This window comes from Mus caroli, unplaced genomic scaffold (genome assembly GCF_978045245.1).
Source record: "Mus caroli unplaced genomic scaffold, Mus_caroli_1 scaffold_3, whole genome shotgun sequence".
In the NCBI taxonomy this organism is placed as follows: Eukaryota; Metazoa; Chordata; class Mammalia; order Rodentia; family Muridae; genus Mus; species Mus caroli.
Genome location: NW_028227258.1, coordinates 67,235,660 through 67,307,748, shown reverse-complemented (window position 1 = coordinate 67,307,748; position 72,089 = coordinate 67,235,660). Strand labels below are relative to the sequence as shown.

The following is a 72,089-nucleotide window of genomic DNA, read 5'->3' as shown; positions in this document are numbered from 1 at the left end:
AGAGGCAGGTTGAAGAGAGAACAAGAGAGACACAGGTAAAGACAGAACAAGCCAGAGACTGAGAAGGAGTCTGAAGACTAGAACTGATTGTGAAAGTTAGTAGGAGACCAGGTGAGCAATTCAGGAGAAGCTGTGACAAGTCATAATGATTTAGTTACAGTGGAGAGAAGTTTTGAGCCAGAACAAATTAAATCAGGCAGTCAGAGATCAGAAAGAACTAGAGAGTGGGGACCTTATTCAGCTGTAAGTCTCAGAAGCTGAGAACATTCTAAGCCTAGTTTTGATGTGATGGGGGCTAGAACCTTCCAGGACTTGTCCTTGGTCAGCAGACCAAGACAGAAAGCATCAGAGACAACAATTAATGCATGCGAATAGAAGTTACTTCTACAGGAAATTATTTGAAAGCTGCCTGGGCTGTCACTGCTGAAGGTAAATATTTTTAAGGCATCTTTGGTTTAAGTGTCCAGAAACTGAAAGACAGCCCCTGATTCTCTTGTGGGCACTGTGGCAGGGGTGGGGGTGGGGTGAATAACTTAGGCAGAAGCCTTAGCTCCAGGACCATAAGGGAAAGCCTACTGTGTCATGTAGGTGAATTATTACCATTTTCGGGGTTCAGACCTCAGCTCCACTGGAGACCAGACTGTCTATGCATATCCCAATTCCCCACATACTTCCTCCAACTTGGCCACAGTTCCTAGTAGTGTCAATTCCCATGGGCCATGCTTATTCAAACCAAATTGAGTTGTTTTTATTTTATTTTATTTTATTTTATTTTATTTTATTTTATTTTATTTTAAACTCCAGATTGTATTCCCCCCCCCCGTCAATCCCCATACCACATCCCATACCTCCTCCCTGCCCTATCTGCACAAGGATGCTCCCACGTCCAACCCCCACCCCAAACTCAGTTTTAAAGAAAACAAAGCCTTCTTTCCCCTTCACTTCTCTTAAGAATAAACATTAATGTTTGATTTCTCCTTTCCTCTGAGCCCCTGGTCATCTTTTCTGTTAGTCCAATGAGGACACATTTCTCTGAAGAAACCCTTTTGGTCTGTGCTTCAGGAGAGTACCTAAGTTCAATCCCAGATTCCAAGACATCAGACAAAAATGAGAAGATCAACAGAATACATGCCAGGTAGACTGTCCCAGATTCCAATGCTGTCCATTTTCCCACCCACCATTCCAACATATTTAGAACTATTGCAAATCCACCATGCTGCCGTCCCCCAGATTCAGTGTGAATGCTCAAGCAATACCACTGTCTAATGATGAGTCACTGGGAAGAATACTTCCCAGTTGCTGTTGGAAGACAGGTGTAGGTCATAGTTGAGTAGGTCTTAAAGACCACTTAAGTTGTTTGAATGGGAGGGCCCAGAAAACACGCTGTGCAGAAGCCAGAGAGTGAAATGCTTCAGCCAGCAAGTGGGGATGTGACCCCCTCATTGACATCCACCCTGAGGTCTTAGAGACCTCGGAAGCATAAACTATAATGAAATCCATGGCCTGAGTCTTCAGATGCTCTGTGCTGTGGAGGTCAGCCACGATGAGAGTGTGTGCAGCATTCTCCACAGAGAGGTTCCTGCAGAGGGCATCCTCACACAGGACCATCAAGCCCTCCAGGCCATACCTGTCAGCAGCTGCCAGCAGATCACAGGCCATGGAGTGGCTGTGGAGGTGTGGTGCCTTCCCTGTGTAGATGAAGCCCATCATCTCCTTGAAGACTTGGGGATCCAGGTCATGGATCTCAACACGGTTTGTTAGTCTCTCCTCCATTTCATGTTCAAACATGGCTCTGAAAACTGGAGAGCGAGCTGCCAGGATGGCCTTGTGAGCCCTGAATTCATGGCCAGCTACCAACAGGGAGCAGTCTGTGAAGAGGGAATTCTCCCACAGCTCCCCTACGTTATCTTCCAATGTGCACCTTGGAACCTTGATTGCAGGTCTTGGGTTCTGTCCAGAAATGCTGAAGGAGTCTTGGAGTATGCTCACCTTGCAGAGGAGGGTAAATTTGTCATCTGGTGTTAGCACTTGGGCTGGAGACAAGAAGGAACCTCGAGTGATGAACTTTTAGAATCAAAAGGGCTGGTGTGACTGTATTCTAGAAAAGCTTGGGATCCTTTCTATATTGCAATTTTCACCCTTGTCATTTAAGATACAAACCTCGAACTTTGCCCAAACTGAGCCCTTTTCACAGCTGAGCAAAATCAGATAAAGTGACACATAATCTTTGCTTTTTTCATCAACCCCGGTTAGGTATACTCTCAAACACCATGTCATTTTGTCATTGTCCTCTGATGAGAACACTGGGCTTGTAATATATTCCTCTGTTTCCTCAACAAAAAAAGAGAAGTTGCTAATGGTCCACCTGTAGCAGAATTTCTGTTCATGGCTCCATGTGTCATCCCTGGTCTTGGCTTCCAGTTCCCCTGACATTTCTGCTTGAGGTACTTTGGATTTAAATCTGGAACCTGAAAAGAAGAACTAGAGATTATTTACTCTGACAGTATAGGATACAATAATAGATAATTTTTAGATTTGTTTTAATTTCTCCTAAGTAGCCCCTTCTATGATATTGAAAACTTGTGTCATTCTAAAATTTTCTGTCTAGAATTCAGTATTAATTTCTTTCTCTGCCTCCTCTTTTCTCATCCCTACTCAACTCCCCTTCCCATACTCTAAATAAACTGTATTCTATATTAAACCTGTCATGTGGCTGATACCTCAGGGGGAAGGGATGCCTCAACATGGGTCCGCCGTGGCACCACTCTCACCCTCACAATACCTTGCTCTAACAAACTAGTCCTGGATTTCTTTTTGTAAAACACAACATTGGTGTTGTGACTCAGATTTAAAAACTTGCAGGTTAACATCTCCTGCTGCCATATGAACTTTTCAGCTAACAGATCGCTTGCTAGAACTATTCATCCAACCACCATCAAATTGGTAAGCCCCCTCTCTGACACTGGTCAGTGTAAATATCCCCTGGACCCAAGGAGGGATGTTGAGCTCACAGCCACCCTGTGGTGTCCTGTGGATGGGGACATTCACAGTCTTTATGATTGTCCTCCTTGCTGACTCCTCATTTTAGGATATTTTCCCTTGAGTGAGATATCCTTTCTCCTATGTCATTTCCTTCATTCACTGCTGTGAAACCCAAGGCCTGGGTAAACCACTCTCCTCACTCCCCTCTCAGGTACTAACCTGAGATCAGATCCCAGTTGTCAGCTTGAGGTCTTGGTGATCTGTCCCTCCTGCTGTTTTAGTTATTAACTTATCCTCATTATGCTGGTAGGGGAAATTAATAACTGCCACTCTAACCCAGAAAGAGTATGTCTACCTATCACCTCCCAGGCTTCCTACTGAAATGCCTCCCACTCTTTTTTTTTTAATTTATTTATTATTATATCTAAGTACACTGTAGCTGTCTTCAGATGCACCAGAAGAGAGTATAAGAACTCATTATGGATGGTTGTGAGCCATCATGTGGTGGATGGTTGTGACCCACCATGTATCCACTAATATCCACTATTCAGTGAGTACATATTGTGTGAGTTCCTTTGTGATTGGGTTACCTTACTCAGGATGATGCTATTGGATGGATCACAGGGCCCCCAATGGAGGAGCTAGAGAAAGTACCCAAGGAGCTAAAGGGATCTGCTACCCTATAGGTGGAACAACATTATGAACTAACCAGTACCTCGGAGCTCTTGACTCTAGCTGCATATGTATCAAAAGATGGCCTAGTTGGCCATTACTGGGAAGAGAGGCCCATTGGACTTGCAAACTTTATATGCCACAGTACAGGGGAATGCCAGGGCCAAACACGGGGAGTGGTGGGTAGGGGAGTGGGGGGTGAGGGTATGGGGGACTTTTGGGACAGCATTGGAAATGTAAATGAGGAAAATACCTAATAAAAATATTTTTAAAAAAGACCTTCTTTTGCCATGGTGATTTTTTGAAGATTTTCTTATTTATTTTATGTAGGTGAGTACAATGTAGCTGTAGAAATGGTTGTGAGCCTTCATGGGGTTGTTGGGAATTGAATTTTTAGGACCTCTGCTTACTTTTGTCGAGCCCTCCATTCTAGCCTCAAGATTTATTATTATATATAATCACACTGTAGCTGTCCAGAAGAGGGCATCAGATGTTATTACAGGTGGTTTTTGGCTACCATGTGGTTGCTGGAATTTGAACTCAGGACCTTCAGAAGAACAGTCACTGCTCTTACATGCTGAGCCATCTCGCCAGCCCTGCCAAGGTAATTTTTCCAGGTTTGAGTAAACATTTGTGCAATACTGAGGGTTGTCATATTTGTGTGACCACTATCATCTGGTTGTTTCTTGTTACTACAGAGTATATTTTTCTCTGGTTCTGTTATTTGTTGCTGGCTGTCTCTGTTCACTGATTCTAAAGGCTGTCATAGTCTTCTGGGTACAAGGCCTTGAATTTGTTTCAGTGGCCAGTTGTGGTCAGGATAGGCATATCTGGGAGCCATGACTACAGTGGGGCCAGGAGATGTCCTGGGTCTCAGTCTGGGGTAGACATGGGCTAGGGGAGCCAAGAGATGCCCACCAATCTGGTTCTTTTTTTTTTTTTTTTTTTTTTTTTGTGCAGGTACACAGCTTGCTATTTCTCATCTCTGCCAGATAAAGAGAAAAGGTTAGACTTGTGTTTTGGGTGTCATAGGGAGTTCTTTTACATGAGTGACAGTTCTGGCTGTTTCTTCTTTCTGCTTGAAAGACAGGGAAGGTTTTATATATGTTTTTGTATGTTGTGTTTGTGTTTCTCATATCAAGATGACTTTGACAAAGAAACTTTGATGAGGTGACTTTAACGAGATGACTTTGACAGGTAACTTTGTTGAGATGACTTTGACAGGTAACTTTGATGACATGACTTTGCCAGTTGACTCTGACAAAGTAACTTTGACATTGATGGACTTATTAACAAGAGAAAGGCTATGTCTACCACAATCTACAGGTTTCCTTCATCACATAAGAGACCAGGAAGCTGGTTGCTGGCCCCACAGGGGATCCCCCTCCTATATGCTTCCTTTCCCATGAATTTTCCTGACAAGGATTTTAACACCATTAAAGGTAAGAGGAGGCTCTTGGTCTACCATCAGGCTCTTCTGGTAGGTCTCAAGGACACAGGACCACAAATATGACCATGATGTATGATATTAGAGAGTAAAAGCCCTTTTAGAGAGGGTCATGGAGGCATTTCGACAATACACCCCAATGGACCCTGAATTACCAAAAGCAAAGGCAGCAGTTGCTTTAGCATCTATCAATCAGGCAAGACTATATATTAAGAAAAATGTACAGAGGTTGGAGCGGTTAAGAGAAAAGAGTCTGAGAGACCTAGGGATAATGACAAAGAGAATGTTTACTAAAAGTGAGACTACAGAGGAAAAGCAAGTGAATTGGCAGAAGCAACAGACTCCAGACCTAGCAAAGATCCTGTTAGCAGCCATGTTCAAATCAGAAGACCATTGCAGACACCTGAAACAGCATCAGAAAAATGTGATAAGCGAGACCCAGAAGTTCAAAGGTGCCCCTTCCCCATGTCCAGGGTAACCCTAAAATTAAAGGGGAAACCCAACAGCTTTTTTATTAATAACAAAGTTCCACATTTTGTTTTGCTAAAATCTGAAGATAAAGTCTCTTCATCAGTTTATAAATGACTTTCCAGTGGCAACAGAAACAAAACAAAAAACCCTAAAGACCTCTTAGATATCCCGAATATTTTGGACTATTAAGCCTCTGCTAAAAAGGCCTTACTCTGTCAATTACAGGTGACATCCCTAGATCTGGGGATATACACTCAAAATTGGGTCCCTGTAATCAGCCAATGGCCAATATGTCACCAGTTGGCAGAATCTGGCTCTCATCCTGTTTACACATCAGAGCAGCAAGACCTCCTGGTTAAAGATGATGCCAGAATGACTCATTACCAGCCTCTTTGCTTGAATGCCCCCAGGATAACTTTTCAGCTGCCCTGCTGTCTGGACCTGACCTGGAATGATGTGCCTTTGCAGGACTGATAGATGGATGCAGAGATAACATGGTTCACCAATGGCAACAGCCTCATTCAGGAAGGACAGAGGTATGCTGGGGTAGCAATGGTCTCAAACACTGAGATCATATGGGCAGAGCTACTCCTGGCAGGAAGATCAGCTCAGAAAGCTGAACTGGCAGCTTTGACGAAGGCATTAGAGGTGAGTAAGGACAAGAGACACGATAGCCAGTGTGCTTCTGCTACCACTTATGTCTGTGGGACTACTTATCTATAGGGAGAGAGGCCTCCTGACAGCGAAAGGAAGAACTAATCTTTATCCCAGAGGACAAAAAGACAGCCCAGAGGGTGATCCCTAGAAATTGGGCCCTTCATGTCCTTGATTACCCTAGACCCAGGAGATCCCACACACTGACCAGACAGAAGATGTGATCTGGGCCAAAACACTGCCCATGTGTCAGTGTCATAAGAGATGACAGAAGACAGCTAACAGACTACAAACTAATTATACCAGACAAAATGGGTCTACACAAATTGAAAAAGATCCATTGTTCTTCACTCATGGGGCGCTGGAAATTGCAGAATTTAGTCTGCCAGTCCCACATCAGAATTGAAAATGCCAATTTAAAACAGTTGGAATTGTTAAAAGCTGTAAGGCTTGTCAAATGACTAATGCAGTTGCCAATGGAAAACAACCCAGTACTCAATACCAAACAGCAAGCCAAGAGTCTATCAGTAACTGGACTTCATAGATGTAAAACCAGGAAAATTCAGACACAAATATTTGCTGGTGTTCATAGATACCTTTTCACGATAGACTGAGACTTTCCCAACTAAGCAAAAGTCTGTTCAGATGGGAGCAAAGAATCTACTAACAGAAATTCTTTCAAGGTGTGTCGGGCACTTGTTGTGAGAAAACAAAGTGGTTAGGAGAGATGACCTGCATCTCATAACTCCAGGGCTCTGGGTGGGCATACTCAGGGACTCCTTCATGCTCTCCATGCTGCCCTGGTGAGCATCTGACTGTGGGAGGCCTAGGAACTGCTGTCTGCAGGGTTAGAGAGGGAGCAGTCTGGGATCCCTAGCCTCAAGGAGTCCAGGTTCTAGCTCTTAGGCATCCCAGGATGTCAGTGAACAACACAGAAGAACTGAGAATGGGCTGGGAGCTCCAGGGAGTGGTTCAGTCTGCTCCAAGGCTGAAGAGAAAAGGGGCAGCAAGAGAAGATATGATGATTTCCTCCAGGGCATAGTCTTTGGTCCTGTCTGCTGACTAGATATGCCAATTCCATTATTCCAGTACAGCAGGTCTTGATGAGCAGAGATGGTTCATGGTTTTAGAGCTTTATTATAGAGAAGCAGAGAAAGAGAGAAAAGGTAGAAAAGTAGAGGCTGGCAATGGCCAGGTGGAGAGAGGGGAGAAGGGAGCGGGAGAGAGGGACTAAGGGGGCTAGAGAGAAAGCAAGAGAAGAAAGAGAGGCAAGAGTAGAAAGAGAGGGAGGTAGGGCCAAGCAACCCCTTTTATATTGGGCTGAGCTACCTTGCTGTTACAGGGTAACTGTGGGGAGGAGCATACCTGGCTATTGCCAGGTAACTCTGAGGTTGGGGTCTGGACAGCCTACATGACTGATGGACACAGAATGATGGAGTTGAGGGTTCTGGTGTGGGAGTAGCTCACTGTTCTCTCCCTTGTAGGATTTTCTACTGAGTCTCCAAAGTAAACCTCTTTTGACTAGAACACAGACTGCCTTTCACAGTCTCACAGAGGTATGGTTTTTCTAAGTTTATAGGGTTAGATAATAAAACTACATTTGTGTCCCATGTACGTTAAAGATTAGTTAATATTATGGAGATTGATTAGAAATCTCATTGTATTTACAGACCCTAGAGTTCAGGATAGGTAGAAAAGATAAACAGAATTCTAAAAGAGATGTTAACTAAATTGAACTTAGAGATTGACAGTGACAAGGTCACTCTTCTTCCTTTCATCCTTTATAGATTACAAAATTCTTCCTACCAGATGGACTCACACCTTTCAAAGTTGTTTTATTCACCTACTGACAGAAGTTAGTACATGATTTCAAGGGTTTTCAATGGGTACACAAATGTGTTTGGTTTAAACTTCTTGCTTTCTATAAAACAGGTCCAGGTCTAGAGCATCACCAACTTTAGATCAGATATTGGGGTCTGGTCAAGACACACTGCCAGGGGTTACTAGAGATTCCTGAAAGGGTCCCTGTGCTTCAGAGTTGCAGTGTGGGCCCACCACACATCCATTTACAGGCTAGGAAGGCCCTTGTCAGCAGAAGAAATATTCAGCCTCAAGATGCACTCCTGTATCCCACTGATGGGTCCCTACCCATGCCCCAGGGATACCACAAAGATATAGCCATGTTGACTGTTTTCATAAAGCTTCAGGAATTCCCATGATTGGGACTTCTAGTCACAAGAGAAAGTGGGGATGAGAGTCCAAACCTTTTAAGTTCAGGTTCCATTTTAGAGAACCTGAACTAAGTTTGACCTCAGGTAAATGGACAGGCTGGTATCTAGCATAGTTTCCAAGTTGGCCCCACCCCAATAAAACCAGAGCCTAGCTCCGGTCTCTAGGCTAATCCTTACACCCTCAACAAGACCAGTGTCTCTAGGTTATTCCTCCAACAAATCTGCAACCCGGGTTACAAGCCTACCCCTTTTCCTAACGATCACCAATGCAGAGGAGAGCAGAAGTTTATGATATGACTCCCAGCACCAGCCAATCATGTTAAAGGGTATAGCAGCTTTCCAATTAGATGCCTGAACACATAACCCTGCTTGCTGCTTAATATAAAGTCTTGCACCTATAGACATTTGGGGCTCCCCCTCCACCAAAACTGTCCTGCATGATGGTGGTGTGTTGGAAGGGCCCCAGATAGCTCAAATAGAATAAAGAGCATATTGTGAGTTGCATCAGATTGACTCCTGTGTATGTTCTTGGGATCACTAACATTTCCCAGCACAATAGTTTCCCATAGCTTTCTCTGCCTACTATCCAAGGATCACCTGCACAGGGATGACACCACCCACAATGGACTGGGTCCTACCCCATCAGGCACTTTTTAAGATAAGGCCTTGCAGCTGGATTTACTAGAAGCATTTCCTCAATTAAGGTTCCCTCCTCTCAGATACTTCTAGTTTGTGATGTTAATATGAGACGGGCCAGCATGTTTAGTAAGCTGGGGATGCCTTGGCTTTATTAGTAATCAATTGCACATTCTTCTTAACGATGAGGTGCCTGCTCAACTGGTGTTTTAATAATTGCAGAACCTGTGTTTTTGGCTTTTTTGTTTGTTTGTTTTCATTTAATATTTGTGTGTTTGTTTTTTCTTTCTTTCTTTCTTTCTTTCTTTCTTTCTTTCTTTCTTTTTCTTTTCTTCTTTTTAGATATGAATTCATTTAAGAAGGATGCCATCAATTCAAATAAACTGAGTTTCCCAGGGCAGCCTTACTCACTGTGCATCCTAGGGTACCACTTCAGCTTAGGTTCTTTTGCCGCTGATCTTGAATATTATTTTCAGAAGGACACCTTTGACTTTACCCTCATAGTTCATCTTTTGGGGAGTCGATTCAAGGGTGTGGATGTTTAGGTGGAATTTGTGAGTTTGTTTTGTTTTGGAGACAGAATCTCCATATGTGTGATGGACACATAGATCAAGCACACAGGACTCTGAATTTCCCAATGCAGGCCATTTAGAATATCAAATGTTTTATATATAGAGAGAAAACAGTTGTTTTCATCCTTTCTAGACAAGATTTTGAATCATTGTTCAGATTGACTTTCTTGTATATAAGCAATTTCCTGTGACAATCTTAAAACTACTGTGTACTGAAAGCATAAATCACCCAAACCACACAATGAAAACCAATTTTCATGTTGATTTGGTCTCTCTCTGTCTCTCTTTCTGTCTCTCTCTGTCTCTCTCTCTTCCTCTCTCTCTCAAGAGAGTGTCTTTACATGATATTGACTACTGGGCTAAAGAAGACAGGAATATTCCTACCTCTGTGTTGTGAGGAATTAAATGTTTGATTTCTTAATTCATAAGGCACAATATTAAGAGTGTTGGGAAAGGTCATGAAAAAGATATAATAAAAATATTTTTAAATGAATGGAATGTATGTGGTGCAGCCTATGGGCCCTAGCACTTAATAGACATTTGCTTGATATGATTATTTCCCTAAGCAAATGCAGAACAACATCTTTCTCACACTCTCTTCTTCTCTTTCATTATATACATTCTCAGTTTGTTACTGTTGTAACATCTTCCTTCAGAAAAGGCTAGCCTTCATCTTACTACCTATCCCAACCTCCCAGGTAAGAAGATCATTCATGAGTACCACACCCCCTCACTAGGTGACACCTTTAAGGAGTGTCCTAGAGATGAATCAATGCAAATAATCAATGTGCTTCTCACATCTTCTTCTTGGTCTCCAGACAGTTTTCTTCTTTCTGGAGCCAATCCACATATACAAGCAGTCACTTGTGGGAAGTTGCATCTGTGTGTTGGCAGGAGGTACAGTTGGCGACCTCGACATGCTAGGCACATTCCCTTGCATTGAGCTACATTTTCACACTTCATAACCTCATTACTGCCACAGGTCCTTTCTTCCTCTCTTAGAATTTATCAGGTTTTCCTAAAGAAAACTTGGTCAAAGAATGACACAGAGCATACAACACTGTGTTTCTGAGACTAATGTTACTCTTAATTTGTTGCATGTAGTACCTCAGGTCTCCAACCCCAGGAGTGCAGAGTATAAGACAGGGAAATCTCTATGTCTTAGAGGCCAACATCATCTACATCAAGAATTGTAATGTAACAAAAATTAGATTTTTGAAAAACCAATACAAGGGATTCAAAAAGTCCAATTTTTGAGCTTTTCTCCTCTCCCATGGGCATTGGCTTCTCCCTAAAGACCAGCCCACCCTTGGCTGCAAGGTGAGCATAGTACAGGGCTCCTTCAGCATTCCTGGACAAAACAGGAAGCTTGAAATCATGGTTCCAAGGAATCTGAGACCTCCACCCTACTTGTTACCTCTTCTAGAAGATCGTTAAGACAACCTCTATTTGGAGAGATAGGAGAATTCAGCCATGACCAGCTGACTCAGTGTCCAGAACAAGTATGAGATATTACCAGATTCCATGGTGGAGGCCAATCAGGATGCAAACCCCAGCACTTACAAAACACTACCTGTTAAACTAAAACCAAGGAACATTTGATCATAGTCCACAGTGTTGGAGTGTAGTGCCAGGGAAATGTTAGTGATCTCTTAATACACAGAGAGGAGCCAATCTCATGCAACTTACAGGAGGGTCTTTGTTCTATTCAAGCTTGCTCAGGCCCCACCAACCACACCACCATCATGCAGGGTGATTTTGGTAGTTGGGGAGCCCTGATAGGTATAAGGCATGGCTTTATAGTAAGTAGCAAGCAGGGAGTATCTGTCAAAACATCTAATTAGAAAACTATTATGGTCTTTATTTGGTTGGTGCTGGGAGTCCTATCATAAAGTTAATTTCTGTACCCCTCTGCATTGCTGGTCATTAGTCAGGGGTGTGCTCCTTACCTGTGGGTGAATGTTTCTTCAGGGAATAACCTGGAGGTGCTTGATTTGTTGAGCATGTAACCTAGAGATGCTGGTCTGGTTGGGGATTCGCCTAGAAACTGGAGTTAGACTCATGTTTTGGTGAGATGGTCTGGAAATTTGGAAACTAGTGCTAGGTACCAGCATGTTAGTTTATCTGAATTTGAACTTAGGTAACGTTTTCAAAAATGGAGTCTGAACTTAAAAGATTTGACCTACCAACAATATCTGAATATTCTTTTTTGTTGTTGTTCGTGGTGGTGGTCTTTTTGTTTTTTGTTTTTCTGTTTTTTTTGTTTTTTTTTTTGTTTGTTTTTTGAGACAGGGTTTCTCTGTGTAGCCCTGGCTGTCCTGAAACTCACTCTGTACACCAGGCTGGCCTCAAACTCAGGAATCATCCTGCCTCTGACTCCCCAGTATTGAAATTAAAGGCATTCACAACCACTGCCTGGCTTAAATATTCTAACTTTACATTTTGGCTGCCAACTTTCTACTCCTGGATAACTTTTCCTGTTAACTAAATTGTATCAATGCAGAATATGGATTTTGTCATTAAAAGCTTGCTCCATTGAAGCTGATGGTACACTGAGTTCCCAAAAACCCATTGAAAGTTTAGGACTGCTAATATGCATTTTCTATTCACTTAAATCTATGTTCAAGCAGCCTTCTCTGGTTCTACCATATATTTCAGAAGGGTCATTCCACTGAGATCTTAGAGACCAGACATGGATATGGCTTTAGTTTACCTATTTGTCCTTCTGACCCTATTCCCGTCTTGCACTTGCTTTTGCCTGAGGTAAAGTTTTAGTTCTTAGAAGCTGAATATTTACTTCCTACAGAGGTCAATCTGGATGCCAAGATTTTGATGAAATCATTATTACATCTACTCTTCTGTCTACTAAAAGTTCAATTTCAATGGCATTTATTGTATTCTTGGATTTGGTCTGATCGTTTGTAGCATTGTGCCAAAATGTTTGTGTGATCTTCTCTCTGAATTTTTTGTCTTAGTTACTGGTGCTGTTTTGTCCTTAATTATCTCTAGAGCAATATTGCTTTTGTACAATAAGCATTACATCTTTTAATTACTCTGTGACTGAGTGTCTCCCATACTGACAAGGAATGATTGAATGAAATTTGATATCGGGGCCTGCATGAGCCCCCTTTCCTGATGGCAAAGGGCTACATTGCCTATGCCTTTTTGATCTGTAATCATTAATCCAATGCCAGCCTTTGCCACACCTTCTGCATATTCGAGAAGGCAGGAGACTTCTCTTTGGATTAATTTTCAAAAAAAAAAAAAAAAACAAAAAACCCAAAAACCATTGTTGCTATGACTCCCTTACCTACAATCCATGTCAAGTGACCTTGCTTACCACAATTAAAGCATCTGCTTTCTTAGTACCTTTAGAAGTCACTTCTATCGAACTAGCAACATAAGCATGAGATCCAATGATCCCAGATTGTAATATGGAGACAAAAAGCCACAGAGATGACAAGAAATAAAGATGAATAAGAGTTACTTTTTCAATAAACACCTTAGAAATTCAACTGCTCTGTCACCTCTGGAGGTAAGTCTTGTTAAGGTGAAGGAGGAAAATTACTGAACTCTTCCTGAACTCTTCAACTCAGAGTCCTCCTACCCCTCCCATCTGGAGATTGTTCCCGGAACACTCCTGAACTTCTCACCCCAGAGTACATTCCTGAACTCTTCACCCCAGAGTCCGACCCCCTCCCAAATGAAAACTGTTCCAAGAACATTTTTTAGATAAGGGTCTTCTGGAACAAACCTAATCCAACCCCTCCCAACTGAGGACTGTGCCAGGAACATTTTTAGATAAGGGTTTGAACAAACCTCAGAATGTTCCAATAGATCGGGTACATTGCCAAAATATAGGACACGACCCCTTGGTTACGGAAAGCCCCTTGGAAAGCCCCTCGGAAAAACCCTTGGCAAAAACCCCTTAGTTATGTAAACTTGTACTTTTCCTACCCTGCTCCCCCCTTGGCTTTTTTCCTATATAAGCCTGAAAAAATTTTTGAGCGGGCGTCGTTTCTCCTCTGCACCTTGCTTGGTGTATGAGTTTCGACCCCAGAGCTCTGGTTTATGTGCTTTCTTGTTGTTGCTTCATTAAATCTTACTCTCTACATCTTGAGTTCGGTCTCAGTGTCTTCTTGGGTACGCGGCTGTCCCGAGGCTTGAGTGAGGGTCTGCGCTCCGGTGTGAGGGTCTGCCCTCCGGTGGTCTTTCATTTTGTGCGTTGGCCGGGAAACAGCGCAACCACCCAGAGGTCCTGGACCTACTCAGAGGTAAGATTTAAGATTTTCTGTTCTGTCTTGATCTGGTATCTGTGTTTTGATTCTGTATCTGGTGCGATCGCAGTTTCGGTTTTGCAGACGCTTCGTGCTCAGTGTGCACAGTGAGACTGCGCTCCAAGACGGAGCGTGGGGTGGATAAGGATAGACGTGTCCAGGTGTCCACCGTCCGCTTGCCCTGGGAGACATCCCAGGAGGAACAGGGGAGGACCAGGGACGCCTGGTGGACCCCTCTGGAGGCCGTGACGGTCTCAACCTGTGGGCCTTTAGAAGGCCATCTGATTCTGTAAGTTGCCTGAGGTCGAAGCGAAGTCGCTGCTGTTTTTGGTTTCTTTTTTGTCTCAGTCTCGTGTCCGCTCTTGTTGTGTCTGCTATTATTCTAGAAATGGGACAATCTGCCACCTCTCCCCTGTCTCTAACTCTGGAGCATTGGGGAGAGGTGAGAGCCAGAGCTCACAACCAGTCGGTGGAGGTTAGAAAGGGTCCTTGGCAGACTTTCTGTGCCTCCGAGTGGCCGACATTTGGAGTGGGCTGGCCGCCAGAGGGTGCTTTTGACTTGTCACTAATCGCCGCCGTCAGGCAAATTGTTTTTCAGGAAGAAGGAGGTCACCCTGACCAGATCCCCTACATTGTGACTTGGCAGAATCTTGTTCAGTTCCCACCTCCGTGGGTCAAGCCTTGGATTCCAAATCCTTCGAAACTGATGGTCGAGATTGTCCAGTCCGATGCAGCCGGAAAGTCCGGTCCCTCAGCACCCCCCAAGATTTATCCAGAGGTTGACGACCTCCTCTGGATGGACTCCCAACCCCCTCCGTACCCCCTGCCCCAGCAGCCGCCTGCGGCCGCCCCGCCACAGGGACCAATAGCGAGAGGGGCTCAAGGACCAGCGGGGGGGACTAGGAGCCGCCGAGGCCGAAGCCCTGGGGAGGAGGGGGGGCCGGATTCAACAGTCGCCTTGCCACTTAGAGCACATGTGGGAGGGCCAGCGCCAGGACCTAATGATCTCATTCATTTACAGTACTGGCCTTTTTCCTCTTCTGATTTATATAATTGGAAAACTAACCACTCTCCTTTCTCAGAAAACCCCTCTGGGCTTATTGGGCTCCTTGAATCACTTATGTTCTCCCATCAACCCACTTGGGATGATTGCCAGCAACTTTTGCAGGTCCTCTTCACCACGGAGGAGAGAGAAAGGATCCTGCTGGAAGCCAGGAAAAATGTCCTAGGACAAGACGGGACCCCCACTAATCTCCCCAATCTTATAGATGAATCCTTCCCCTTGACCCGTCCTAATTGGGACTACAACACTGCGGAAGGTAGGGAGCATCTCACGGTCTACTGCCGGACTCTAGTGGCGGGGCTCAAAGGGGCCGCACGGCGACCCACCAATTTGGCCAAGGTAAGAGAGGTCCTTCAGGGTCCAGGGGAGCCGCCCTCTGTTTTCTTAGAACGACTAATGGAGGCTTACAGGAGATATACACCGTTTGATCACTCTTCAGAGGGTCAAAAAGCAGCAGTGGCTATGGCTTTCATTGGTCAGTCTGCCTCTGATATCAAGAAAAGGTTACAGAGGCTAGAAGGGCTCCAAGATTATACTTTACAGGATCTAGTGAAGGAAGCTGAAAAAGTGTATCACAAGAGGGAGACAGAGGAAGAAAAGCGAGAGAGAGAAAAGAAAGAGATGGAAGAGAGAGAAAATCGGCGTGATTGCCGCCAGGAGTGAAACTTAACTAGAATTTTGGCCATGGTAGTAGGTGAAAAAAGGTCAGAAACAAGACAGTCAGGGTACCTGGGCAACAGGGCAAGAAGACCTCCAGGAGAACAGAAACTTCAACTTGAAAAGGACCAGTGTGTATACTATAAAGAGAAAGGACATTGGGCCAGAAATTGCCCCAACAAGAAGTCAAGAGAACCCAAGGTGTTGACTATGGAAAAGGACTAGGAGAGTCGGGGCTCGGAACCCCTCCCCGAGCCTAGGGTAACACTTTCAGTGGAGGGGACTCCTGTTAATTTTTTAATAGACACAGGAGCAGAACATTCAGTCTTGACTAAACCGTTAGGACAATTAGGAAGTAAGAAGACTATGGTAATAGGAGCTACTGGCAGTAAATTTTACCCCTGGACTACTACGAGAGTTTTGGAAATAGGAAAAAATCAAGTAACTCACTCTTTTCTTGTGATTCCTGAGTGCCCTGCGCCCCTTCTGGGACGAGACTTGTTGACCAAACTTAAAGCTCAAGTCCAGTTCACCTCAAAGGGACCAGAAGTTACCTGGGGAGAGACCCCTATAGCGTGTTTAGTTTTAAATTTAGAAGAAGAGTATCGCCTCCATGAGCAAGGTCCCAAACAAATGCCAGACCCTGAGTGGCTATCCGCTTTTTCTGAAGTCTGGGCTGAGCAGGCAGGGATGGGATTAGCTAAACAAGTACCACAGGTCGTGGTAGAGTTAAAAGCCGATGCCTCCCTCGTCTCGGTCAGACAGTACCCTATGAGTAAGGAAGCTAAAGAAGGCATCCGGCCACATATTCAGAGACTGATAGAGCAAGGAATTCTAGTGCCTTGCCAATCCCCTTGGAACACACCTCTCCTGCCAGTACGGAAGCCTGGGACTAATGATTATCGACCAGTGCAAGATTTGAGAGAAGTTAACAAGAGGGTGCAGGACATTCACCCTACCGTTCCAAATCCTTACAACCTTCTGAGTTCCCTCCCACCAGAGCGGACTTGGTACACTGTCCTAGACCTAAAAGATGCCTTTTTCTGCCTTCGATTACACCCTAATAGCCAGCCACTATTCGCTTTTGAGTGGAGGGACCCAGAAGGAGGGTATACGGGCCAGCTAACCTGGACGAGGTTGCCCCAAGGATTCAAGAACTCCCCTACTCTTTTTGATGAAGCGCTCCATCGTGACCTTGTGCCTTTTAGAGCGAAAAACCCTCAGATTTCTCTCTTACAGTATGTAGATGACTTACTGGTTGCAGCCTCAACTCAGGAACTGTGCCTTGAAGGAACCAAGAAGCTCCTGAATGAACTGGGTGAGTTGGGGTACCGGGTATCGGCTAAGAAAGCTCAGCTATGTCGCACCGAGGTGACCTACCTAGGATACACCCTCGGAGAAGGAAAGCGGTGGCTCACCAAGGCCAGAAAAAAGACTGTGATGCTGATCCCAACCCCTACCACCCCACGCCAAGTACGTGAGTTTCTGGGGACAGCGGGCTTTTGCAGACTCTGGATACCAGGGTTCGCAACAATAGCGGCCCCTCTATATCCACTTACCAAAGAAAAAGTCCCATTCACCTGGACTGAGGAACACCAAAAAGCCTTTGACAGCATAAAGGCAGCCCTGCTTGCAGCCCCTGCTCTGGCCTTGCCAGATTTGACTAAGCCTTTTACCCTATATGTTGATGAGCGGGCTGGAGTAGCCCGCGGGGTCTTGACTCAGACTCTGGGGCCCTGGAAGCGGCCAGTGGCCTACCTATCTAAAAAGCTCGACCCAGTCGCCAGCGGTTGGCCCTCCTGCCTGAAAGCCATTGCTGCAGTAGCCCTGCTTGTTAAAGACGCTGACAAGCTTACTCTGGGTCAGCATGTGACTATAATCACCCCCCATGCTCTGGAGAGTGTTGTACGACAGCCCCCTGACTGGTGGATGACTAATGCCCGGATGACCCACTACCAGAGCTTGTTGCTAAATGATCGAGTAACTTTTGCTCCACCTGCCATCCTCAATCCTGCCACCCTCCTCCCCTTGACGGATGACTCCACTCCTGTACATCAATGTGCTGATGTCCTGGCTGAAGAAACTGGAACGAGGAGGGATCTGACTGATCAGCCTTGGCCAGGTGTGCCTGCCTGGTACACAGATGGTAGCAGCTTTGTGGTAGAGGGAAAAAGAAGAGCAGGAGCGGCGGTGGTGGATGGAAAACAGGTAATTTGGGCGAGTGGTCTTCCAGAAGGAACTTCGGCTCAGAAGGCTGAACTCCTGGCGCTAACTCAAGCCCTGCGGATGGCTGAAGGTAAGGCGATCAACATTTACACTGACAGCCGCTATGCTTTCGCTACAGCCCATATCCATGGGGCCATCTACCAACAGAGGGGGCTACTTACCTCAGCAGGTAAAGACATTAAAAACAAAGAAGAAATTCTGGCCCTCCTAGAGGCTATACATATGCCAAAGAAAGTGGCTATTATCCATTGTCTGGGCCACCAAAAAGGACAAGATTCTGTGGCCCGAGGAAACCAGATGGCTGATGTAGCAGCAAAGCAGGCAGCCCAGGGGGTAACAATCATGGCAGAAAGAGGCAGGCCCCTGCCAGAGCCCTCACCGGCAACCAGTCCTAATTATACTTACTCTGATGAAGATTTTAAACTATTAGATTCCATGGTTTGTCGCAAACAGGCGCAGGAATTCAATTTTAGGGGGCTAGCACGGACTGTAGATGGGCGTATTATTTTACCTACAAAAGAAGGAAGAGACTATGTCCAAAAATTACATCAACTAACTCATCTGGGATCTGATAAACTCCTACAGCTGATCAAGGGTTCAGATTATTATATTTTGAAACTCAACTCGGTGGTACAACAGGTAATTGACTCCTGCCAGGCTTGTGCTCTCACCAATGCTGCCCGACCTTACAAAGAACAAGGAAAGAGACAACGAGGAGATCGCCCCGGAGTTTACTGGGAAGTGGACTTCACTGAAATTAAACCAGGAATGTATGGCAACAAGTACCTGCTGGTGTTTATAGACACCTTTTCTGGATGGGTAGAGGCTTTTCCCACTAAGTCTGAAACCGCTCAGGTGGTGACCAAGAAGATCCTTGAAGAAATCCTACCCAGGTTTGGGATCCCCAAGGTAATTGGCTCAGACAACGGGCCCGCATTTGTTGCCCAGGTAAGTCAGGGATTGGCCTCACAATTGGGGACTGATTGGAAGTTACATTGTGCTTATAGACCCCAAAGCTCAGGACAGGTAGAAAGAATGAATAGGACTCTAAAAGAGACCCTAACTAAATTAGCTATTGAGACCTGCGGTAAAGACTGGGTGACCCTCCTTCCCTTTGCGCTTCTTAGAGTCCGAAACACACCTGGACGTTTCGGTCTTACCCCTTATGAAATTCTACATGGGGGACCACCCCCCTTGACTGAGTCTGGCGGGATATTGGATCCCTGTGTTGACTCTTCCTCACCCTCTGCTCTGTTTACCCATTTAAAGGCCTTAGAAGTTGTCAGAACACAGATCTGGGACCAGATCAAAGAAGCTTATGCACCGGGGACTACAGTAGTGCCTCACGGGTTCCAGGTTGGAGATTTGGTCCTTGTCAGACGACATCGCACTGGCACTCTTGAGCCTCGGTGGAAAGGACCATATCTGGTGCTGTTAACAACTCCCACAGCAGTAAAGGTAGACGGAATCGCCGCCTGGATCCACGCCTCCCACGTCAAGAAGGCTCCTAGCCAGGGAAGAGGCAACCATGAAGACAGCTGGACGGTGGCAACTACTGACAATCCTCTTAAACTTCGCCTGCGTCGCGAGTGCCACCCTGAGCCTAGGGAACCATAACCCTCATGCCCCAATTCAACAGTCTTGGGAAGTGCTTAATGAGGAGGGAAACATTGTATGGGCAGTCACTTCAGTCCTTCCTCCTTGGACTTGGTGGCCTGATCTTACACCTGACATCTGTAGATTAGCAGCAGGATCTCCCAACTGGGACCTCCCCGGTCATACTGATCTTGTTAACCAACCCCCTGAACAGCGGTGTGTTCCGGGTGGGATAGGGAACATGATGGGATGTTCGGGGCAGTTCTACCGAGCTAATCTTAGAGCTGCACAATTTTATGTTTGCCCTGGTCAGGGTCGGAGCGGAAGGCTTCAACAGGAATGTGGAGGGGCATCAGATTACTTTTGTGGTAAATGGACATGTGAAACGACAGGGGATGCCTACTGGAAGCCTTCCTCTGACTGGGACCTAATCTCGGTAAAACGAGGTAGTGACTATGACAAGTCAAACCAAGGGGAAAGAAACCATTATAAATATCCAGATTGTGGGTGTGCTTTTAAAAACAGCCCCTCAGGACCCTGCAAAGGTAAATACTGCAACCCCTTACTTATAAAATTCACTGAAAAAGGGAAGCAACATCGTTTGAGTTGGCTAAAAGGGAATAGGTGGGGTTGGCGAGTATATATTACACCAAGAGACCCTGGGTTCATTTTTTCAATCAGACTGACAGTAAAAGAACTGGCGGTAACACCCATAGGGCCCAATAAGGTCCTTCTAGAACCGGGCCCCCCAGTCGCACCTGCTCCCCCAATAGTCCCGGCCGTACCAGCTCCACCAACTCCACAGCCCAACACAGTAGAACCCTCCCTAGGGACTAATACCCCCCTCATAAAGCCAACCTTAGCTTCCCCACCGCCCCTAGATACAGAGAGCCGTCTGGTCAGTCTAGTCCAAGGAGCCTTTTTAGTTTTAAATAGGACTAATCCTAATATGACTCAATCATGTCGGTTATGCTATGCCTCTAGGCCCCCTTATTATGAAGGAATTGCTCAGATCAGGACTTATAATACTACTTCAGATCATTCTCAATGCCTTTGGGGAGAAAACAGAAAATTGACTCTAGCAGCAGTTTCAGGGAATGGGCTTTGTTTAGGCCAGGCACCTCAAGATAAACGGCACCTCTGCAATCAGACCCAGAACATCCAGTCTAACAAGGGATGTCAGTACCTAGTGCCTCCCATAGACACAGTATGGGCTTGCAATACAGGTCTCACTCCTTGTGTGTCTATGTCTGTTTTTAATAGTTCCAAAGATTTCTGTATTTTGGTTCAACTTATACCTAGACTCCTGTATCATGATGATAGCTCCTTTTTAGACAAATTTGATCATCGGGTCTGCTGGAAAAGAGAACCCGTTACTTTAACTTTGGCAGTACTTTTAGGATTGGGAGTAGCGGCTGGAGTAGGTACAGGAACCGCTGCCTTAATTAAGGCCCCCCAATACTATGAAGAACTACGTGCGGCTATGGATGTTGATCTTAAAACTATAGAACAGTCTATAACTAACTTAGAAGAATCTTTAACTTCCCTGTCTGAAGTAGTGCTGCAAAATAGGAGGGGATTAGACTTATTATTCCTTAAAGAAGGAGGACTCTGTGCTGCCCTAAAAGAAGAATGTTGTTTTTATGTTGACCATTCAGGAGTAATCAAAGATTCTATGGCCAAACTTAGAGAACGCCTGGATATACTTAAAAGAGAAAGAGAAAGCCAACAAGGATGGTTCGAAAGCTGGTTTAATAAGTCCCCTTGGCTCACCACCCTCCTCTCCACCATAGCAGGACACTTAATTACACTTATGCTTTTGCTTACCTTTGGCCCCTGCATTCTCAATAAGTTAGTAGCTTTTATTAGAGAAAGAATAAATGCAGTGCAAGTTATGGTACTAAGACAACAATATCGGGTCCTCCAAGAGGCCGAAAACTCGCTCTAAGATTAGAGCTACTTACTAAAAAGGAGTGGGGAATGAAGGAGGAAAATTACTGAACTCTTCCTGAACTCTTCAACTCAGAGTCCTCCTACCCCTCCCATCTGGAGATTGTTCCCAGAACACTCCTGAACTTCTCACCCCAGAGTACATTCCTGAACTCTTCACCCCAGAGTCCGACCCCCTCCCAAATGAAAACTGTTCCAAGAACATTTTTTAGATAAGGGTCTTCTGGAACAAACCTAATCCAACCCCTCCCAACTGAGGACTGTGCCAGGAACATTTTTGAGATAAGGGTTTGAACAAACCTCAGAATGTTCCAATAGATCGGGTACATTGCCAAAATATAGGACACGACCCCTTGGTTACGGAAAGCCCCTTGGAAAAACCCTTGGCAAAAACCCCTTAGTTATGTAAACTTGTACTTTTCCTACCCTGCTCCCCCCTTGGCTTTTTTCCTATATAAGCCTGAAAAAATTTTTGAGCGGGTGTCTTTTCTCCTCTGCACCTTGCTTGGTGTATGAGTTTCGACCCCAGAGCTCTGGTTTATGTGCTTTCTTGTTGTTGCTTCATTAAATCTTACTCTCTACATCTTGAGTTCGGTCTCAGTGTCTTCTTGGGTACGCGGCTGTCCCGAGGCTTGAGTGAGGGTCTGCCCTCCGGTGTGAGGGTCTGCCCTCCGGTGGTCTTTCAAAGGCATCTTCAGTTTAGGTACTGGTGTCCTAAAACTTTGAAAGATGTGATGCCAGACTTTACAGGATTCTGATCTGAGGCTGAGGTTCCAATGTCTGAAAAGAATCTGCTGAAGAGTCACTGATACTAATAGTAGCAATAAGTCAAAGGGAGGAATCAAAAATCAAAAACAACGAATTGATTTATCCTGAGGGATGAGCAGCATTGGAGCCAGGCATACAAGACAGCTGGGGGTGGCTGAGCTGATTGAACCACTCTAGGTATCTCTGTGTCCTCTAGACTATAGTTCTAAGAAATGAAGAACTGAAGAGATGAGAGATGTAGGAAGAGATTTACACTTCATTTTACATGAGGGCGGTAATGACAAACCCTAATCTTTGATATCTGTTGCATGTATGTTGCAGTCTCTCCCCTCTCAGGACTAATACAGTAAGCATCGCAGTTCCATGTCTGAAGAGGACAAAAATCACCTGTGGAGGATGTACTCTATGAGGCATTGATAAGGTGAATCCTGCCAATTAAAGTGATTGAACTAAGAAGCGTTTAGGATATTTCTAAATCACAACCTTAAGTGAAAAATTATTTCCAGTGAGGTTTTCCTGAGGGGGACGTACAAGATCACCAACCAAATTGGGAGGAGTCATCACAAGATCTGTGGGTGTAATCAGAATAACACACTGGAAAAAAGAAAGTCACCTTAAGAGGTTTGGGGTTTTGCTTTCTGCCCACTATATAGAAGCTCTTCCACATGCCCTCCATTGTGTGAGCACTCACACTGCTAAGTTCTGGACAAACCACCTTCTTTAATCATGTTTATGGCAGGAATCAGTGTAAGACCAGCACAAGGGAAAGTAACAGATGTGCAGAGATTGACATTATGTCTTCATTTGTGGAAGAGTGACCCCAGTAATCAAAGTACACTAGTGATGGCCATTCTTCCTGTCTGGATACTCTGAACTTACATAACATGCAAAACTGAAGGGCATAGCTTTTAAAATTTTTTTCTTAAGATAAAGTAGTTAGATCCAGTTCAAATACAGACCCATGGGGTAGAAAAACATGCACCTTTAATATGAGTCTTGAGACAAGAAAACACACACCTTTAATCCAGAAATTGAGACTAAAAGAAACACCCTGAACTGGACCACACCTTCTGATAGGGGCCTATATAAACACATGGAAGAAGGAAGATTTGTCTCTTGGCCTGCTTGCTCTCACAACACTAGCAAGCTCATTTCTTCAGTGACATTAGAAATTACTTCTTCAGGATTCTGGTATATATTGAAGAACACCTGAGACTTCAAACTTTGTGGACTTAGTAAGTACTGGCTTTAGCAGCTGTTATATTAGCTGGACCTCTGCCCGTACTCTTTGGTTGGTAGTCCAGTCTTGGGGATAGTCTAGCCTGTTGAAACTGTTGCTCAGAAAATGGGCCTGCAAACCCCCTCAACTCCTTCAGTCTCTTCTCCAAATCCTTCATTGGGGACCACATTCCACCTCACTACTTGTGCTCACTGAAATGGTTTGTCCTTTGAGTAGAGGAAGGCTAGTGATTTGTTTGAGTTAATTTCATATCCAGCTCTGCTGAAGTTGTTTATCAGATTTAGGAGTTCTCTGGTGGGATGTTTGGGGTGGCTTAAGGATACTATCATATCAGTTGTAAATAGTGATTCTTTTTACTTCTTCCTTCCCAATTTGTATCTTTTTGTTGTCTAATTGCTCTGGTTAGGATTTCAAGTACTATATTGAATATGTAGGGTGAGGGTCCCTGATTTTAGTGAGGTTTCTTCAAGTTTTTCTCCATTTAGTTTGATGTAGGCTACTCACTTTGTAGACCAGGCTGGCCTGGAACTCAGAAATCTGCCTGCCTCTGCCTCCTGAGTGCTGGGATTAAAGGTGTGGGCCACCATGCCCAGTAGTATTTGTTTTCTTTATTGATTCTATTTCCATCTTTTGGCCTTATACATTTTTATTCATTTTCTTCCACTGTTTGTTTTATCTTCTGGGATTTCCTTAATGGATTTCTTTCTTTCCCCACACTGTTTGTATGTATTTTTATGGACTTGTTTAAGGGATTTCTTCATTTTCTCCTTAATGACCTCTATCACCTTCATACAGATTGTTTTAAAGTCTATACTTGTGCTTCAGCCATGTTGGCATGTTCAGGGACTGCTGTGTTAGGATAGCTTGGCTCTACACTAAACATAAAGTCCTAGCTGCTTTTGACTGTGTTGTTTTTGCTAGCATCTAAGATTCTGGCATTGCAATGGTTAAAGATTTACATCCTAATTTCTACATTTGTCAGTGTTGGGTAGCAGGTCTGTTCCTTGACAGGGAAAGTTGAATGAAATTTGATATCAGAGCCTGCAGGTGGTCCCCTTTTCTGGTGCTGAATGGTTATCCTTGCCTATCCTTGTTGATCAGCATTCATTACTCCAATGCCAGCCTCTGCCACACCTTCTGCATATCCCAGAAGGTTGAAATCTTCTCTTTGGATTATTTCTAGAAAAAAAATTGGTTCTAGGAGTGCCTTGCCTAAAATCCATTTCAAATGACCTTGCTTACCACAATTAACCCATCTGCCATTTAAATTTTTCTTAATACCTTTAGAAATTGCTTCTTTAAAATTAGCACCATGCACATGAGATACAATATCAGCTCTATTTCTAATCCATTCCTCTATTTGCTCTAATATTGCCTTTAAATATCTAATCACCCCTTTGCATTCTGAATTGGCATTTTCAAAAGTCAAAGCTTCAGTTTTTTCTGACTTCTGAATCTCATATATCCTATTTACAGCTGAAGTAAATCTTTGCAAAAAAAATCAGCGAATGCTTCTTTGGCCCTTGTATATTTGTAGTAAGTGACATAGACCACTTTCATGACCCTTCAATTTTGTCTGAAGAATTTAATACTGCTAGACTACATAACACCAAGGTGTAATCATCATATTCCAGCTGTCTTTGTAATTCAGCATTGTATGATGAAAAAAACTTCAAGTCTTTGAACAAATTGATTGTTTCAGATGATGGAAAGATCTGTCATGTTCATGAATCAAATGATTAATCCATAGATTCGATGCAATCTCTGTCCCAATTATCTGGATGGCTGCATATAGATATAGAATGCAAGTAGATCCACATCTTTCACCCTGTACAAAAATCAAGTCCAAATGTATCAAAGACCTTAAGATAAAATCAAGTACAATGAACCTCATAGCAGATAATGAGAAATAAGCTTGAACTCATTGTCAAAGGAGCCAGCTTTCTAAAAAGAATACAGATACTGTAGGCAGTAAGATCAAGAACTAATAAATAGGACCTGTTGGCTCTGAAAAGCTTCTATAAGGCAAAGAGGACTGCCATTTGGATAAAGCAGTAATCTACAAAATGCAAATAGATTTTTACTTATCATATCATCATCTGACTGAGAGTGAATTTCTGTCATATTACACACACACACAAACACACACACACACACTTACACATATATGTGTTAGTGTAAAGTACATACACATATATGAGAAAATCATGATACTTGAGAAAAAACAATAAGCAAATTAAAAATGGGTTATAGTAGTGTCTTAGCCAGGGTTCCTATTCCTGCACAAACATCATGACCAAGAAGCAAGTTGGGGAGGAAAGGGTTTATTCAGCTTACACTTCCATACTGCTGTTCATCACCAAGGAAGTCAGGACTGGATTTCAAGCAGGTCAGAAAGCAGGAGATGATTCAGAGGCCATGGAGGGATGTTCTTTACTGGATTGCTTCCCCTGGCATGCTCAGCTTGCTCTCTTATAGAACCCAAGACTACCAGCCCAGAGATGACACCACCCACAAGGGGCGCTCCCCCCTTGATAACCTAATAGAGGAAATGCCTTACAGCTGGATCTCATGGAGGCATTTCCCCAACTAAAGCTCCTTTTTCTGTGATAACTCCAGCCTGTGTCAAGTTGACCTAAAAGTAACCAGTACAAGTAGTAAACAGAGAACTCAGGGAAATATTCAAATGGCTGAAAATCACTTTAAAAATGTTCAACATTCTTAGATATTAGGGAAATGCAAGTCAAAGTACTTTGTGATTCCATGTTCCATCAGTTAGAATGGCTAAAATCAGTAACACTAATGACAGCTCATGCTGACTAGGATGTGGAGTAATAGGAACACTTCTCCATTGCTGGTGGGAATGAACATTTTTACAGCCACTGCATAAATTACTGTGGTAATTCCTCAGAAAGATAGGAATCAGTTTACCTCAAGACCCACCTATATCACTGTTGGGCATATATCCAAAGGATGCTTCTCTCTACCACAGAGATCTTGATCAACCATATTTATTGCTTCCTTATTCCTCATGACCAGAAATTAGAAACCTGACTAAAGATAATGTGGCACATTCTCAAAATTGTGTGTTACTCAGCTATTAAAAAAAAAATGGCAGGAAAGCCAGGACCCAAGGCCTGGGCTAAACCACAGTGCTACAATTTAACCATGGATCCAATGCTTTGAGATGGTCCACCCAACAATGTATTCCATCTGTGAGCTCCTAGAGGTCATGGAGGAGCCAAGTGCAAATGTAGTAGAGGCCTACTTTGTCTGGTCTCAGTGGAAAAGGAGTGTCTAATCTTGGAGAGGCCTAATGCCCCAAGGAGAGGAAGTGCTATGGGGCACAATCTGAGAGGCAAAGGGGATGGGGAAGGACTAAAGAAATCTGAGGTGGGGACTGTGATAGGGCAACATTTGGGATGCAAAGTAATAAAATAAATAATGAAAAAACAAGAAACCAGAATACAGAGAAAAGAAAGAGAGGAGGTAGGTTTTCCAGGAGAGTTTTTCAGAGACAGAGAGAAGAGAGAACAATGGAGACAAAGGTATAGAAAGATAGAATGATTCAGAGACACAGAAAGATCCACAAGAGTAGAATCGATTGTCAAATTTAATTTGAGGCCAGCAGAGCAGTTCAGGAAAAACTGACAGAACTCAGATTGAATCGTTTACCTGGAGAGGAGCCTTAAATCAACCAACCAGTGCTCAGAATGAACTAGGAAGGAATGAGCTTATTCAGATATAACTCTCAGATGCTAAAAAACATTCTAGGAGTAGAATAGATTTTATGGAAACTCAAAGCTTCCAGGGCTAGGCCAATGTTGGCATGTGGAGGCAGAAAGCCTCAGAGATGATAATAAATACAGATGAATAATAGTTATTTTTACAATAAACATGTTAGAAAGTCAACTGCTAGATCAACTCTGGAGGAAAGTCTGGTTAAGACATCTTCAATTTACGTACCAGTGTGCAGAAACTGTGACAGATGTGATTCTAGGTGTTTGAGAACTGGGATCTGAGTCTCTGGTCCTTCCCACCAAGTTCATAAAATAACCTGATGAAGAGTCACTGATGTTAATAATAGCAATAAGTCCAAGGAAGGAAACAAAATCAAAACAAATTAATTGATTTATCCAGAGGGATGAGTAACATTGGAGCCAGACATACAGGAGAGCTGGGAGTATCTGAACTAATTGAATCAGTGTAGTTATTTCTGTGTCCTCTAGACTGTAGGTGTAAGACACGACAAACTGGAGAGATGAGAGATGTAGGCAGAATTTTACACTTCATTGTACATAAGGGCAGTAATGACAAATCTTTGATATCTCTTCAATATGTGCTGCAGCCCTTGGACAGCAACAAAATCTCTCTTTTCAAGACTAGCAGAGAAAGCAAGGCAGTCCAAGTCTGTAAAGGACAGAACTCATCAGGGGAGAATGCAGAGTTAAGAGGTGAAACCTGCCAATTAAAGTGATTGAATTGAGAAACATTTAGAATATCCCTAAACCACACCCTTAAATGGCTCTTGAAAAGGATTTTCAATGAGGATTTCCTGAGATAAAGCACAAGATCACTAAACAAATTGGGCGGAGTCATCATAAGCTTGGTGGTTCTGATTAGAATAACACAAAGGAAAGAAGAGCACCTTCATAATTTTGGGGCTCTGCTTCCTGCCCACCATGTAGGAGCTCTGCCACATTCCCTCCAGTTTGTGAACACTCAGACTTCAGACCAGTTAAGGAGAACATTCCTTCCCTGATCATTTTTATAGCAAGTATCAGTGTAAGACAAGCGCAAGGGTAAATAAACAATCTCTGTGTAGAGATTGACATGAGCACTTTATTTATGGAAGATTGACCCTAGCAAACAAAGTAAACTGTTGATGGCTATTCTTCTTGTGTTACTACCTGTGGACCTAAGTACCATAAAAAACTTGAGGGCATGCCTTTTAAATATTTTTTGTTTGTTTGTTTAGGTAGAAGTAGATAGATCCAATTAAAAACCAGACTCTTCGGGTAGAAACACACACCTTTAATCTGAGTTTTGAAGCAGGAATACACCCACCTTTAATCCAGATCTCGAGACTAGAAGACACACCTTCAACTGGGCCACACCTTCTGCTCTAAGCCTATATTATCACCTGGAAGAAGGAAGCTAGGTCTTTGCTGCTTGCTGTCATCTTACACCCAAACCCATTTCATCACAGGAATTGGACCTCTTCAGAGTTCCACCATCTACTGAAGAAAACCTGAGACTTCAAACCTTGTGGACTAAGTAAGTACTGGCTTTAGCCATTGTTGGATTAACTGGATATCATCCTATAAGTTTTTCTCATGTATCCATTTTCTATTGATATTTTGGAATTCATTCTATATGTTCTCTACAGGACCCTGAATAATACCGATGTATTTGAAATGTAAATGTATAACATTTTCCAAACTCATCCAAAGTTCTATATAATAATTGTTGTGCTTTATGTAAAGAAAGCCAGGATATGTTTATTAGAACCAAATATGGTAAGAGTTGGAGGGGTGCTTTGGAGGGCCCATGCTGAGGCATCCCTTCCTCCTGTGGTACCAACCACAGTATAGAAGAGTGATTATTGTATAGATTGGTTTAATACAGGATTCCTGTAGAATAGTTTATTTAGAGCTTGGGAATGGGTATTGACTAGGGTGAGAAGAGAGTAGAGGGCAGAGAAAGGGGTGGGGGAAGGAAAGTAGAGTAAAAAAAAAGAGTATTCAGGCCAGAAACATGTGGAGGAAGAGGGGGTGGGGAATGGGTGAGAGGGAGAAAGTGGTTACAGAGTCAGGGAGAGTAAGAGAGAATATAATTGCAAGGAGGGGGTAAATAAACTGTTTTATAGTGAATCATGTGTACCTGACCAGGTGACTGTTGGATGAAGCCTAGTAAGAATGGTAACATTCTTTCATTTTGGATTTAATAATTCAAAATAAAAGGAAAAACTAGGCAGAGCCGATTGTGGAGCACGAATAGGGTCAGTCGTTATCTTTAGTTACTTCCTGCTGACTTTGAGATGATGAGTCTTTGGGAAACCAAAGAAAATGTGGATGGAGATGATGGTCCAGTCTTAGGAGAGTTGGCTGTTGCCTTGTTATCCAGGGTCTGTGGAACCATCTGTAGGTAAAAGGAGTAGGTCCAGTTGAAGCATCTGTGTCTGTGAGAGTAGATTGGAGCATGTGGGTTGCTTCTCTGGAGCTGTCATGGATGTTGATTTTGAGTAAAGTGCTGGACCTGACTTCCTGTTTCAAAATGCTGAAATATTGTGTGTGTGTGTTGGTATTAGTAATAGTACTAGTAGAAATAGAAGAAGGAGGAGAAGAAGAAGAAAGAGCAGAAAAAAATATATAGTAGAGAATAAAGTTAATTATGTGCTTTGGGAGAGAATTTTTCTTAGGTATACATTTGAAACTCTTAGGTCTTGGTGATTGGGGTGAAGGGAGTCCCAATGCTAGGGAACAGGAGAGGAATCCCATCTTCTAGAATAGGTCACAAGTGGGAATGTAGATTATTGACTGACAGGTGTAATTATCAAAATGGAGTGTGTTGGGTCCATGAGAGGAAAATCTGATTGCGTTTCTTGGAGCATATGTGTATACAAAAGAGATAAAAACAGGATGAACAGTCTTTAAGATGAGCTTAGGGAAGACAAAGACCTTTCCTAGAGCAGAAGGAGCAAGAAGGGCTTTTTCTTCTGCCTAGGAGACTGAAAAAAAAACATGTATAATTAAAAGCCTTTTTGAAATATGCATTGAAAAGACAATTATTGGAAACTGTAAAATTTGATGACCTTATGAATATGATAATTGATCATACCATTTAGCAAGAGAAACACCTTAGGTCTATAGTTTAAAAAAAACATCCAAAGGAAATTTATATTTGCAACTATGACAGCTGATAGTATAGATTTAGCATGAGAAACACTTTAAGTCTATAGGTTAAAGAAAATGAACTGAAACTTAAAGATTGTACTCGTGATTATAAAAGTTGGATCATATAGTGGAATGTTTTACAAGGGTTAGGCTAGTTTATAAGTACTCTATTGATTAATGTTAGGACAGTAGCGTAACAAGCAGAGGAAAAATGATGCATTTAGTCTCTGGTAACTGAGTTTAGAAAAGGAAGTAACAGAAGGTTATGTCTGTGAAAGGTTACATCTGAACTGTGTATCCTTTATTGTGAAACCGGAGAGTAAAGCAAACCTGTCTGATTTGATAAGAGATCTGGTAGTCTTAAGTAGTTAACAAATTGACTAATTAGCTAATAAGGTGGTAAATTACCTTGGGGTAACTAGAGGTCTGTTTTCTAGCTGTAGTTAGCTCAGCTGTCAATGTAGTTAGAAATTCGGGAAAAATAAACTATAATCTAGATGTCGTTAATCAAAATGACAGAGGTTGGTCAATAGACCACTCTGTAGAAGGTTTCATCAGGTCCCTGCATTCTCCATGACAACTCGGGCAGATTATGTGTGTCCATTAGGCCCAGAAAACAATAAGCAATTTTCTTGTGGAATAGGATCTGGGGAAATGACTCACCTTGTCCTAGGCAATATGAGAGATTTAACTCTCTGGGTATCCTCAGTTTGACAGTGTAGGGTGAATTCAGGAAGCCTCAATGCAATGGAGCTCTGTAAGTCATGGTTATCATAACACAATCTAGGCAGTCTTGTCACTGTGCCTACATCTTCTTGGAGACCTTGATGGGGAGGTTGCTTTGGGGGGTCTCTGTCCTAATAAGCTTAAACATTTAATGTTACATTTTAGTAGATCTCTGACAAGATTGAGAGCTAGTATCTATTAAGCATTTCTGAGTTAGGTGCCCCTTTGGAATCAGAGATGTGGATGTTAGGAGTGGATGTTCTCAGGGTATGGTAGGAAGAGGTAAATGTGCTGGGTCAGGGCTGGCAGAGAATGACAGAGGAGAGGTCAGATGGATGAGTGGAGAGGGGAGAGCCGACTAAGTTAAGATCTTTAACTTAAGGCAGTGATCTTTAACCTTTTTTACTGTTGTAAATCTTTAAATTAATATTAAAATTATTATTTACCAAGGCAGGATAGACATAGGAAACCCTAAGTCATTATGTTCTAAGGTGGGAAGGCAGTGAGGTAGGAATTGTCCATAAAAAAGATTGTGGGTGGTTATGGGACTGTCATTAACTAAGATGGCACTGAGGATACAGTCATTCACGTGACCTCCCTTAGCTAAAATGGCAATGAAGCAATAGCATAGAAAAACCTTATCTGCCCACGGAAAAGATGGCAGACACTCACAAGATTGCCCCAAACCAAGGTGGTGCTGAAGCTATAGCTCTGTTTAGAAAATGTCACATATTTGTTATCTCTTGGAATGGCAGAAATAATTGTTTATAAGCAGATAAAAACATTAAAAAGACAAACATACAAATGGACACATTTTGTTTGGTGGACAAGAGGCCACTGCTTTCTCCATAGTCTGCCTCTGTTACTGTAGCCAGAGCAGTGGGTCTGATCTACTCATTGAGCAGGTAAGCTGTTACACCTGGTTTAGAGCTGATACAGAAGAGAATGGAAAGAAATCCGAGAGTTGACAGTGGTGGTGGTGGGCGGCCCCAGGAGCAGAGAAGCAGAGTCAGAACTCAAACTGGTGTGAGCAGGGCACAAGTGGGGCAGGGTAAGACAGCAAGCACCTGGAGTGGGGCAGGGAGTAAGAGGCAGGGCCTGCAGCTGTGTTCTGTCTATCTGCAACTCTGCTCTAGCACAGCATGTTTTATGCCCCATGGTTTTGGGTCGGGCAGGGAGTAAACATGCAATAAAGAAAGCAGAGACAGGAGGCTAGCCTCAGCCACAGGGGCAATGTTAGAATCAAGGGGGGGGGGACACTGTTTCCTCAGTGGTTATCATACCAAAATCCAGGCAGTCTTGTCACTGCCTGTATGTAGGAGGGTGAGCAAAGAAGTAAAATGGCAAGATAGGGAGGTGGTGGGAGGGGACACTGCATAGAAATCTTTCCATTTATCTGGATGGCTGGTGAGAGACTTGTAAAAAAATTTAAGTGTCCTTAGAGAGCAATGAAGAGTCATTGCTTAGTGGATATTGGGGCCAAATGTAGCCTGTGAATTCAGAAGCCTTAAAGTGTGGGAGGCATCTCAGTAAGTATCCTGGCAATGGCGGCAAAGGCATATCCTTTCTGGGTGAGAGTGGCAGTTATTAATTTCCCTTATCAGCATCCTGAGGATAAGTTAACTAAAATAACAGGAGGGACAGATCACAACGATTTCAAGTAGTCATTTGGGGTCTGAGCTCAGGACAGTCCCTGAGTGGGTAGAGAGGTGAAGAATGGTTTACCCAGGCCTAGGGTTTCTCAGCAGTGAGAAAAGAAAAAGACACAGAGGAGAGAGGAAATCTCACTCACGGGAAAATGTCTTAAAATGAGGACTCATCAAAAAGGACAATCATAAAGACCGGGACTGTCTCCATCCACAATGATACTACAGGGTGGCTGGGAGTTCAACAGCCCTCCCTTGGAACCAGGAGACATTTACACTGACCAGTGTGGGAGACTGAGCTTACCCTTTGCTGGTGTTTGGATGGAGAGTTCTATCGAGTGATGTGTTGGATGGAAACTTCATGTGGAAGCGAATATGTTAACCTGCAAGTTTTAAATCTGAGTCACAACATCAGTGTTATAAAATGAAATCCAGGATATGTTTGCTAGAGCCAGGTATGGTGAGGTAGGGAGTGGTACTGTGGTGGGTCCATGCTGAGGCACCCCTTCCCCCTGAAGTATACCAGTCATATGACAGGATTAGTATAGATTTTGTTTAGAACATGGGCAGGAGAGTTTTGTAGGGGTGAGAAGTCAGGAGAGGCAGAGAAAGTCTGACCGAAAAAGAAGAGACGGGGAGAGAGAGAGAGAGAGAATCTAAAAGAAATTCAATCTAAAATCTAAATTATACCTATAATTGCATCCAACAGGAGGAAGAATAAGTAACTTCTAGTTCTTCTTCTCAGACCAACTTTAACCTCCAAACTATCGCCAGCAGAAATGGCAGGGGACATGGAATTCAAGAGCTGGAGCCACACACAGATCAATGTCCAGAAATTCTGCTATAATTGGACCATTAGCAACTTTTCATTTAGCATGGGGGCACATCAGAAAAGGATTATAAGCCCAGTGTTCTCATTAGAGGCCAATGAGGAAGTGGCATGGTGTTTGAGGTTGTACCCAAATGGGGTTGATGAAGAAAACAAAGATTACCTGTCAGTTTACCTGGAGTTGCTCAGCGCTCTGGAGAGCCCAATTCTGGCAAAGTTCGAGTTCTGGATCATAAATTCCCAGGGAGAGAAATATCAAAGTAGGAAGAGCTCCAATGTCCAATCCTTTCTGCGATACGAACACAGAGGATTCAAAAAGTTTCTCCTTCGAGGTCTTCTCCTCTCCCATCAGAATTGGTTTCTCCCTGAAGACCAGTTAACCATATGCTGCAAGGTGAGCATAGTTGGAACCATATTTGACATGCCTGGACAGAATGTGGCACCTGCAATCAAGGACCCAAGGCACATGTTGACAGATGATCTAGGGGAGCTATGGGAGAATTCCCTCTTCACAGATTGCTGCCTGCTGGTAGCTGGCCATGAATTCAAGGCTCACAAGGCAATCCTAGCAGCCCACTCTCCAGTTTTCAGAGCCATGTTTGAAAATGAAATGAAGGAGAGTCTAAAGAACCCCATTGAGATCAAGGACCTGGATCTTGATGTCTTTAAGGAGATGATGGGTTTCATCTACACAGGGAAGGCACCACACCTCCACAGCCACTCCATCGCCTGTGATGTGCTGGCAGCTGCTGACAAGTATGGCCTGGTGGGCCTGAAGGTCCTATGTGAGGATGCCCTCCTCAGGAACCTCTCTGTGAAGAATGCTGCACACACTCTGATCCTGGCTGACCTCAACAGCACAGAGAAGCTGAAGAGTCAGGCCCTGGATTTCATTGCCATTCATGCCTGTGAGGTTTCTGAGACCTCAGAGTGGGAGTCAGTGTTGGAGTCACATCCCCACTTGGTGGCTGAAGCATTCCACTCCCTGGCTTCTGCAAAGTGTTCTTTCTTGGAGCCAAATGTGGTCTCAGAATCTAGCTAGCTATGATCTACATCTTTCTTCCAGCAACAACAACAACAAACAACAGCAACAACAACATCTAGTGTTGTTACCAATGACTTCTGGTTAGACAATCATGTTGTTGAAGAATTTACAGTGAATCTGGGGACATGCAGCATGGTAGATGAGGATTTAAATCATCTGTAATATGTTAAAATAGTGGGGGGTGGGAAGGGCAGCACTACAATCTGGGATACTCTACCTGCCATCTACGCTTTTGATGTTCTTGATTGATTCTTGTTTGGTGTCTTGCAAACCAAACAATTCAATTAGGTGCTGGCCCTACGCATGGGCCAACTGAGCTTCTTTGAAGAAATGTATCTGCATTGGACTGAGCAGAAAAGATGACCATGGTCAGAGGAAAGGAGAAATCAAACATGAGTGTTTACTCATTACAGAAAGAAAGACAGTGTAGAGTTTCTTTTTAAAGACTCAGTTTGTGTGAACTCAGCTGCAAAAACAATTACTGCTCTCTCAGAGAACTCTGTTTAAGTTCCCAGCACACACAGAAGAATTTTCAACCACTTGTAACTGGTTATTCAGAGGACCTGAAGCCCTCTTCTGGTCTCCATGGCCACAAACCTCTCTGTAGACAAAACCTTAACCAAATAATATCTAATATGAATAAAACTTTTGAAGTCATTCTGGATTCCAGAGATGTTTGTTAAGATAAGTAATGTGTAGTCCAAACAGCCAAGCTCAGTTGTGGATGTTTATGCAGAACTCGTGCTCTGCCACGAGTAGTAGAAACTCATTGTGTTTTTTCTTGGAATTTAATCTTGGCAAATGAGAACTCCATTATCATGCTCTTATGACAACTTAGAAGAGAAGGCCAAAGTGGAGGGAGAGAAATGTTTGTGGGTCAACACATGCAAAAATCTTTCATCTGTTTTGAAAACATTTGAACGGATTGATTCATTACAGATCTATATATCCGAGGCTAATTGTTCTCAAATTTCTTAATGCTGGCACCTCTTGTAAGAGTTTTTCATTTTGTGGACAAACAGAACCATTAAAGTACTTTCTGGCTACTTCATAACTGTAATGTTGCTCCTGTTACAAATCATACTACAAATACCTGATATATAGGATATCTGATATTCAATCTCTATGAATGGGTCATTAGACTGCAAACGGGATGGGGAGTTACAATTTGAGTACCAGGGCTGCAGGCCATGCCTGCCAGCATACCAGGTGGACTGCTGCTTACACATCTTCTCTTACATCAGTTCTCCCAGACCCTACCCTACTTTCTCAACCCCACCTCTGTAGCATACCACCTGTCGGAGTTTTCATTGCTCATACTTCCGTGGACCACAGGCATCTTCCCCTTCTATCCTCCCTCCTCCTACTCCATGCACTGTTCCAGACCCCAAGCCACCTTTCCCAGAAGTGCTGGTCTTTCCATTGTAACAGAAATCTAAAGGCAGACCCACATTTCTCTCTTTGCTTTCTCACTTAAAATTTCCCTGTTTTCAAATGTTATATGCCCCAGTACAGGGGAATGCTAGGGACAAAAAAATGGGAATGGGTGGGTAGGGAAGAGTGGGGGAGGGTATGGGGGACTTTTGGGATAGCATTGGAAATGTAATTGAGGAAAATATGTAATAAAAAATTAAAAATTAAAAAAAAATTCCCTGTTTTCTTTCTCAGATGTATAGCAGGAAAATCTGCTGTGCTTCCTCTTTCCTGTAAAGTGCCAACCCAGGAGGATCACAAAAACTTCTTCCCTAGTCTTCCTTTCCCAAACATAGCCCATCATCTCAACTTCCAAAGGCAGCAGGCATTCACTAAGAACACAGCAAAAGAACAGGGCAGAGAATCACTTATGGAATTATTCCCTCCACCATGCCAACTTCATTCATCTAGGTTCTTTGGTAGAGCTATATCATAACAATAGCTGTACCCTTTCTTTCTGCCTGACTACATCTCTTGTGATTCCCACAGACAATTCTTTTGTAACCTCCCTCCCCCTAACTCCTTACTGTATTCTAGCCCCTAACTACAAAATGTACTCACTGATAACTCACTGACCATTCCTGTATGTGAAGCATGGAAGATGTCTATAGATCTCCCCTCTCCTTTACTTCCTGTAGAATACCTACCAGTCCAATTCCCAGGTCTATAGCAATCCTTCTATTCTAGGGTGACATCTCTTTCTTTCTTTCTTTCTTTCTTTCTTTCTTTCTTTCTTTCTTTCTTTCTTTCTTTCTTTCTTTCTCTCTCTCTCTCTCTCTCTCTCTCTCTCTCTCTCTTTCTCTCTTTCTCTCTCTCTCTCTCTCTCTCTCTCTCTCTCTCTCTCTCTCTCTCTCTCTCTCTCTCTCTCTCTCTCTCTCTCCCTCCCTCCCTTCCTTCCTTGCTTCCTTCCATCAGGAAAATGAAAATGAAAATGACTCTGAGATTCCTTCTCAAACATTTTAGAGTGGCTAAGATCAAAAACACAAGTGAGAGCTCATGCAGGTAAGGCTGTGGAGCAAATACACTCCCCCATTGCTAGTGGAAATGCTAACGTGTACAGTCACTCTGGAAATCAATATGGTGGTTCCTCAGATAACTGGGAATCTATCTACCTCAAGAAGACCCAGCTTTCCCACTCCTGGGCATATACCCAAAGGACTTTTCATCCTAACTCAAATTTGCTTAAATATGTTTGTAGCAGCTTTAATCATAATATGCAGAAACTGGAAACCTACATGACCCTTAAGAGAAGGATGGATGAAGAAAATTGGCATATTTACACAATAGAGCATTACTAGGTTGACATAAAAAAAAAAAAAAGACATACTGAATTTTGCAAGCAAATGGATGAAAATAAGTTTTTTCCTTAGTGAAGTAATCCAGTCCCAGAAATTCACACATGGAATCAAATCACTTGAAAGTGGATATTAGGTTTTTTTTAATTGGGTATTTATTTCATTTACATTTCCAATTGTATCCCAAAAGTCCCACACACACTCCCCCACCCACTCCCCAACCCACCCACTCCCACTCTTTGGCCCTGTCCTTCCCCTGTACTGAGGCATATAAAGTTTGCAAGACCAATGGGCCTCTCTTTCCACTGATGGCCGACTAGGTCATCTTCTGATTCATATGCAGCTAGAGACACGAGCTCTGGTGGTGTACTGGTAAGTTCATATTGTTGTTCCACCTATAGGGCTGCAGATTCCCCCAGCTCCTTGGGTACTTTCTCTAGCTCCTCCACTGGGGGCCCTGTGTTCCATCCAATAGCTGACTGTGAGTGTCCACCTCTGTGTTTGCCAGGCACTGGCATTGCCTCACAAAAGACAGCTATATCAGGGTCCTTTCAGCAAAATCTTGCTGTCATATGCAATAGTGTCTGTGTTTGGTGGCTAATTATGAGATGGATCCCCAGGTGGGGCAGTCTCTGCATGGTCCAGTTGATTCTCGATCTTACAGCACAAGCCATTGATATTCTGTTCAGGAATTTTTCCTCTGTGCCCATATCTTCGAGGCTTTTCCCCACTTTCTCCTCTATAAATTTCAGTCTCTGGTTTTATGTGGATGTCTTTGGTCCACTTATAGTTGAGCTTTGTACAAGGAGATAAGAATGGATTGATTTGCATTCTTCTACCTGATAACCACCAGTTGTGCCAGCACCATTTGTTGAAAATGCTGTCTTTTATCCACTGGATGGTTTAGCTCTCTTGTCAAAGATCAAGTGACCATAGGTGTGTGGGTTCATTTCTGGGTCTTCAATTCTATTCCATTTATCTTCCGGTCTTTCGATGTACCAGTAACATTCAGTTTTAATCACAATTGCTCTGTAGTACAGCTGGGTGTCAGGCATCCCCAGAGGTTCTTTTATTGTTGGGAATAGTTTTTGCTATCCTAGAACTTTTGTTATTTTAGATGAATTTGCAAATTGCCCTTTCTAACTCAGAAGAATTCAGTTGGAATTTTGATGGGGATTTCATTGAATCTATAGATTGCTTTCAGCAGGATAGTCATTTTGACTATATTAATCCTGCCAATCCATGAGCATGGGAGATCTTTCCATCTTCTGAGATCTTCTGCAATTACTTTCTTCAGAGACTTGAAGATCGTGTCATACAGATCTTTCACTTCCTTGGTTAGAGTCACACCAAAGTATTTTATATATATTTTTTGTGACTATTGTGAAGGGTTTTGTTTCCCTAATTTCTTTCTCATCCTGTTTGTCCTTTGTGTAGAGAAAGTTCACATATTTGTTTGAGTTAATTTTATACCCAGTACTGCACTAAAGCTGTTTATCAGGTTTAGCAGTTCTCTGGTAGAAATTTTTTTTTGAATTTTTTTTTAATTAGGTATTGTCCTCATTTACATTTCCAATGCTATCCAAAAAGTCCCCAATACACTCCCCCCCCACTCCCCTACTCACCAACTCCCACATTTTGGCCCTGGCATTCCCCTGTACTGGGGCATATAAAGTTTGCAAGTCCAATGGGCCTCTCTTTCCAGTGATGGCCTACTAGGCAATCTTTTTTTTTCTTTTTTTTTATTAGGTATTTTCCTCAATTACATTTCCAATGCTATCCAAAAAGTCCCCAATACACTCCCCCCCAGTCCCCCACCCACCCACCTCCACCCCTTGTCCCTGGCATTCCCCTGTACTGGGGCACATAAAGTTGGCAAGTCCAATGGGCCTCTCTTTCCAGTGATGGCCGACTAGGCCATCTTTTGATACAAATGCAGCTAGAGACAAGAGCTCTGGGGTACTGGTTAGTTCCTAATAATGATCCACCTATGGGGTTGCAGTTCCCTTTAGCTCCTTGGGTACTTTCTCTAGCTCCTCCATTAGCGGCCCTGTGATCCATCCAATAGCTGACTGTGAGCATCCACTTCTGTGTTTGCTAGGCCCTGGCATTGTCTCACAAGAGACAGCTATATGTGGGAACTTTCAGCAAAATCTTGCTAGTGTATGCAATGGTGTCAGCGTTTGGAAGCTGATTATGGGATGGATCCCTGGATATGGCAGTCTTTAGATGATCCATCCTTTCTTCACAGCTCCAAACTTTATCTCTGTAACTCTTTCCATGGGTGTTTTGTTCCCAGTTCCAAGAAGGGGCACAGTGTCCACACTTTGGTCTTCGTTCTTCTTGAGTTTCATGCGTTTAACAAATAATATCTTATAACTTGGGTATCCTAAGTTTTTGGGCTAATATCCACTTATCAGTGAGTACATATTGTGTGAGTTCCTTTGTGATTGTGTTACCTCACTCAGGATGATGCCCTCCAGATCCATCCATTTGCCTAGGAATTTCATAAATTCATTCCTTTTAATAGCTGAGTACTCCATTGTGTAAATGTACCACATTTTCTGTATCCATTCCTCTGTTGAGGGGCATCTGGGTTCTTTCCAGCTTCTGGCTATTATAAATAAGGCTGCTATGAACACAGTGGAGCATGTGTCCTTCTTACCAGTTGGAACATCTTCTGGATATATGCCCAGGAGAGGTATTGCTGGATTCTCTGGTATTATTATGTCCAATTTTCTGAGGAACCATCAAACTGATTTCCAGAGTGGTTGTACAAGCTTGCAATCCCACCAACAATGAAGGAGTGTTCCTCTTTCTCCACATCCTTGCCAACATCTGCTGTCAGCTGAATTTTTTATCTTAGCCATTCTGACTGGTGTGAGATGGAATCTCAGGGTTGTTTTGAGTTGCATTTCCCTGATGATTAAGGATGTTGAACATTTTTTCAGATACTTCTCTGCCATTCAGTATTCCTCAGGTGAGAATTTTTTGTTCAGTTCTGAGCCCGATTTTTTAATGGGGTTATTTGATTTTCTGGAGTCCACCTTCTTGAGTTCTTTATATATATTGGATATTAGTCCCCTATCTGATTTAGGGTAGGTAAAGATCCTTTCCCAATCTGTTGGTGGTCTTTTTGTCTTATTGACGGTGTCTTTTGTCTTGCAGAAGCTTGCAACTTTATGAGGTCCCATTTATTGATTCTCGATCTTATAGCACAAGTGTTTGCTGTTCTATTCAGCAATTTTTCCCCTGTACCCATATCTTGGAGGCTTTCCCTACTTTATCCTCTATAAGTTTCAGTGTCTCTGGTTTTATGTGGAGTTCCTTAATCCACTTAGATTTGACCTTAGTACAAGGAGATAGGAATGGATCAATTTGCATTCTTCTACATGATAAATGCCAGTTGTGCCAGCACCATTTGTTGAAAATGCTGTCTTTTTTCCACTGGATGCTTTTAGCTCCCTTGTCAAAGATCAAGGGACCATAGGTGTGTGGGTTCATCTCTGGGTCTTCAATTCTGTTCCATTGGTCTACTTGTCTGTCGTTATACCAGTACCATGCAGTTTTTATCACAATTGCTCTGTAGTACAGCTTTAGGTCAGGCATGGGGATTCCACCAGAGGTTCTTTTATCCTTGAGAAGAGTTTTTGATATCCTAGGTTTTTTGTTGTTCCAGATGAATTTGCAGATTGCCCTTTCTAATTTGTTGAAGAATTGAGTTGGAATTTTGATGGGGATTGCATTGAATCTGTAGGTTGATTTTGGTAAGATAGCCATTTTTACAATGTTGATCCTGCCAATCCATGAGCATGGGAGATCTTTCCATCTTCTGAGATCTTCTTTAATTACTTTCCTCAGAGACTTGAATTTCTTGTCATACAGATCTTTCACTTCCTCAGTTAGAGTCACGCCATGGTATTTTATATTGTTTGTGACTATTGAGAAGGTTGTTGTTTCTCTAATTTCCTTCTCAGCCTGTTTATCCTTTGTGTACAGAAAGGCTATTGACTTGCTTGAGTTAATTTTACATCCAGCTTCTTCATTGAAGCTGTTTATCAGGCTTAGGAGTTCTCTGGTGAAATTTTTAGGGTCACTTATGTATACTATTATATCATCTGCAAAGAGTGATACTTTGACTTCTTCTTTTCCAATTTGTATCCCCTTGATCTCCTTTTGTTGTTTAATTGCTCTGGCTAGGACTTCAAGTACAATGTTGAATAGGTAGGGAGAGAGTGTACTGCCTTGTCTAGTCCCTGATTTTAATGGATTTCTTCTGCTTCTCACCATTTACTCTGATGTTGGCTACTGGTTTGCTGTAGATTGCTTTTATCATGGTTATGGGCCTTGAATTCCTGATCTTTCCAAGACTTTTATCATGAATGGGTGTTGGATCTTGTCAAATGCTTTTTCCGCATCTAACGAGATAACCATGTGGTTTTTGTCTTTGAGTTTGTTTATATACTGGATTACGTTGATGGATTTCCGAATATTGAACCATCCCTGCATCCCTGGGATGAAACCTACTTGGTCAGGATGGATGATTGTTTTGATGTGTTCTTGGATTCGGTTAGCAAGAACTTTATTGAGGATTTTTGCATCAATATTCATAAGGGATATTGGTCTGAAGTTTTCTATCTTTGTTGGGTCTTTTTGTGGTTTAGGTATCAGAATAATTGTGGCTTCATAGAATCAGTTGGATAGAGTACCTTCTGTTTCTATTTTGTGAAATAGTTTGTGAAGAACTGGGATTAAATCTTCTTTGAAGGTCTGATAGAACTCTGCACAAACCTATCTAGTCCTGGGCTTTTTTTGATTGGGAGACTATTAATGACTGCTTCGATTTCTTTAGGGGATATGGGACTGTTTAGATCATTGATCTGATCTTGATTTAACTTTGGTACCTGGTATCTGTCTAGAAACTTGTCCATTTCATCCAGGTTCTCCAGTTTTGTTGAGTATAGCCTTTTGTAGAAGGATCTGATGGTGTTTTGGATTTCTTCAGGATCTGTTGTTATGTCTCCCTTTTCATTTCTGATTTTGTTAATTAGAATACTTTCCATATGCCCTCTAGTGAGTCTGGCTAAGGGTTTATCTATCTTGTTGATTTTCTCAAAGAACCAGCTCCTTGATTGGTTGATTCTTTGAATAGTTCTTCTTGTTTCCACTTGGTTGATTTCACCCCTGAGTTTGATTATTTCCTTCTGTCTACTCCTCTTGGGTGAATTTGCTTCCTTTTGTTCTAGAACTTCTAGGTGTGTTGTTAAGCTTCTAATGTGTGCTCTCTCTAGTTTCTTTTTTTGAGGCACTCAGAGCTATGAGTTTTCCTCTTAGAAATGCTTTCATTGTGTCCCATAAGTTTGGGTATGTTGTGGCTTCATTTTCATTAAACTCCAAAAAGTCCTGAATTTCTTTCTTTATTCCTTCCTTGACCAAGGTATCATTGAGAAGATTGTTGTTTAGTTTCCACGTGTGTGTTGGCTTTCTATTATTTATTTTGTTATTGAAGATCAGCCTTAGTCCATGGTGATCTGATAGGATGCATGGGATAATTTCAATATTTCTGTATATGTTGAGGCTTGTTCTGTGACCAATTATGTGGTCAAATTTGGAGAAGGTACCGTGTGGTGCTCAGAAGGACGTATATCCTTTTGTTTTAGGATAAAATGTTCTGTAGATATCTGTCAGATCCATTTATTTCATAACTTCTCTTAGTTTCACTGTGTCCCTGTTTAGTTTCTGCTTCCATGATCTGTCCATTGGTGAAAGTGGTGTGTTGAAGTCTCCCGCTATTATTGTGTGAGGTGCAATGTGTGCTTTGAGCTTTACTAAAGTATCTTTAATGAATGTGGCTGCCCTTGTATTTGGAGCATAGATATTCAGAATTGATAGCTCCTCTTGTAGTATTTTACCTTTGATGAGTATGATGTGCCCTTCCTTGTCTTTTTTGATGACTTTGGGTTGGAAGTCGATTTTATTAGATATTAGGATGGCTACTCCAGCTTGTTTCTTCCTACCATTTGCTTGGAAAATTGTATTCCAGCCTTTCATTCTGAGGTAGTGTCTATCTTTTTCTCTGAGATGAGTTTCCTGTAAGCAGCAAAATGTTGGGTCCAGTTTGTGTAGCCAGTCTGTTAGTCTATGTCTTTTTATTGGGGAGTTGAGTCCATTGATATTAAGATATATTAGAGAGAAGTAATTGTTGCTTCCTTTTATTTTTGTTGTTAGAGTTGGCTTTCTGTTCTTGTGGCTGTTTTCTTTTACATTTGTTGAGGGATTACCTTCTTGCTTTTTCTAGGACATGGTTTCCATCCTTGTATTGGTTTTTTTCTGTTATTATCCTTTGAAGGGCTGGATTCGTGGAAAGATAATGTGTGAATTTGGTTTTGTCATGGAATACTTTGGTTTCTCCATCTATGGTAATTGAGAGTTTGGCTGGGTATAGTAGCCTGGGCTGGAATTTGTGTTCTCTTAGTTTCTGTATAACATCTGTCCAGGCCCTTCTTGCTTTCATAGTCTCTGGTTAAAAATCTGGTGTAATTCTGATAGGCTTGCCTTTATATGATACTTGACAGTTTTCCCTCACTGCTTTTAGTATTTTATCTTTATTTAGTGCACTTGTTGTTCTGATTATTATGTGTTGGGAGGAATTTCTTTTCTGGTCCAGTCTATTTGGAGTTCTGTAGGCTTCTTGTATGTTCATGGGCATCTCTTTCTTTAGGTTTGGGAAGTTTTCTTCTATAATTTTGTTGAAGATATTTGCCGGCCCTTTGAGTTTAAAATCTTCATTCTCATCTACTCCTATTATCCGTAAGTTTGGTCTTCTCATTGTGTCCTGGATTTCCTGGATGTTTTGAGTTAGGATCTTTTTGTATTTTGTATTTTTTTTTTGATTGTTGTGCCGATGTTCTCTATGGAGTCTTCTGCACCTGAAGAAGAGTTCCATCTCTTGTATTCTTTTGCTGATGCTCATATCTATGGTTCCAGATTTCTTTCCTAGGGTTTCTATCTCCAGCCTTGCCTCAATTTGGGTTTTCTTTATTGTGTTTACTTCCCTTTTTAGGTCTTGGATGGTTTTATTCAATTCTATCACCTGTTTGGTCTGGTTTACCTGCAATTCTTTAAGGGATTTTTGTGCTTCCTCTTTAATGTCTTCTACCTGTTTAGCAGTGTTCTCCTGCAATTTTTTACGGGATTTTTGTGCTTCCTCTTTAATGTCTTCTACCTGTTTAGCAGTGTTCTCCTTTATTTCTTGAAGTGTGTTATTAAAGTCCTTCTTGATGTCCTCTACCATCATCATGAGATATGCTTTTAGATCCGGGTCTACCTTTTCCGGTGTGTTTGGGTGCCCTGGACTGGGTGAAGTGGGAGTGCTGGGTTCTGATGATGGTGAGTGGTCTTGGTTTCTGTTAGTTAGATTATTACGTTTACCTTTCACCATCTGGTAATCTCTGGAGTTAGTTGTTATAGTTGTCTCTGTTTAGAGATTGGAGCAGAGGCTGTGTTCCACTCACCAGAAGTCTTAAGATCCCATGGCGGGTTTACTGGGTAGTTGGCGGGTGTCAGCCGATTCTGCGCCCTAGCTATCCCAGTGCTTGTGGGACTGGAAGGGGCTTGTGCCCCTACTCAGGCCAGATTTCTGCTTCCCTAACTAATGCAGTCTCAGGTCCCGTGCGATTCGATTGGAACAGAGGCTGTGATCAACTCACCAGAAGTCTTAAAATTCCTTGGCGGGTGTCCTGGGTAGCTGGAGGGTGTTAGCCGACTCTGAGCCCTAGCTACCCCGGTGCTGGTTGGACTGGAGGGCTCTGGTAGAATTTTTAGGGTCACTTATATATACTATCATATCATCTGCAAAAAGTGATATTTTGACTTCTTCCTTTCCAATTTGTATCCCCTTGATCTCCTTTTGTTGAGTTTCCACACCAGTCAGAATGGCTAAGATCAATAATTCAGGTGACAGCAGATGCTGGCAAGGATGTGGATAAAGAGGAACACTCCTCCATTGCTGATGGGATTGCAAGCTTGTACAACCACTCTGGAAATCAGTTTGGTGGTTCCTCAGAAAATTGAACATAGTACTACTGGAAGATCCAGCAATACCCCTCCTGGGTATATACCCAGGAGATGCTCCAAAATGTAATAAGGACACATTCTCCACTATGTGCATAGCAGCCTTATTTATAATAGACAGAAACAGGAAACAACCCAGATGTCCCTCAACAGAGGAATGGATACAGAAAATGTGGTACATATACACAATGGAGTACTACTGACCTATTAAAAACAATGAAGTTATGAAATTCTTAGGCAAATGGATGGATCTGGAGAATAACATCCTGAGTGAGGTAACCCAATCACAAAAGAACACACATAATATACACTCAGTGATAAGTTGATATTAGTCCAGTAACTTAGAATACCCAAGATACAATATGCAAAACTCATGAAACTCAAGAAGAATGAAGACCAAAGTGTGGATAATTTGTTTCTTCTTAGAAGGGGGAACCATGTAACACCCATGGAAAGAGTTACAGAGACAAAGTTCGGAGCAGACACTGAAGGAAGGTCCATCCAGAGACTGCCCCACCCAGAGATTCATCTCACAAACAACCACCAAACCCAGACAGTATTGCATATACCAACAAGATTTGCTGACAGGACCCTGATATAGATGCCTCCTGTGAGGGTATGCAGGTGCCTGGCAAATATGGAAGTGGATGTTCACAGTCATCTAATGGATGGAACACAGGGTCTCCAATGAAGGAGCTAGAGAAAGTACCCAAGAAGCTGAAGGGGTCTGCAACCCTATAGGAGGAACCACAATATGAACTAACCAGTACCCCTAGAGCTCCTGTCTTTAACTGCATCTGTAGCAGAGGATGGCCTAGTGAGCAATCAATGGGAGGAGAGGCCCTTCATCTTGCGAAGATTCTATACCCCAGTATAGGGGAATGCCAAGGCCAGGTAGTGGGAGTGGATGGGTTTGGGAGCAGGAGAAGGGAGAGAGTATAGGGAATTTTCAGAGAGGAAACTATGAAAAGGGCTAGTGTTTGAAATGTAAATGAAGAGAACATGTAATAAAGAAAAAGCTCTATACATTAAAAAAAAAGTGTGACCTTGTGAGTCTCTGGACTTTCTGTGTCTGTTATTTCATCTCACATTTAATTTCTCTATAGGTGGAGTTGTATATTCTCTCTTTACTTTTGTTAGTTTGGAATAGGACTTATTGTTCTTTTGGATTTTCTGAACGAACCAAGCTTTATTTCATTAATTCCTTGTATGGAAATGTTAAATTCCTCATTTCCTAAATTCCCTGAGTATTTGTTTTGTTTATGGATTCTATTTCCATTTTCACACATTAAACAATTTGACTCATTTCCTTCCACTCTTTACTTTGTTTTTGTTGATTTCTTTAATGGATCTCTTTCTTTCCTTACACTGTTTATATATGCATTCATGGATTGGTTTAAGGGATTTCTTCATTCTCTCCTTAATGACCTCTATCACCTTCATACAGATTGTTTTAAGGTTTTTGCTTGTGCTTCGGGCATGTTGGAATGTTCAGGGACTGCTGTGCTAGGATAGCTGGGCTGCGGTGTAGACATAATGGCCTGGCTGTTACTGACAGTGTTGCTTATGCTAGAATCTAAGATTCTGGGGTTGCAATGGTTAAAGATTTAGATCCTAATTTCTACATTTGTCTGTGTTGGGTAGAAGTTCTCATCCTTGTCTTGTGTTCCCTCTCTAGATTTTTGAAGAGTGTGATTGATATATATTGTTGATGTTTAGGATGCATGGCTGTGAAGGGACATCATTATCAAAGCAACTCATATAAAGTCAAACATTTATTTGGTGCTGGCTCACCATTTTGGAGTTTCAGTCTATTATTATCATGGTGGGAAGCATGTCATGATACAGGCTGGCTTGCTGCTAGAAGTGCTAACATCTCTACATCTTGATCAAAAGGTGACTCTAATCTAGACCCAAGCTGCCCACTGTTGGTGCTTGCTGGAACTGGAACATGCTTCTTTGGTTCTATTTCAGGTTCACTGCATAGGCTTGGCTGTCTTAGAACTAGTTCTGTAAGCTTACATTGAACTCAGATCTGCATGGCTCTGTTTCCTGAATGCTGGGATTAAAGGCCTGTACTACTAGGTCTGGACATAATCCTCTGTTTACATTTTTACAATATCTTCATAAATTCTGGATTGTAGTTCAATCCAGATACAGTCAAGTTAACTGTTGAGAACAGCCATCACTGCCGTCAGGCAGGAACTTTTCTTTGGACCTAATACTTTTGGCCACTGGTGGTTCAATGTTTCCATGTAGAGGGAGCTGGCACTTAGGAATGGGGATAGTTTAAAAGTCTGAAAGGGTTCACAGGAGGGAGGAGATTGCACCACAACCTATTTATTTTGTCTCCTTGAAATTTGGGGAGACAGTGAAAAGAGGTCACCCCAGGATTGCTATAGAGTTGGGGATTAGACTGGAAGGTATGTTTCTACAAGAAGTGAAGGAGAGGGAAACATCTACAGGTAGTTTCCATGTTTCCTTGTCAGGATTGGTTAGTGAGTTTTCAGTGAGTGAATACTGGAGTTAGCAGCTAGCATACAGCAAGAAGTTAGGGGAGGGAGGGGGAGCTTAAGGAGGAATTGTTGAGCTTGATCTACATAAAGAGATCCTGGACAGCCAGAGAAAAGCTGTCACTAATTCCACCATCACCCCAACAAAGCCAAACAATACATCCCACACCCCCAAAAAAGAAACAAAAAAAGAAACAAACAAACAAAAAAAAAACCTTTCCATTCTCCAGGTTAGAATTCTGGAAGGAGTTCTGAGAAACATTGTTGATTCAGTGAAAATGACAGGAATTTGGGATGGAATTCATAAAACACTGGGAATTTAGCTGAGGGGAGAAAGTCCTTCATGTGTCATCAAATCTGGTGACTTGTGCAATTTGGTCATCTGTAGTGCAGGGGTGAGTGACTCAGTTGCCCACAGCTATGATGGGTGCTTGTGAGTGTTTCCTTTGTCTAGAACTATGCTCCTTACATGTTAGTATTTTCAGTGAGAACCGTAGTAAATACATTAAGTATTTGGTACTTTCTTATTCATAAGTTGCTGCTGTGTGTTTTCCAAATATCCAACTCTTCAAAGTTTCCCTTTCCCTTAACCAAAATGGCCCTGAAGGTTGTCTGGAGCTTTGAAGACAAGGATGGCAGCAGTGGGGGTGGGTGGGTAGGGGAGGGGCTAGATAATGTTTAAATTAAGCTTGCCCTCATCTCTGCCAGTGACTTCCTCAGTGTCAAGAATATGATATCCCCAGACTACTGCATAGGAGAAGGCAGAGGAGGGCCCTTGAATACGGTCCGCATTTAGGTGGCAGTGCACCTGGTAGGTTTCAGTCAGAGTTACTATGGCGGCCAATGCTGGCAAGGTTGGAAAATTTCTTGCCTCTTGCCTCACTGGCTGCACTGTGGAGGAGTCTGTGGTGGATCACAGCCCTGGCCTCCAAGCTTCTCCTTCCTCCTCTGAGTCAGCCTCCCTTCCCCTTCCCCACACCTTAGTCCTCCGGGAGCTGCCAGTCCATGAGATGAAACCATTGGGAGGATGCTCCTAAGGGGAGGTGGCCCAAGTCCTGAGCAACAGAGCCCAGAAATGCAAGGAACCAAATTTGGGCAGGCCTGGGCACCCAAGCCTCATTTGTGTAGGTCCTTCCTCTCTCCACACTGTTCTGCAGAGCCAGGTCCCCGCACTGGTCACAGGGAAACCCGCCAGGTACCCAGGACTTAAGACTCAGAGGCCGCCCATGCCCGGGCAGCACTCCCATGCCCACTGCCCTGATCACACACAGCCTGGGCTCACACTAGGCCTGGGACCCCTACCATTCCCTGGCGGCCTTGGCCCAACTGGGCAATGGAGCCAGGCCTACTGACCCTCTAACCCTCATCCTCTGTCCCTGCACCACTTCTCACCCCCAAGACCCCTGAGGCCCTGCAATGGCTGCCCTGAGGTCCTCTGCTTTTCTTCCTTGGGCCCTGAAGTACCTTCTTGGTTGATCAGAGTCAACCTTCTTCATACTTCAGTGCTGCACCTTTTCTGCTATAGAAGGGGAGATGCAAAGAATCTGAGGGTTGTCAACCAAAACACAAGACTGATGTGTGATTTAACTACTGGGAAGCCTCCAGTCCCCAAACTCTCTTCCAGGAGTGTTTTTTTGGCTGAAGGACATTTTTTGGTCAAGGAGCCAATGATTTTAAAGGAGGTATGGGGCTTACACTGGCTTCTTCTTGCCCAACTGAAGAGTTATTGATGTGCAGTTTGTTTTAATTAAAAATGTCGGGGGTGGGCTGTTAGAGGCATGGGCTTTTGAAGAGCATTCTGAAGCTGGAGGAGCTCCTCATTATCCTGGTCCAAACCCCCACACCCAGCCTGTTCTCAATGCAGTCAGCCTTGGGCTTCTGCACAGGCTGCCGTAACTCAAACTCATTTCAGGAGCATCCTGTCTACATGGACCAGCCCATCAAGATCAGCCGCTCGGTGGCACACTGTCCACCAGCACAGAATAATGCCACCTTTGATTGCAGAGTGCTGTCAAGGAACCATGCTCTCCTCTGGTTTAATCACAAGATGAGCAAGACAGGGTCCAGCTGTCCTGGAACTCATTCTCTACATCAGTCTGGCCTCAAACTTAGAGATTTACCTTTCTCTGCCTCCTGAGTGCTGGAATTAAAGGTCACCATGCTTGGTCTTGCTTTTAATTTTTAATCCAATTTAGCTGGTTTATAGTGACACTGTACTTTGCTAGTTACTTATATTAAAGAAAAATATAAAACTATCTTTTTAGTTTGTCAAGAATTTATACATATGGAGAGTATTTTAAAGAATTCTTCTTTGAGCCTAAACCTCAGGTTTTGGTTGAAATACTGAATTGATTTCAACTCAAATGATGTTACATAAGGCGATGTTTTGTCTCCTGATTTTTCCCCCTCTTTCCAAGACTCGATTAACTCTATTTTTTTTAAGAGAAGAATTTGTCTTCAAGAGTGCTGTTTTGAAATTAAATATACTTGAGCCTCTAGAGGAATAAAGTAACAACAGTGCAGCTACTGAAATAAGGAATTATTAGATAAATTCTATCTTTTCTTTTAAATTGAATTGTTTGTGGGACTCACAGGAGGTGTAGGCACACAGAAAGGATGGCTACAGTTTGTTCTTAACCTATGGGTCCCCATCCCTTAGGCAGTCTGATGAGTCATTCATAGGGGGTACATATCACATATCCTGTATATCAGCTATTTACAAAATAACTCATAACAGTAGCATCACTACATTTATGAAGTATCCACAAAATGGTTCTGGTTGACAACAACATGCAGAACTGTATTAAGGGGCACAGCATTGGGAAGATTGAGATTTAGTGGCCTAGGGAGTGTGAACCTGTAATGAACCAATCTCTTATAATGTTTTCAAAACACATAAAAGATTTTTACATGTGAGAAACACAAATGCATCTCTCTCAGAAGGAGTACACTCCCTCCACTTTGGCCTACTCTTTCCAGTCGCCTTAAGAGCATGATGGTAGATTTCTCATTTGTCAACATTAAATGCCAAAAAAAGAGGAGGGCTTCCAATACTGATAGGACAGTGAGAGGTCTGCACAAACATCCAGAGCTGAGGAGGACTTATTGAACTACATGTGACTTCTCTGAACATAAACATCTCTAGAATCCACCAACTGTTTTCAAAAGTTTTATTCACATTATATACTATTTGGCTAAGTTTTTGTCTACAGAGCTCGTTGTATCAATGGAGACACGAGCAGGGCCTCAGATCCTCTGGATCACAAGTTAGAGGTGGCTGAAAAACTCTCCTGTGTGCTGACAACTTAACTAGAGTTTTCTGAGTGAACTTTAACTGTTTATACAGCTGAGTTCCCATAAACTGAATCATTAAAAATAAAAAGTCTTCATTGTCATTTCCTTCTCCAAAGAGTTAACATTCGAGTTTGATTTATCCTTTGTTCTGGGCCCCAGTTATCTGTTCTACATAGTCTAATGCAAACAGGTTTCTCTGAAGAAACTCCGGTTTGTCTGTCCTTATAGGGCCAGCACCTAAATTAAATCCCAGTTTTCAAGGCATCAGACAAAAATCATACTAGAACATTAACAGAGTAGATGTCAAGTAGACTGCCCAGACTCCATCCCTCACCCACCATTTTAACATATTACAGCTGTTTTAAATCCTGAGCCACCGTGGTGCTTTTTCCTAGATACACTATAAATGATCCACCAATACTGTACTCTAACCAGAAATCAGTGGTAACAACACTGGTTATAGCTGTTGGAAGACAGATGTTGGTCATAGCTGTCCATCCCCTAAACTCATTTCAGGTGTTTGAGTGAGGGCTCCACTAAACACTGTGCAGGAGCCAGGATGTGGAATGCTTCAGCCACCAAGTGGGGATGGGATTCCATCATTGACTTCCACTATGAGGTCTCAGAGACCAGAGAAGCATAAAAGGCAATGAAATACAGGGCCTCAGTCTTCAGCTTCTGTATTTTGTGGAGGTCAGCCAGGATGAGAGTGTGTGCAGCATTTTCCACAGAGAGGTCCCTTAAGAGGGCCTCTTCACATATGACCTTCAAGCCCTCCAGACCATACCTGTCAGCAGCTGCCAGCAGATCACAGGCCATGGAGTGACTGTGGAGATTTGGCACCTTCCCAATGTATATGAAGCCCATCATCTCCTTGAAGACTTTGGGATCCAGGTCATTGATGTCAACATGGTTTGTTAGTCTCTCTTCCATTTTATATTTAAACATGGCTCTGAAAACTGGAGAGCAAGCTGCTAGGATGGCCTTGTGAGCCCTGAATTCTTGTCCAGCTACAAACAGGCAGCAGTCTGTGAACAGGGAATTCTCCCACAGCTCTCCTAGTTCATCTGCCATCATGCGTCTTGGATCCGGGATTGCAGGTGTTATGTTCTCTCCAGGTGTGTTAAACAAGGCTCCCACTATGCTCACCTTGCAGCAGAGGGTAAGCTGGTCTTCAGGGAGGAGACTATGTGGATTGGAGAAGAGGAAATCTCGTAGGATAAACTTTTTGAATCCCCTGTATTGGTTTTTTTGAAAGCTAAAGACATTAATGCTGGACCTACTTTGATAATTCTTTCCTTGGGAATTTATGATCCAGAATTCGTACTTTGCCCAAACTGGGCTCTTTTGACAGTGGGGTAACCCCAGGTAAACTGACAGGTAATCCTTGCTTTCTTCATCAATTCCATTTGGCTGTACCCTCAAACCCCATTCCACTTTGTCACTGGCCTCCAACGAGAATTTTGGGCTTGTAATTTTTTCTCTAATTCCATCCATGCAAAATGAAAAGTTGCTAATGGACCACTTGTGGCAGACGCTGTCAACTCTGATCTGTGTGTATCCCCACCCTGTGGCTTCCATGTCCCTTGACATTTCTGCTGGAGGTAGTTTTGAGGATTAAATTGATCTGTAAGGAAGAACTAGAAGTTATTTCCCCTTCATCATATCAGATACAATTATAGAGACATTTTAGATTTTAGTTTCAATTTCCCATAAATTGTCCCATGTATTATGTTGGAAACATGTATTTTTTTCTCTAGGTTTCAATATTTGTTTTATAGAAGATAATATATTCTATGGTGAGTTTTAAATCTCCCTCTCCCTCTCCTGTTCTCTGTCTCCCCCCTCTGTGTTTGTGTCTCTCTTTGTCTCTGCCTTTCTGTGTCTTTGTGTATTTACTGATTTTAGGACTGTGGTAACTAGTTTTGGCTATTCTATCCACTTTTCTAAGAGTTTGAAAAATTTTAAACATTCTCATTTAAATTGTGCTGTATTTCTCTTGCCATCTGGTTATCTGTGGTGTTAGTTGGTCTCGCTGGTTCTGATTGAGATATACCCTTCCTGCAAATCATCTAAAAAATCCCATAACCCCTAAAGAAATAGAAGCAGTCATTAAAATTCTCCCAATCCCAAAATCCCAGGATCAGATTGGTTTAGTGAAGAATTAAATCAAACATTCAAAGAAGACCTAATACCAATACTCTTCAAACTAATCCACAAAATAGAAACAGAAGGAACACTACCCAATTCTGTCCATGAAGCCACAGTTATGCTGATACAGAAACCACACAAAGACACATCAAAGAAAGAGAACTTCAACCAGGGCATGGTGGCAAATGCCTGTAATCCCAGCACTTGGGAGGCAGAGACAGGCGGATTTCTGAGTTCGAGGCCAGCCTGGTCTACAGAGTGAGTTCTAGGACAGCCAGAGCTACACAGAGAAACCCTGTCTCCAAAAACCAAAACGAAAAAAAAAAAAAAAAAAAAAGAGAGAACTTCAGACCAATTTCCGTTATGAACATTGATGCCAAAATGCTCAATAAAATTCTCACAAATGGAATCTAAGGATACATCAAAATGATCATCCACCTCAATCAATTAGGCTTCATCCCAGGGATGCAGGGATGGTTCAATATATGGAAATCCATCAACATAATTCACTTCATAAACAAACTCAAAGAATAAAAACCACATGATCATCTCATTAGATGCTGAGAATGCATTTGACAAAATTCAGTACCCCTTCATGGTGAAAGTCTTGGAAAGATCAGGAATTCAAGGCCCATACTTTAACATAGTAAAAGCAATATATAGTAAAACATAGCCTACATCAAACTAAATGGAGAAAAACTTAAAGAAACCTCACAAAAATCAGGGACGCTCACCCTACATATTCAATATATTACTTCAAATCCTAACTAGAGCAATTACACAACAAAAAGATACAAACTGGGAAGGAAGAAGTAAAAAAATATCACTATTTACAGCTAATATGATAGTATCCTTAAGCCACCCCAAATATCCCACCAGAGAACTCCTAAACCTGATAAACAACTTCAGAGGGGTGGATATCTCAAACAAATCAGTAGCCTTCCTCTACTCAAAGGACAAACCATTTCAGTGAGCACAAGAAGTGAGGTGGAATGTGGTCCCCAATGAAGGATTTGGAGAAGAGACTGAAGGAGTTGAGGGGGTTTGCAGGCCCATATTTTGAGCAACAGTTTCAACTGGCTACACTCTCCCCAAGACTGGACTACCAACCAAAGAGTACGGGCAGAGGTCCAGCTAATATAACAGCTGCTAAAGCCAGTACTTACTTAGTCCACAAAGTTTGAAGTCTCAGGTGTTCTTCAGTATATACCAGAATCCTGAAGAAGTAGTTTCTAATGCCACTGAAGAAATGAGCTTGCTAGTATGGTGAGAGCAAGCAGGCCAAGAGACAAATCTTCCTTCTTCCATGTGTTTATATAGGCCCCTATCAGAAGGTGTGGCCCAGTTCAGGGTATTTCTTCTAGTCTCAATTTCTGGATTAAAGGTGTGTGCTTACTTGTCTCAAGACTCAGATTAAAGGTGTGTGTTTTCCTACACCATGTGTCTGTATTTGAACTGGATCTAACTACTTCATCTTAAGCAAAAAATTTTTAAAATCTATGCCCTTTAGTTTTGCATGTTATGTAAGTTCAGAGTAACCAGACAGGAAGAATGGCCATCACTAGTGTACTTTGATTACTGGGGTCACTCTTCCATAAATGAAGGCATAATGTCAATCTCTGCACATCTTTTACTTACCCTTGTGCTGGTCTTACACTGATTCCTGCCATAAACATGATTAAGGAAGGTGTTTTGTCCTGAACTTGTCAGCAGTCTGAGTGCTCACAAAATGGAGGGCATGTGGAAGAGCTCCTATATAGTGGGCAGAAAGCAAAACCCCAAACCTCTTAAGGTGAGTTTCTTTTTTCCAGTGTGTTATTCTGATTACACCCACAGATCTTGTGATGACTCCTTCCAATTTAGTTCGTGAATTTGTAGGTCCCCCTCAGGAAAACCTCACTGGAAATCATTTTTCACTTAAGGTTCTGGTTTAGAAATATCCTAAACGCTTCTTAATTCAACACTTTAATTGGCAGGATTCACCTTATCAATGCCTCATAGAGTACATCCTCCACAGGTGATTTTTGTCCTCTTCAGACATGGAACTGCCATGGTTACTGTATTAGTCCTGAAAGGGGAGAGACTGCAGATGTATAGAGAGTAAGATTTAATACAGCAACGACAAGAAAGCACATAAAAAAGCACATATACCAGATATCTGGGGCCGAAACTCATGCAGCCAGCAAGGTGCAGAGGAGATTCGGCGACTAGCCCAAATTTTCACAGGCTTTTATAGGAAATAGCCAGGGGAAAAGTACAAGTTTTACGTCACCAAGGGGCTTTGCCAAGGGGCTTTACATAACCAAGGGGTCGTGTCCTATATTTTGGCAATGTACTCGATCTATTGGAACATTCTGGGGTAGTACCAGGAGGCCCCTATCTCAAAAATGTTCTTGGAACAGTCCTCAGTTAGGAGGGGTAGGACTAGGTTTGTTCCAGGAGACCCCTTATCTAAAAAATGTTCCCAGAGCAGTTTCCAATTGGGAGGGGGTACCTTGGGGTAAAAAGTTCAGGTGTGTTCCGGGAACAATCTCCAGATGGGAGGGGTAAGAGGACCCTGAGCTGAAGAGTTCATGGAGAGTTCAGCTTTTCTTCTTTCATTCCCCCCTTCTTTTAGTAACAAGCTCTAATCTTAGAGCGGGGTACCGGCTTCCTGAAGGACCCGATATTGTTGCCTTAATACCATAACTTGCACTGCATTTATTCTTTCTCTGATAAAAGCCACTAACTTATTAAGAATGCAGGGGCCGAAAGTGAGCAAAAGCATAAGTGTAATTAAGGGTCCTGCTATGGAGGAGAGGAGAGTGGTAAGCCAAGGGGACTTATTAAACCAGCTTTCAAACCATCCTTGTTGGCTTTCTCTCTCTCTTTTATGCATATCTAAGTCTGGCCATAGAGTCTTTGATTACTCCTGAATGATCAACATAAAAACAACATTCTTCTTTTAGGACAGCACAAAGTCCTCCTTCTTTAAGGAATAATAAGTCTAATCCCCTCCTATTTTGCAGCACTACTTCAGACAGGGAAGTTAAAGATTCTTCTAATTTAGTTATAGACTGTTCTATAGTTCTAAGATCAATATCCATAGCTGTACGTAATTCTTCATAGTATTGGGGGGTCTGAATTAAGGCAGCGGTCCCTGTACCTACTCCCGCTGCTACTCCCAATCCTAAAAGTACTGCCAGAGTTAAGGTAATGGGCTCTCTTTTCCAGCGGACCCGATGATCAAACTTGTCTAAAAAGGAGCTATCATCATGATATAGGAGTCTAGGAATAAGCTGAACTAAAATGCAGAAGTCTTTGGAACTATTAAAAACAGATATAGATACACAAGGAGTGAGACCGGTATTACAAGCCCATACTGTGTCTATGGGGGGCACTAGATACTGACCACTTTTGCTAGGCTGGATGTTCTGGGTCTGATTACAAAGGTGTCGTTTATCCTGAGGCGCCTGGCCTAAACAGAGTCCACTTCCTGAAACTGCTTCCAGAGTCAGCTTTCTGTTTTCTCCCCAAAGGCATTGAGAATGATCTGAAGTAGTATTATAAGTCCTGATCTGAGCAATTCCTTCATAATAAGGGGGCCTAGAGGCATAGCATAACCAACATGATTGAGTCATATTAGGATTAGTCCTATTCAACACCAAAAAAGCTCCTTGGACTAGACTGACCAGACGGCTTTCTGTATCTAGGGGCGGTGGGGAAACTAAGGTCGGTAGGGAAGGTCTCACTGTTCTGGGCTGTGGAGTTGGTGGAGCTGGTACAGCCGGGACTTGTGGGGGAGCTGGTACTATTGGGGGACCCTGTTCTGTCACAGTCAGCCTGATTGTAAAAATGAACCCAGGGTCTCTCGGTGGACTGGATACACGCCAACCCCGCTTATTTCCTTTAAGCCAACTTAAGCGGTTTTGTTTCCCTTTCTCAGTGAATTTTATAAGTAGGGGGTTGCAGTATTTACCTTTGCATGGTCCTGGGGGGCTGTTTTCAGTAGCACACCCATAAGCTCCTACGGCGGCCTCATCTGAATCCAGGACATAATGGAGGTCGCCATCGTTTGGGTATTTATGGGGATCTCTTTCTCCTTGATATGGCTTATCATAACCACTACCTCGCTTAACCGTGATTAGGTCCCAGGCAGAGGAAGGCTTCCAGTAGGCTTCCCCTGTTGTTTCACATGTCCATTTACCACAAAAATAATCTGATGCCCCCCCACATTTTTGTTGAAGCTCTTTGTTTTGACCCTGACCAGAGCAAACATAAAACTGTGCAGCTCTAAGATTAGTTCGGTAGAACTGCCCTGAACACCCATATGTGTTCCCTATTCCACCTGGAACACACCGCTGTTCAGGGGGTGGGTTACTAAGATCAGTATGGTCAGGGAGGTCCCAATTGGGAGATCCTGCTACTAACTTACAAATGTCAGGTGTGAGATCAGGCCACCAAGTCCAAGGGGGAAGGACTGCAGTGATTGCCCATACAATGTTTCCCTCCCCATTAAGCACTTCCCATGACTGTTGAATCGGGGCATGAGGGTTGTCGTTCCCTAGGCTTAGGGTGGCCCCCACGACAGAAGCGAAGTTTAAGAGGATTGTCAGTAGTTGCCATCGTCCAGTTGTCTTCATGGTTGTCTCTACCCTGGCTGGGAGCCTTCTTGACGTGGGAGGCGTGGATCCAGGCGGCGTTTCCGTCTACCTTTACTGCCGTTGGAGTTGTTAACAGTACCAAATATGGTCCTTAACACCGAGGCTCAAGAGTGCCGGTGCAATGTCTTCTGACAAGGACCGAATCTCTAACCTGGAACCCGTGGGGCACTGCCGTAGTCCCCGGTGCATAAGCTTCTTTGATCTGGTCCCAGATCTGTGTTCTGACAACCTCCAAGGCCTTTAAATGGGTAAACAGAGCAGAGGGTGAGGAAGAGTCAACACAGGGATCCAATATCCTGCTAGACTTAGTCAAGGGGGGGGGGCGGTCCCCCATGTAGAATTTCATAAGAAGTAAGACCGAAACGTCCAGGTGTGTTTCGGACTCTGAGAAGCACAAAGGGAAGGAGGGTCACCCAGTCTTTACCGCCAGTCTCAATAACTAATTTAGTTAGGGTCTGGGCATGATGCAGGTGCACGTAGATCAGATCTCTGGCTGGAACTGGTGAGATGTCCTTGGGGTATCCAGCTCGTTCACTGTAACCAGTTGTGACCAGACTTTTTTTCTGTACCACCTGCAAGCCCTTTTAACTTAGCATACAGAGCATTATTAACAACATAGGTTTAAACACATTATTTAAAACAGTAATGGCCATAGGAGACTCATAAAGGATCTTAAACAGAGTAAAACTGAATCAAGAAATAGGGCATAGGGAAGGAACACCAAGTCCATGCCAGTCTCCACGATTAATTTTGTCAAGGTCTGTCTTAGAGTTTTAAACTAAATTTTATCTATCCTGAGCTCTGAGGTCTATACACACAATGTAATTTTTGACCTCTGAATACTTGGCCACACCCTGACTTACCTGGGCAACAGGATTATTGTTCTTTGGGATGCCTGTTTGGCGGTTAGATCTGCCATCTGATTTCTTCTGTTCACAGCATCTTAGGTCTTTTTCTGCAAATGTCAACAGCTTTCTTTGTCTGTATATTGTCCCATACAGTGGCAAAAGCATACCTGCTGTCAGTGTAGACTTTTTCTTTTGTCATTTATAAAGCTTGTATCAAAACCACAAATTCAGCTTTCTGGGCTGAAGTCCCTTTAGGGAGGCTGCTGACCTAGATCACTTGCTTTTTGTCCACCGCTGCACTGCTGTCCCCGCCTTCCGCTTACCTTTAACCATGAGGCTACTGCCATCCGTGTACCAGTTCGAACTTTCAAAACCCCACGGGCTACTCGAGCCCGCTCATCAGCATATAGGGTAAAAGGCTTAGTCAGATCTGGCAAAGCCAGAGCGGGGGCTGCAAGCAAGGCTGCCTTTATGCTGTCAAAGGCTTTTTGGTGTTCCTCAGTCCAGGTGAATGGGACTTTTTCTTTAGTCCAGAGTCTGCAAAAGCCCACCGTTCCCAGAAACTCACGTACTTGGCGCGGGGTGGTGGGGGTTGGGATCAGCATCACAGTCTTTTTCTTGGCTTCGGTGAGCCACCGCTTTCCGTCGTTTTGGCACCTCGGTACGACATAACTGAGCTTTCTTAGCCGATACCCGATACCCCAACTCACCCAGTTCATTCAGGAGCTTCTAGGAGGGCCAGAATTTTTTCTTTGTCTTTGATGTCTCTGCCTTCAGCCAACCGCAGGGCTTGGGTTAGCGCCAGGAGTTCAGCCTTCTGAGCCAAAGTTCCTTCTGCCAGAATGTCAGAGCAGTGATGAGTAGGTGAAGACTCAGCAGGTTAGCAGGGGAAGCGAAGGTCACTTGTTCTGTCAACAAAAAGCTCTGATAATGTGTTCATCAGTCAGGGAAACAATTGGATCATGTGTCCTTGACCAAAAGCCATTATGTGCAGACAAGCAGGCCATCTCTCAGTCACCAGGTCTAATTTTTTCAAGTGCCACTGGTCTTTTAGGGTCCCAATTTCTGAGTAAGAACCTCTTTGGCAATACTTTTGTTCTCAGTCACATTTAGGAGTCCCAAAATTGGGGACAACATTAGGGCAGTCTCAATAGCATCTAAGGCCATCTAAGGTTGTTCTTTATTTCTTATACGAAGGGCTGTCTATCTTTTTGATTCAGCAAAACCTGGAATCCACAGTCTGCAAAGGCCTGCAGTGTCCAGGAACCTTTTAAACTTGCTTTGCATTGGTCAGTGGAGGAATATGAAAACACAGTCTCTTTTTAGCTGCATCAACAGGTAGGCTACCGGTCTCTTTTTAAGGACTCAGCTTCTGTGTTAGCACCCCTTCTGCTATCTCTTTATTTTTAGCCACGAGCAGGTGAAGGGTTTGGTCATGAGGGGGGGCTCCTCTTCTTTTTGTTAGGACAGTAAACACTTTGATCTTTAGCCAAAGGCTTTCTTTTGTTGCCAGGTACTAAGTTTTCTAGTCTCCCTGACTTTTGTGACCAGCATTTTATTTCTCTTATCTTCTTTTAAAAATTTTCTGGCTCTTTATTTTTTACAGATCATCTCTAAGTGCTAGTATTATTAGCAAGTGTCACTTTGCTAGGTTCTAGTCTTTGTCATTTATCTCTCTTTCTATCTATATATCTCTTTTCACTGTTAACCTATCTCTTCTGAGTCTGCTGAAGCTTTGCTCTCAGCTCTTCTTTGCAGACCTCTATCTTTCTCTTAACTTTTGTAACTTTTTATTACCTAGGTCAGATTGATGGGACACTTTCTAGTCCCACAGACATGAGACCCTCATCAGAGCCTGGCAGTTAGACTCGCAGGTGTTCCTTACCTTGGACAGAAGAAGCCCCAAGTGAGTGGTCTCCCTCACCGGAGCTTAGAACAGATTCACTGCTAGCAGCTCAGGGCGATGCCTGAGAAGAGAAAACACACGGGGCAGAGAAGGGAGTGCAGCTCTCACATCTGGCTGCACCAGACCACTGATATCTCAAAATGAACGCAATTTTTTCTGTTTACCAGAGACAGGATACAGGGGACAGGAGAATGAGCCTTTCTCCCACCCAGGAGGCAGGCAAAGGCTGAAAACAGATCCTTTGATGTGAAGAGCCCAGCGCTGAGTCTCCGCCGCGCGCCGCGGCGGTGCGGGGAATGCGGCGTAAACTCCTGGGAGTGGCAAACAAACACTTGGCAGGCAGAGGCAGCAATTTAACTATTTAACTACCTGATAGACACCCGGTGCTCTCTGCACTGTCTTTGGGGAGGGAGCACGCAGCCAGGCAGGCACAAGGGAGTGCGGGTAGACTCTGGGGGGGGCCAAAGGAGGGACGGCGGCTGTAGTCGGCCCCTCCCCAGTTGTGGCAGGCTTCACGGCCACTCCGGGACCGGCAGGCCGCCGCACTCACCACCAGCTTCTCACAACTCGCTCGCAGGGCACAGACAGCCTCTGCTGCTGCTGTGTCTGCAGAACTCAGAACCTCAGCGCCACTGCTGCTATCAAAGCCCCAACTGCGCCGCCAAAGCCGGAAATTTTTAGCCCAGCTCTGCAATCTCAGAGCTCTTTTGAGCAGCCTGGGGAGGACCGGCCTGGTGTTTTTTTTTTTTTTTTCTCTCTTTTTTTTTTTTTTAAAACCATTGCTGACAAATTCTGTCCTGACGTCAGTCCAAGACTACAGTCGACAAAGGGTTAACACACACACACACACACACACACACACACAGTCTTGTCATGTGACCAAAACACAACCAGCCAAACGCCACTTTCTGACGGGGTCGGATTCCACATTGACTCTTTTTCCTGATAGGGGTGGGATTCCACATCCACTCCCGCTCTGGCAGAGAGAACACTCTCTCTCTCTTTCACTCTGCCAGGCAACAGCCAGGTCTTTTTGACTGTTCTGTACCCTGGGCACTCCTTTCAGGGTCTCCTTTGGAACATCTTTTTGGGGTGCAGACTGTGAGGCCATAGACAGTCGTCCTCTCACAGCCACTAGGGTCCTCACGGTCCACAGTGGCAGCTGCCAGAATAAACCCACAATCTCAGAATACACAAATGCAGCAGTTCCACACCTACACACCCAGCAGATTGTCCCATTTCTAGAATAATAGCAGACACAACAAAAGCAGACACAAGACTTGAGACAAAAAGAAAAAACCAAAGCACGAGGTGGGACTCGAACCCACGATCTCGCAACCTGAAGCACGAGGTGGGACTCGAACCCACGATCTTGCACAGATTGAGACCTACCCGGTCTCCAGAGGGGTTCACCAGACGTCTCTAGTCCTCCCCTTGTCCTCCTGGGACGTCTCCCAGGGCACACAGACGGTGGACACCTGGACACGTCTATCCTTGTCCACAGCCCACGCTCCTACCCGGAACACGGTCTCACTGTGCACATTGCACACTGAGCGTCTGCAAAACCGAAACTGCGATCGCACCAGATACAGAATAGCCTACCTGGCCTCTCAGAAACTAACAGAACACAGACACCAGACCAAAGCAGAACAGTAAATCTTACTTCTGAGTGGGTCCAGGACTTCTGGGTGGCCGCGCTGATTCCCGGCCAATGCACCAAATGAAAGACTCCAGGACTCCCAAAGGGAGACACCCACTCAAGCCTCGGGACAGCCGCGCACCCAAGAAGACACTGAGACCGAACTTAAGATGTATAGAGAGTAAGATTTAATACAGCAACGACAAGAAAGCACATAAAAAAGCACATATACCAGATATCTGGGGCCGAAACTCATGCAGCCAGCAAGGTGCAGAGGAGATTCGGCGACTAGCCCAAATTTTCACAGGCTTTTATAGGAAATAGCCAGGGGAAAAGTACAAGTTTTACGTCACCAAGGGGCTTTGCCAAGGGGCTTTACATAACCAAGGGGTCGTGTCCTATATTTTGGCAATGTACTCGATCTATTGGAACATTCTGGGGTAGTACCAGGAGGCCCCTATCTCAAAAATGTTCTTGGAACAGTCCTCAGTTAGGAGGGGTAGGACTAGGTTTGTTCCAGGAGACCCCTTATCTAAAAAATGTTCCCGGAGCAGTTTCCAATTGGGAGGGGGTACCTTGGGGTAAAAAGTTCAGGTGTGTTCCGGGAACAATCTCCAGATGGGAGGGGTAAGAGGACCCTGAGCTGAAGAGTTCATGGAGAGTTCAGCTTTTCTTCTTTCACTCACAAAATGGAGGGTATGTGGAAAAAACCAAAAATCTAACAAACAAACAAACAAACAAAAAACCACAAAAAACAAAACAAAACAAAAAATAAGAATATTCAGATATTACTGTTGGTGGGTCAAATCTTTTAAATTCAGACTCGTTACCTAAGTTCAAATTCAGATAAACTAACATGCTGGTACTAGCACTAGTTACCAAGTTTCCTGACCACCTCACCAAAACCTGAGTCTAACTCCAGTTTCTAGGCGACTCCCCAACCAGACCAGCATCTCTAGGTTACATGCTCAACAAATCAAGGACCTCCAGGTTATTCCCTGAAGAAACATTCACCCACAGGTAAGGATCACACCCCTGACTAATGATCAGCAATGCAGAGGGGTACAGAAATTAGCTTTATGATAGGACTTCCAGCACCAACCAAATAAAGACCATAGTAGTTTTCTAATTAGATGTTTTGACAGATACTCCCTGCTTGCTACTTACTATAAAGTCATGCTTTATAGCTATCAGGGCTCCCCAACTACCAAAATCACCCTGCATGATGGTGGTGTGGTTGGTGGGGCCTGAGCTAGCTTGAATAGAATAAAGACCCTGCTGTAAGTTGCATGAGATTGGCTCCTCTCTGTGTATTAAGAGATCACTAACATTTCCCTGGCACTACACTCCAACACTGTGGACTATGATCAAATGTTCCTTGGTTTTAGTTTAACAGGTAGTGTTTTGTAAGTGCTGGGGTTTGCATCCTGATTGGCCTCCACCATGGAATCTGGTAATATCTCATACTTGTTCTGGACACTGAATCAGCTGGTCATGGCTGAATTCTCCTATATCTCCAAATAGAGGTTGTCTTAATCATCTTCTAGAAGAGGTAACAAGTAAGGTGGACATCTCAGATTCCTTGGAACCATGCTTTCAAGCTTCCTGTTTTGTCCAGGAATGCTGAAGGAGCCCTGTACTATGCTCACCTTGCAGCCGAGTGTGGGCTGGTCTTCAGGGAGAAGCCAATGCCCATGGGAGAGGAGAAAAGCTCAAAAATTGGACTTTTTGAATCCCTTGTATTGGTTTTGCAGAAACCTAATTTTTGTTACATTACAATTCTTGATGTAGATGATGTTGGCCTCCAAGACATAGAGATTTCCCTGTCTTATACTCTGCACTGTTGGGGTTGGAGACCTGAGGTCCTACATGCAACAAATTAAGAGTAACATTAGTCTCAGAAACACAGTGTTGTATGCTCTGTGTCATTCTTTGACCAAGTTTTCTTTAGGAAAATCTGATAAATTCTAAAAGAGGAAGAAAGGATCTGTGGCAGTAATGAGGTTATGAAGTGTGAAAATGTAACTCAATGCAAGGGAATGTGCCTAGGATGTTGAGGTCGCCAACTATATCTCCTGCCAACACAGAGATGCAACTTCCCACAAGTGACTGCTTGTGTATGTGGATTGGCTCCAGAAAGAAGAAAACTGTCTGGAGACCAAGAAGAAGATGGCAGAAGCACATTGATCATTTGCATTGATTCTTCTCTAGCACACTCATTAAAGGGGTCACCTAGTGAGGGGGTGTGGTACTCATGAATGATCTTCTTACCTGGGAGGTTGGGATAGGTAGTAGGATGAAGGCTAGCCTGTTCTGAAGGAAGATGTTACAACAGTAACAAACCGAGAATTTATATAATGAAAGAGAAGAGAGTATGAGAAAGATGTTGTTCTGCATTTGCTTAGGGAAATAATCATATCAAGCAATTGTCTATTAAGTGCCAGGGCCCATAGGCTGCACCACATACATTCCATTCATTTAAAAATATTTTTATTATAACTTTTTCACGACCGTTCCCAACACTCTTAATTTTGTGCCTTATGAATTAAGAAATCAAACATTTAATTCCTCACAACACAGAGGTAGGAATATTTCTGTCTTCTTTAGCCCAGTAGTCAATGCCATGTAAAGACACTCTCTTGCGAGAGAGAGGAAGAGAGACAGAGAGAGAGACAGAGTGAGACAGAGAGAGACCAAATCAACATGAAAATTGCTTTTCATTGTGTGGTTTGGGTGATTTATGCTTTTAGTACACAGTAGTTTTGAGATTGTCACAGGAAATTGCTTATATACAAGAAAGTCATTCTGAAGAATGATTTAAAATCTTGTCTACAAAGGATGAAAACAACTGTTTTCTCTCTATATATAAACCATTTGATATTCTAAATGGCCTGCATTGGGAAATTCAGAGTCCTGGGTGCTTGATCTATGTGTCCATCACACATATGAAGATTCTGTTTCCAAAACCAAAACAAACTCACAAATTCCACCTAAACATCCACACCCTTAAATTGACTCCCCAAAAGATGAACTATGAGGGTAATGTCAAAGGTGTCCTTCTGAAAATTATATTCAAGATCAGAGGCAGAAGAACCTAAGCTGAAGTGGTATCCTAGGATGCACAGTGAGTAAGGTTGCCCTGGGAAACTCAGTTTATTTGAATTGATGGCATCCTTCTTAAATGAATTAATATCTAAAAAGAAGAAAAGAAAAAGAAAGAAAAACAAACACACAAACATTAAATGAAAACAAACAAACAAGCCAAAAACACAGGTTCGGCAATTATTAAAACAGCAGTTGAGCAGGCACCTCATTGTTAAGGAGAACGTGCAATTGATTACTAATAAAGTCAAGGCATACCCAGCTTACTAAACATGGTGGCTAGTCTCAAATTAACATCACAAACTAGAGGTATCTGAGAGGAGGGAACCTTAATTGAGGAAATGCTTCTAGTAAATCCAGCTGCAAGGGCTTTTCTTAAAAAGTGACAGATGGGGTAGGACCCAGTCCATTGTGGGTGGTGTCATCCCTGTGCAGGTGATCCTTGGATAGTAGGCAGAAAAAGCTATGGGAAACTGTTGTGCCAGGAAATGTTAGTGATCCCAAGAACATACACAGGAGTCAATCTGACGCAACTCACAACATGCTCTTTATTCTATTTGAGCTACCTGGGACCCTCCCAACACACCACTATCATGCAGGACAGATTTGGTGGAAGGGGAGCCCCAAATGTCTATAGGTGCAAGACTTTATATTAAGCAGCAAGCAGGGTTATGTGTACAGGCATCTAACTGGAAAGCTGCTGTACCCTTTAACATGATTGCTTGGTGCTGGGAGTTATATCATAAACTTCTGCTCTCCTCTGCATTGGTGATTATTAGGCAAAGGGGTAGGTTTGTAACCCGGGTTGCAGATTTGTTGGGGGAATAACCTAGAGACACTGGTCTTGTTGAGGGTGTAAGGATTAGCCTAGAGACTGAGCTAGGCTCTGGTTTTATTGGGGTGGGGCCAACTTGGAAACTATGCTAGATACCAGCCTGTCCATTTACCTGAGGTCAAACTTAGTTCAGGTTCTCTAAATTGGAACCTGAACTTAAAAGCTTTGGGCTCTCATCCCCACTTTCTCTTGTGACTAGAAGTCCCAATCATGGGAGTTCCTGAAGCTTTATGAAAACAGTTAACATGGCTATATCTTTGTGGTATCCCTGGAGCATGGGTAGGGGCCCATCAGTGGGATACAGGAGTGCATCTTGAGGCTGAATTTTTCTTCTGCTGGCAAGGGCCTTCTTAGCCTGTAAATGGATGTGTGGTGGGCCCACACCGCAACTCTGAAGCACAGGGACCCTTTCAGGAATCTCTAGTAACCTCTGGCAGTGTCTCTTGACCAGGCCCCAATCTCTGATCTAAAGTTGGTGATGCTCTAGATCTGGACCTGTTTTATAGAAAGCAAAAAGTTTAAACCAAACACATTTGTGTACCCATTGAAAACCCTCGAAATTATGTACTAACTTCTGTCAGTAGGTGAATAAAACATAACTTTAAAAGGTGTGAGTCCAAATGGTAGGTAGAATTTTGTAATCTATAAAGGATGAAAGGAAGAAGAGTGACCTTGTCACTGTCAATCTCTAAGTTCAATTTAGTTAACATCTCTTTTAGAATTCTGTTTATCTTTTCTACCTATCCTGAACTCTAGGGTCTGTAAATACAATGAGATTTCTAATCAATCTCCATAATATTAACTAATCTTTAACGTATATGGGACACAAATGTAGTTTTATTGTCTAACCCTATAAACTTAGAAAAACCATACCTCTGTGAGACTGTGAAAGGCAGTCTGTGTTCTGGTCAAAAGAGGCTTACTTTGGAGACTCAGTAGAAAATCCTACAAGGGAGAGAACAGTGAGCTATTCCCACACCAGAACCCTCAACTCCATCATTCTGTGTCCATCAGTCATGTAGGCTGTCCAGACCCCAACCTCAGTGTTACCTGGCAATAGCCAGGTATGCTCCTCCCCACAGTTACCCTGTAAAAGCAAGGTAGCTTAGCCCAATATAAAAGGGGTTGCTTGGCCCTACCTCCCTCTCTTTCTACTCTTGCCTCTCTTTCTTCTCTTGCTTTCTCTCTAGCTCCCTTAGTTCCTCTCTCCCCCTCCCTTCTCCCCTCTCTCCACCTGGCCATTGCCAGCCTCTACTTTTCTACCTTTTCTCTCTTTCTCTGCTTCTCTATAATAAAGCTCTAAAACCATGAACCATCTCTGCTCATCAAGACCTGCTGTACTGGAATAATGAAATCGGCATTTCTAGTCAGCAGACAGGACCAAAGACTATGCCCTGGAGGAAATCATCATATCTTCTCTCACTGCCCCTTTTCTCTTCAGCCTCAGGGCAGACTGAACTACTCCCGGGGGCTCCCAGCCCATTCTCAGTTCTTCTGTTGTGTTCACTGACATCCTGTGATCCCTAAGAGCTAGAACCTGGACTCCTTGAAGCTAGGGATCCCAGTCTGCTCTCTCTCTAACCCTGCAGACTGTGGTTCCTAGGCTTCCCATAGTCAGATGCTCACCAGGGCAGCATGAGTATGCCCACCCAGAGCCCTGGAGTTATCATGGGATGCAGGTCATCTCTCCTAACCACTTTGTTTTCTCACAACAAGTGCCCGACACACCTTGAAAGAATTTCTGTTAGTAGATTCTTTTCTCCCATCTGAACAGTCTTTTGCTTAGTTGGGAAAGTCTCAGTCTATCGTGAAAAGGTATCTATGAACACCAGCAAATATTTGTGTCTGAATTTTCCTGGTTTTACATCTATGAAGTCCAGTTACTGATAGACTCTTGGCTTGCTGTTCTGGTATTGAGTACTGGGTTTTTTTTTTCCATTGGCAACTACATTAGTCATTTGAAAAGCCTTACAGCTTTTAACAATTCCAGCTGTTTCAAATTGGCATCTTCAATTCTGATGTGGGATTGGCAGACTAAATTCTGCAATTTCCAGCACCCCATGAGTGAAGAACAATGGATCTTTTTCAATTTGTGTGGACCCATTTTGTCTGGTATAATTAGTTTGTAGTCAGTTAGCTGTCTTCTGTCATCTCTTATGACACTGACACATGGGCAGTGTTTTGGCCCAGATCACATCTTCTGTCTGGTCAGTGTGTGGGATCTCCTGGGTCTAGGGTAATCAAGGACATGAAGGGCCCAATTTCTAGGGGTCACCCACTGGGCTGTCTTGTTGTCCTCTGGGATAAAATTTAGTTCATCCTTCTGCTGTCAGGAGGCCTCTCTCCCTATAGATAAGTAGTCCCACAGACATAAGTGGTAGCAGAAGCACACTGGCTATCGTGTCTCTTGTCTTTACTCACCTCTAATGTCTTGGTCAAAGCTGCCAGTTCAGCTTTCTGAGCTGATCTTCCTGCCAGGAGTAGCTCTGCCCATATGATCTCAGTGTTTGAGACCATTGCTGCCCCAGCATACCTCTGTCCTTCCTGAATGAGGCTGTTGCCATTGGTGAACCATGTTACCTCTGCATCCATCTATCAGTCCTGCAAAGGCGCATCATTCCAGCTCAGGGCCAGACAGCAGGGCAGCTGAAAAGTTATCCTGGGGGCATTCAAGCAAAGAGGCTGGTAATGAGTCATTCTGGCATCATCTTTAACCAGGAGGTCATTGCTGCTCTGATGTGTAAACAGGATGAGAGCCAGATTCTGCCAACTGGCGACATATTGGCCATTGGCTGATGACAGGGACCCAATTTTGAGTATATATTCCCAGATCTAGGGACGTCACCTGTAATTGACAGAGTAAGGCCTTTTTAGCAGGGACTTAATAGTCCAAAATATTCAGGATATCTAAGAGGTCTTTAGGGTTTTTTGTTTTGCTTCTGTTGCCACTGGAAAGTCATTTATAAACTGACGAAGAGAATTTATCTTCAGACTTTAGCAAGACAAAATGTTTAAGTTTGTTATCAATAAAAAAACCTGGTGTGTTTCCCCTTTAATTTTAGGGTTACCCTGGACTTGGGGAAGGGGCACCTTTGATCTTCTGGGTCTCCCTTATCACCTTCTTCTCAGGCTATCTATTTCAGGTTTCTGCAATGGTCTTCTGGTTTGAACATGGCTGCTAACAGGATCTTTGCTAGGTTTGGAGTCTGTTGCTTCTGTCAATTCACCTGCTTTTCCTCTGTAGTCTCACTTTTAGTAAATATTCTCTTTTTCACTATCCCTAGGTCTCTTAGATTCTTTTCTCTTAACCTCTCCAACCTCTGTACATTTTTCTTAATATATGGTCTTGCCTGATTGATAGACACTAAAGCAACTGCTAATTCTGGTAATTCAGGGTCCATTGAGGTGTATTGTCGAAATGCCTCCATGACCCTCTCTAAAAGGACTTTTACTGTCTATTATTATAGATCATGGTCAAATTTGTGGCCTCGTGGCCTTGAGACCTACCTGCAGAGCCTGACCAAGAGCCTCCTCTTACCTTCAATGGTGTTAAAATCCTTGTCTGGGCAAGTCAGGGGAAAAGAAGCATATGGGAGGGAGATGCCCTGTGGGGCCAGCAACCAGCTTCCTGGTCTCTTGTGTGTGATGAAGGAAACCTGTAGAATGTTGTAGACATAGCCTGTCACTTGTTAATAAGTCTGTCAAAGTTAAAGTTACTTTGTCAGAGTCAAGTGGCAAAGTCATGTCATCAAAGTTACCTGTCAAGGTCATCTCATCAAAGTTACTTTGTCAAAGTCATCTTGTTATGAGAAACACAAACACAACATACAAAAGCACATATAAAACTTCCCTGTCTTTCAAGCAGAAAGAAGAAACAGCCAGAAAGTGCCACTCATGTAAAAGAGCTCTTAATGACACCAAAACACAAGTTTAACCTTTTCTCTTTATCTGGCAGAGATGATAAATAACCAGAAAGCTGTGTATAGGCACAAAAAAGGAACAAGATTGGTGGGCGTCTCTCGGCTCCCCAGCCCTTGTCCACCACAGACCAAGACCCAGGACATCTCCTGCCCCCACCGTAGTCATGGCTCCCAGATATGTCTATCCTAACCGCAACTGGCCACAGAAACAAAGTCAAGGCCTTGTACCCAGAAGGGTATGACAACCTTTAGAATCAGTGAACAGAGACAGCCAGCAACAAGTAACAGAACCAGAGAAAAATACAGCCTGTAGTAACAAGAACCAACCAGAAGATGGTGGTCACACACACATGACAACCCACAGTAATGCACAAGTTTTTACTCAAACCTGAAAAAATGACCTTTGCAGGGCTGATGCTCAGCAGTTAAGAGCAGTGATGTTCTTCTGAAGGTCCTGAGTTCAAATTCCAGCAAGCACGTAGTGGCCCACGATCACCCGTAATGAGACCTGATGCCCTCTTCTGGACAGCTACAGTGTGCTTATATATAATAATAAATCTTTGGGCTGGAGTGGAGGGCTTGACCACTCCAAGCAGAGGTCCTACCTAAAAATTCAATTCCCAACAACCACATGAGGGCTCACAACCATTTCTACAGCTACATTGTACTTGCCTACATAAAATAAATAAGAAAATCTTCAAAAAAATCACCATGGCAAAAGAAGGTCTTTTATTTTTGCACAAGTTTTGTTATGCTCTGTAGATCTCACAGAAAGATTCTAACATAGAAATAAGTTCTATGATATTCTATATTACATAAATTCGCCAAATAAATCACAAGCTTTTGAGACACTGCCCAAGTACTCACTGGCTCAGACCACATAGAAAACTTCTAACACTCAGATTCTTCAGAAAGGCTCAAACCTAGATGAATCACCATAGCAACATGAGCCACCAGGTCCCACACAAATAAATCGTCTCAGTGGGGCTGGAAGAATTTCCACAGTTACTTCTGCACAAGCTTGCAGATCTCACAGGAAAAGCTCAGACAAATTCATTGATCAGACAGGGAAAAAGCAGAAGGTGTAACACAGTGTTCCAAACATAAAAACACAAATACCTAGACTAGTTTTGCCAGCTTTAAGATGCTCCAGTAGGGTAGACATGCGTGTCATGGGGAACTTCCCGGCCAATGCACAGCACAAAAATGTAGTGCCAGGGAATGTTAGTGATCCCTGAGAACATACACAAGAGCCAGTCTAATGCAACTTACAGCAAGGTCTTTATTCTATTTGAGCTAGCTCACCTGCCCCAACACCCCAAAGCACCACTGTCATGCAGGACAGTTTTCATGGTGGGGGATCCCCTAATATCTATTGGGGCAAGGCTTTATAGTAAGAAGCATGCAGGGAGTACATGTGCAAATATTAGTATATATAATTGGGAAGCTGCTGTGGCCTTTAACATGATTGGCTGGTGCTGGGAGTCATATCATAAACTTGGAATGCATTGGTAGTCCCTCTGCATTGGTAGTCCTTAGGCAAGGGTTGCAGATTTGTTGGGGGAATAACCTGGAGACACTCGTCTTGTTGAGGGTGTAACCTGGAAACTCTGGTCCTGTTGGGGATTAGCCTAGAGTGTGGAGCTAGGCTCAGATTTTGTTGGGGGTCAATTTTAAAACTATGCTAGATACCAGCCTGTTTGTTTACCTGAGTTCAAACTTAGGTCAGGTTCTCTAAAATGGAGTTTGAACTTAAGAGCTTTAGCTTCTCAAAAAAAGCCAGTTAGCAGCACCCCTTCATGACCTCTGAATC

At 43.1% G+C, this 72,089-nt stretch overlaps 2 protein-coding genes and 1 pseudogene across 2 annotated transcripts; 1 reads left to right on the top strand and 2 right to left on the bottom strand.

Moving 5' to 3' along the window:
- Positions 1 to 1,320: 1,320 nt before the first annotated feature.
- Positions 1,321 to 2,387, bottom strand: LOC147005537 (TD and POZ domain-containing protein 4-like). Its single transcript, XM_085835284.1, has 2 exons — positions 2,366 to 2,387; positions 1,321 to 2,033 (listed from the first exon to the last, which is right to left on the bottom strand). Exons 1-2 carry the CDS (start codon positions 2,385 to 2,387, stop codon positions 1,321 to 1,323), a joined length of 735 nt encoding a protein of 244 aa, XP_085691410.1.
- Positions 2,388 to 33,489: 31,102 nt separating this feature from the next.
- On the top strand, positions 33,490 to 34,581 carry LOC147005536 (TD and POZ domain-containing protein 3-like). Its single transcript, XM_085835283.1, has one exon. The coding sequence runs from the start codon at positions 33,490 to 33,492 to the stop codon at positions 34,579 to 34,581; it is 1,092 nt and encodes a 363-aa protein (XP_085691409.1).
- A 17,158-nt stretch (positions 34,582 to 51,739) lies between these two features.
- Positions 51,740 to 52,825, bottom strand: LOC147005535 (TD and POZ domain-containing protein 5-like; annotated as a pseudogene).
- Positions 52,826 to 72,089: the final 19,264 nt, after the last annotated feature.

Bases quoted from the DNA above. Each gene is read 5' to 3' on its own strand.
- LOC147005537 (XM_085835284.1), bottom strand. From the start codon at position 2,387: ATGAACAGAAATTCTGCTACAG. The intron at 2,034-2,365 runs GTGGACCATTAG...TCTTGTCTCCAG, and splicing joins GAACAGAAATTCTGCTACAG to CCCAAGTGCTAACACCAGAT.
- LOC147005536 (XM_085835283.1), top strand. From the start codon at position 33,490: ATGGCAGGGGACATGGAATTCAAGAGCTGGAGCCACACACAGATCAAT.